General features: G+C 40.4%; 3 protein-coding genes across 4 annotated transcripts in view; 2 read left to right on the top strand and 1 right to left on the bottom strand.

Annotated features, from left to right (window-relative positions):
- gab1 (GRB2-associated binding protein 1) overlaps positions 1-9,871 on the top strand; it is a 316,599-nt gene extending 306,728 nt beyond the window's left edge. Inside the window, exons 14-16 of the mRNA XM_055637022.1 lie at positions 2,765-2,897; positions 7,563-7,691; positions 9,060-9,871. Coding sequence (XP_055492997.1) covers positions 2,765-2,897; positions 7,563-7,691; positions 9,060-9,215 — 418 coding nt within the window. The 3' untranslated portion in view covers positions 9,216-9,871. The remainder of the gene's footprint in view (positions 1-2,764; positions 2,898-7,562; positions 7,692-9,059) is intronic.
- Positions 9,872-15,478: 5,607 nt separating this feature from the next.
- ints10 (integrator complex subunit 10) lies at positions 15,479-55,001 on the bottom strand. 2 transcript variants are annotated; one of them, XM_055647703.1, is made up of 18 exons: positions 54,803-55,001; positions 49,354-49,421; positions 48,510-48,613; positions 46,617-46,756; positions 43,692-43,773; positions 40,985-41,125; positions 37,241-37,412; positions 36,308-36,477; positions 34,125-34,261; positions 32,433-32,586; positions 31,630-31,712; positions 30,268-30,414; positions 29,496-29,604; positions 25,840-25,919; positions 23,237-23,399; positions 21,405-21,498; positions 18,443-18,514; positions 15,479-17,908 (listed from the first exon to the last, which is right to left on the bottom strand). In XM_055647703.1, the coding sequence occupies exons 1-18, from the start codon at positions 54,929-54,931 to the stop codon at positions 17,752-17,754; spliced, it is 2,202 nt and encodes a 733-aa protein (XP_055503678.1). In that variant the 5' UTR covers positions 54,932-55,001; the 3' UTR covers positions 15,479-17,751. The 2 variants fall into 2 exon arrangements, with proteins under 2 accessions (XP_055503678.1, XP_055503687.1); XM_055647712.1 differs by lacking the exon at positions 18,443-18,514 and having other exon boundaries at positions 54,803-55,000.
- A 7,089-nt stretch (positions 55,002-62,090) lies between these two features.
- On the top strand, positions 62,091-62,572 carry LOC129698034 (protein LSM14 homolog A-A-like). The gene is given in 3 exon segments (XM_055636898.1): positions 62,091-62,275; positions 62,277-62,441; positions 62,443-62,572. Coding segments are annotated over 3 exon segments (336 nt in total). The 5' UTR covers positions 62,091-62,234.
- Positions 62,573-72,089: the final 9,517 nt, after the last annotated feature.

Genomic DNA, 72,089 nt, shown 5'->3' with positions numbered 1-72,089 from the left:
AGCTTTTTGTATGCTAGCCTTTATAAATCAGAGCATTGAGTATAGAAGCTGGGATGTAATGTTAAAATTGTACAAGGCATTGGTGAGACCAAATCTGGAGTACGGTGTACAATTTTGGTCGCCCAATTATAGGAAGGATGTCAACAAAATAGAGAGAGTACAGAGGAGATTTACTAGAATGTTGCCTGGGTTTCAGCAACTAAGTTACAGAGAAAGGTTGAACAAGTTAGGTCTTTATTCTCTGGAGCGCAGAAGGTTAAGGGGGGAATTGATAGAGGTCTTTAAAATGATGAGAGGGATAGACAGAGTTGACGTGGAAAAGCTTTTCCCATTGAGAGTAGGGAAGATTCAAACAAGGGGACATGACTTGAGAATTAAGGGACTGAAGTTTAGGGGTAACATGAGGGGGAACTTCTTTACTCAGAGAGTGGTGGCTGTGTGGAATGAGCTTCCAGTGGTGGAGGCAGGTTCGTTTTTATCATTTAAAAATAAATTGGATAGTTATATGGACGGGAAGGGAATGGAAGGTTATGGTCTGAGCGCAGGTGTATGGGACTAGGGGAGAATATGTGTTCGGCACGGACTAGAAGGGTCGAGATGGCCTGTTTCCATGCTGTAATTGTTATATGGTTATATGGTTTATAAAAGCAGTTTTTTTTGTTTGGTTGAATAGTATGAACAGTGATTTATAGCTCAACAAATTTCATCTAATAGTAATTGACAACGGAAATTGGGAAATTTCAGCACAATTTGTATTAAATTGAATTGCACCATTCATGATATTCCATGACAGTTCCCATGCAATGAAATTGTAATGACTTGATGCGTTATCCGCTGTTTTAACAACTAATTCAGCCAGATATCGTATACAGATATCGTAAACAGCAGTGAAAGATATAACCAAGTTGTGTATTTTTGTGATGTTGGTCGAGGGATACATTTGGGGCAGCACAAACTGAGAACTATCCTCTTCACAGGACACACATTATGTAGTGTACTCCCCCCAATCCTCCTAGCTGAAGTTGTGTTCAAGCCTTTGTACCAGATGTTAGAAACATAGAAAATAGGTGCAGGAGTAGGCCATTCGGCCCTTCGAGCCTGCACCGCCATTCGATATGATCATGGCTGATCATCCAACTCAGTATCCTGTACCTGCCTTCTCTCCATACCCCCTGATCCCTTTAGCTACAAGGGCCACATCTAACTCCCTCTTAAATATAGCCAATGAACTGTGACCTCAACTACCTTCTGTGGCAGAGAATTCCACAGATTCACCACTCTCTGTGTGAAAAATGTTTTTCTCATCTCGGTCCTAAAAGACTTCCCCCTTATCCTTAAACTGTGTGACCCCTTGTGCTGGACTTCCCCAACATCGGGAACAATCTTCCTGCATCTAGCCTGTCCAACCGCTTAAGAATTTTGTACGTTTCTATAAGATCCCCCCTGAATCTTCTAAATTCTAGTGATTACAAGCCGAGTCTATCCAGTCTTTCTTCATATGAAAGTCCTGCCATCCCAGGAATCAGTCTGGTGAACCTTCTCTGTACTCCCTCTATGGCAGGAATGTCTTTCCTCAGATTCTCCTTAATCCTCCTTAATTCACAATAGCACCAAGTTAATTTTTGGACTTACCTGAAAGGGCAGATCAGATTTCTGAAAGATGCCACCTTATACATTACACCTGTCCCTCCATACCGTCCTGACCTGGCAGCCTAGGGTTTGTTTTCCCCTCATACCCCAGAAGTAGAATTTGAAGCAACAAACTATTCCTTGATGGCACTGAGCTACAAGTGGCTCACACATATCATTTTGATTATAATATTAATTTTTGTTATAGGGAGAGCAAAACAGTTTAGTTCTTATTCTACAAATTGGACATTTTCACAGTTTTAATATAATAACCATATAACAATTACAGCACGGAAACAGGCCATCTCGGCCCAACAAGTCCGTGCCGAACAAATTTTTTTTTTCCCCTTAGTCCCACCTGCCTGCACTCATACCATAACGCTCCATTCCCTTCTCATCCATATGCCTATCCAATTTATTTTTAAATGATACCAACGAACCTGCCCCCACCACTTCCACTGAAAGCTCATTCCACACCGCTACCACTCTCTGAGTAAAGAAGTTCCCCCTCATATTACCCCTAAACTTCTGTCCCTTAATTCTGAAGTCATGTCCTCTTGTTTGAATCTTCCCTATTCTCAAAGGGAAAAGCTTGTCCACATCAACTCTGTCTATCCCTCTCATCATTTTAAAGACCTCTATCAAGTCCCCCCTTAACCTTCTGCGCTCCAGAGAATTAATGTAACCATTGCCTAGTGTTCATTAAATTAAACCAAATATTGAGAAGCAGATTTGTTTAAACTTTTAAAATAATATTGAGCATAGCTTCAACGTCAAGTTGTTGCCATGGTTCCTGATATTTTTGCTACTCTTCATCATTTTATCTGTCATCTTTTATCCTAATTGTCAAAGCTGTTTCACGTGAAAACGTAATTTGAAGTTCTATATAGCATGTCAATTCAATTAGACAAATTAACATTATTTTGCATAATTATTTTTATTCATTCACGTTTATATTGTCATGAATCGAACATAATTTCTGATTTATTGTCATCAGTTCATTCTCTACCTCACCAACTTAAAGAATGATGTGCAAATAGTGTTTCTATATAAATGGTGAGCTTCTACACGGGAGGAACATAAGGTGTAACGATTTGGACTGTTGCTTTTTTTCCCTCCTCCGATAATTCGTAAGAATCAGCCACTCCAGGTTTCCTGTCAATGCCCGACCAGCCTCCGTCCACAGCACTGCTTCCAGCACTGATTCACAGGAGGACAGTGAGGAGAACTACGTGGCCATGGAGTCTGCACCCTCCACAGATGATCCAGTATGTAACCTTCACATTCATCCATGTTATTGCAGTGATATCATGTTTCAGGTTCAGCAGAGAAGCTGGGAATACAGTGCCCTGGAGGGGCAGAGTATTAGTAGCATTCACAATTGGAATTTGCAAGAGCAACACACAATGTTTCTCAGACATGATTCTTCTCATTAGAAACCAGGTTATTAACAACAGGTGTATACTTTCACTGAATAACTTTAAGGTTGGTTGCCTGTGCGAATGCTGTATTTGTATCTAGAACAAGTGGTTCAAAAGCAATCTTTGCCTCAAAGATTGAATGTCATTATGTCCCAAAATGGCCAGTTTGGAATAATGAATTTAGAAAGACTCCTCGTTAATATGTGGGATTTCTCACGTTGGTTTTGTCCTTTTTAAGCCTTCTTTCTTTGATTCTTTAGGATTTCTTCTAGAAGCTTCTCACTTTAACTATTGCTTCTTTTAGGGCAACAAAGCTTCCTGCTACCTTTTCCAGAGTTGTTTTACCTTCACTCTCTTTCTCAGGATCTATGCTATTCTGCGTCATGGCTCTGCTTTGTGTGTTTGTGGTCCTTTCGAAGCTTTCTGCTTGCTCTGGTTTCACCTTTTTTTTACGTTTTACATTTCCTTTCTTCCTGTTTCTTCATTTTTAGTGAAGAATCCTTTTATGGCACTGTCCCTATCACACCCATTGAACGGGAAGTATCGGGAAGGGAATGGACAGAAGAGGTGAGGTGGTAGATATGGGGACAACAGCTTTTATATCTGTAAGCAGCTGCTTTTTATTAACCAATTTATTTTTCATGAAAAGATTTTGCATGTAGTATTCTTTCTGGTCAACTACACCTGAGCACTCCGTTAAGGTCACACAGAGGATAATGTTCAATAATCCTACGGTTATTATTCAGATGATTTATTAGTTATAATGCACCAACCACTCTTCCCAATTTGGTCATTTAAGCCTGAATTGTATACAATTGATTAAAGTATTATCAATGTAGATAATACTTTAATTTATCCATTTTAAAAGGGAATCATTCTCATGCAAACTCACGGGTTACATAGAAACATAGAAAATAGGTGCATTAGGAGGCCATTCGGCCCTTCGAGCCAGCACCGCCATTCATTGTGATCATGGCTGATCGTCATATTGAATGGCGGTGCAGGCTCGAAGGGCCGAATGGCCTACTCCTGCACCTATTTTCTATGTTTCTATCAATAACCCGTGCCTGCCTTCTCTCCATATCCCTTGACTCCACTATCCCCTAGAGCTCTATCTAACTCTCTCTTAAATCCATCCAGTGATTTGGACTCCACTGCCCTCTGTGGCAGGGAATTCCACAAATTCACAACTCTGGGTGAAATTTTTTTTTCTCACCTCACTCTTAAATGACCTCCCCTTTATTCTAAGACTGTGGCCCCTGGTTCTGGACTCGCCCAACATTGGGAACATGTTTCCTGCATCTAGCTTGTCCTGTCCTTTTATAATGTTATATATTTCTATAAGATCTCCCCTCATCCTTTTAAACTCCAGTGAATACAAGCCTAGTCTTTTTAATCTTTCCTCATATGACAGTCCCGCCATCCCAGGGATCAATCTCGTGAACCTACCCTGCACTGCCTCAATCACAAGGATGTCCTTCCTCAAATTGGGAGACCAAAACTGTACACAATACTCCCGATGTGGTCTCACCAGAGCCCTATACAACTGCAGAAGAACCTCTTTACCCCTATACTGAAATCCTCTTGTTATGAATAATGTTAGTACTGGGAGGTAGAAACAAGCATTCAGTAAAGATCTGGAGAGAATCAAAAGAGGTGGGGATGAGAATATAAAAATACATTTAGGTGATGGTTTATGGAGAGATGTACTCTGTGGTCACAAGGAACTGCAAATGTTGGTTTACAGAAAAAGACACATAGAGCTGGAGTAACTCAGCAGGTCAGGCAGCATCTCTGGAGCACATGGATAGGCGCGCTTTGGGTCAGGACCCTGGCACAATCAGATCCTGACCTGAAACGTCACCTATTTTGTCCATGACCCACTGAGTTCTCCAGCACTTTCTGTTCTGTAGTAATAAGGATATTTGGGTCCATCCTGATGCCTTCACTATCCTGTGCTGCCACCTTCAGGGATTTTAAGACTTCTACACCAAGGTCTCTGTTGATGCTCAGCTCTCCCAGGCGACCAACAATAATAGCATTACCATTATTTTTCCTGCATCTAGCTTGTCCAGTCCTTTTATAATTTTATATATTTCTATAAGATCCCCCCTCAGAAAAAATACATTCTCACACTAAACATAATTAAATTCCACCTGACCAATATCATTCTGGAGCCCAAGATTCTCCTCCTGATTATTAGCTGCAGTACCATTGTTTTTGTTTCACATGCATACATCCTACATTGACATCTAAGTCGTTGATGTATACAACAAATTGCAAGGGTCTCGTCACCAATCCCTGTGGTACACCTCTGATCACAGTCTTCCAATTACAAAAGCAATAGTACACCACCACCCTAATTCTTCAATTATCAGGCTGATTTAAGTGAGTTAGTTTATTGGCCAAGTATTCATATACAAGGAATTTGCCTTGGTGCTCCGCCCACAAGTAACAACATGACATACAGTGACAGTTACGAATGATTCAGAAAACACTAAACATTAATAATAATAAGACATTAATGATAAAACACACATTGATCACGCATGTGAACCAACAAAATATCAGATCAAAGGGAGGCCACAGATTTTTGGCTGTTGAGTAGAGCAACTACTCGTGGATAAAAACTGTTTTTACGTCTGGCTGTGGCAGCTTTGACAGTCCGGAGTCGCCTTCCAGAGGGAAGTGATTCAAAGAGTTTGTGGCCAGGGTGAGAGGGGTCAGAGATGATCTTGCCCACTCGCTTCCTGGGATCAAAATTGCCAACTTGCTGCCATCCCATGGGCTCTAACATTTTGGACCAGTCTTTCAAATGGGACCTTACTGAAGTCCATTAGACGGGATCTCCTACCGACAGGCTCGCCCCAATCAATTCTTGCTTTCCCAGGTGTAGATTAATCCTATCCCTCAGAATTGCTTCCAATTACTTACCTGCCAGTGATATTACATCACTGTTACCTCTAGCGCCTCACGTATTGCCCCACGTGTCCCTAATGGGCCCCACTCTTTCCCTGGTAAACTCCTCATTCTTAACACGCCTTGGGATTTTCCTTATTCTCATCTATCAGTGATATTTAATGCCTCTCTTTGCCCTTTTAGCGCCTCTCCACACACTCTGTACTCCTGAGAGGATTTTCGTCAGCGCTCTGTCCCTACCATATTGTTCTCTTCTCTTTGTTTACCAAGGTTCGGATATCCCTTGACAACCAGATTCCAAGACTTGCTATCCTGACCCTGACCCTTACAGTAATCTGTTGGTCATGAACACTCTCCATTTCATTTTTAATAGACAATTGAGCTAAACCATATTCATGGTGGATTTTTCCTAAAGGCGACTTTAACTTTAAAATAACTGCTTCCGAAGTAAACGTTATAACAGTAAATACTGTATGAACTTGTTCCATAATACAAGTAATCTCACACCTTTTTACCACTTTTCCACTTCAGTTTAGGCTTATATACCATTGAAGGCAAGATTGTCTAGTTGTAATTGCCTTCATTCATTGAGTGAGCTTTTCCTGTCTTTCACATGCCAGGGGAATAGATCCGCTTCTCTGGGCTACAGATTGCTTGACCAATCCTGGAGTTTAGAAGGATGAGAGGGCATCTCATTGAAACATATAAGATTGTTAAGGGCTTGGACACGTTATAAGCAAGAAACATGTTCCCGGTGTTGGGGGAGTCCAGAACCAGGGGCCACAGTTTAAGAATAGGGAGTAAGCCATTTTTCAAGGAGACGAGGAAACACTTTTTCCTCACAGAGAGTGGTGAGTCTATGGAATTCTCTGCCTCAGAGGGCGGTGGAGGCAGGTTCTCTGGATGCTTCCAAGAGAGAGCTAGATAGGGCTCTTAAAAATAGTGGAGTCAGGGGATATCGGGTACTGATTGGGGATGATCAGCCATGATCACATTGAATGGCGGTGCTGGCTCCAAGGGCCAAATGGCCTAGTCCTGCACCTATTGTCTATTGTCTAATGCTCTCTACAAGACACTTTCAAAGGGGCATGTTTGTCAGCAGCCACATCTTCCCTCTGACAAGATGATAAAATGACTTATAGTGTTTCTTAAATAAAGCAGCAAACAGAAGATCTGGAATATCATTCCAATGAAAGCAATTGTTTTTATAAACATAGATAGAAATTAATCTATAATAATATGGTGATTATATGGAATGAGATGACCGAGGAGGTAGTAGAGGCAGCGACAATAACTTGGACAGGTACATGAATAGTAATGGTTAGAGGATGTGGACCAAATGCGGGCAAATGGGACTTAGATGGGGCATCTTGGTTGGCATGGATGAGTTGGGCCAAAGGGCCTGTTTCCATGCTGTATCATCTGATAGTAGTCATGTTCGTCTAGATTTTCCAATCATTCTTATAATGTTATAAACAAGGTCACGTTAACCTTTTGGGAGGTTTTATAACATTTTGCTGGGGGTGGGGGGGAATGATGATGTGTTCTTGTTCCCATGGTAATGTTGGGTTTATTTCTGTCGGACTTTTGCAGAGCATAAAACAAGGAATACTACAATGTAGTGATGGCGGGAGCAGTTTAACGCGATCTAAAAATGACAAACAACAAGTCGAGTATTTAGACCTGGATCTAGATTCTGGAAAATCAACACCTCCACGAAAGGTACGAATGGTGAGAATTCATAACCTGATCTGTGTAGAGTGTGAAGTTATTTTTAGTTTAGTTTACTATTATCAAATATACCGAGGTACAGGGAAAAGCTTTTGTTTGCGTGCTATCCAGTCAAAGAATTTACTACAGCTGTGCGAGGTAGCCATTAAACATAATTGTAACACTCAACAAATTTCCAATAAAATATGTAGAATTGCCTGCGATTTAGGAACCAACTCTGAAGTTGTCCTATTATTTTAAACCCTCACTCCAGCTGGAGATGAAGCATTGAAGAGATAGATGCAAGTCTACAAATTTGGCTGCATCATTCTTCTTGCATTTAACAAACTTTCTAACGCTTTATAAAAAATGACATTTGTTAGTGCTGCTCCCAAATCATTGTAGCAGGCTCCCTTGCAAACACGTTTTTGATCAGTTTGATTTTTCTATCACACATGGAATGGCCTTTTGTCTGCAGTGCCAGATACATTTTTTTTAATAAAACCCAGATATTTATAGAGGGCACTGCTGCTCCTTGAGATACTTTTGTAGTGATTTCCATGATCTATATATCTATATTCTTAGAGTCTCCCATTCATTTCTGACCTGATGAATTGGGAACTCTTTATCTTTTTACAGGATTTTTTCTGGCCACTAAACTTTAAGGTGAATGTGTTGAAACCACTGTATTATTGGAATCCCAGTTTGAGTCAGACACCATAAGGTTTGTTTGCTAGATTTGTGCAGCAGCCTGTCTGTGTAACTACACTCCTTTAAATAGTTTTCCAGTTGAGTCTTCATCATTACATTTTTGTTCTCTGTGAGAAAACCAATTTAGGTTCAGCCCAATGCAATCTCACCAGAAACAAAGTTGGGGCATGACATTGTACTGGTGTTATTTGGGTGAGCTGAAGGCCAAAGCATCTTTAGAGTTCATACATTTTGGCACAGGAGCGTTTTTCTTTGGTAATGCACAGATACATTTCTTGGCTATTACACTGTAAGACCAGTCCTTATTTTTTTATTTGACTTTATTATACAAAATCTGCGACGTTATATCTACTCAGGTGTGGGTTCTGAGGTGCTGAAATTTGGGAAATGTGATAAAACTTTGTCACTGTTGGAATTTTTTTTTATTTATTTTTTTTAATTCAATTTCAATTTTATTTTTAATATGTTTTATTATTTATTTATTATTATTATTATTATTATTATTATTATTATTATTTTTATGATACTACCTGTAAGGGAAATTCATTTTGTTGTCTCAAGTTGAGACAATGACAATAAATTTGAATACAATACAAAATGCGATATACTCAGCCTCAATTTGGACTACGAACTGGATAACACTGTACCCTTTTGTTCTTTGATTTTCAGAAAAGCAATGGTACCGGTACAGTAGCGGCAGATGAAAAAGTAGATTATGTATTGGTGGACCAAGAGCGAACACTGGCACTAAAGAATACCAGGAAAGCATGGACAGATGAAAGACAATCTACTGAGTCAGAGACTCCAATTAAAAGTGCAAAGTGACTTGATGGTGCCATTAACCGAACATCACGACATGTTGAGATGCCTTTTTATTCCTGCCACTCACGGCATTCTAGCCAGCATGCTCTAACTTGAATGAGCCATCGATCAATTTATCAAGTGACTTGAGATTTTACATACAAGCAGCATACAACATCAAAAAGGGGAAAATGTTGGAGTCGTCAATAGCTGTAATTAAGTCCATGCTGTGAAGGCCATCTTTGACACCATGTCTGCTTCAAGCACTCTTAATAGGTTATTGTAGTTTTAAAATGCCAATGGTAGTTGTTACTTTGGTACATGAGAAGCTATTAGTTACTGGAGGAATCTGCGCTTGGAAGTTGATTCCTTATATAGAAAATAACTTCACTTTTAATTCTAGTCTGAATCATGGAAATATCCAATCTGTAAAGTATGTTTTAGCTGAACTAATTTTCTAATTTTTTTAATTAAAATTCCAGGTTATTTAAGCTAAGTTAGATGAGGCATTCTTTGACACTTTATAGACTTAACAATGGTAGTTACAATAGAACTAATAAAACATTGTTAAACATCTCTCTTGCAACATTGCTGGCAGTGGCCTTTAGATCACCACGATCAATAACTATATGCAAATAAAAAACAGAATCCCACATTCCTTGCCAGTATTGAACAATAAAGGCCAATGTTTTCTTATTCTACGGTAGACAAAAATGCTGGAGAAACTCAGCGGGTGAGGCAGCATCTATGGAGCGAAGGAAATAGGCAACGCTTCGGGCCGAAACCCTTCTTCAGATTCCGAAACCTTTATTCTACAATGTGTTAACCAAAATGACTACCACAGGGGAAGAGGTGTGCACTACATGTACTTAATATTTGTTGAGTTGGTAACTCTGGCAGGTTGAGACTTTAATTCTCTCTGTGGTTTACAGATATGATTTTAACATTGAACAGCGCAGAATGCAGATTTCTGCAGGGTAGAGTCTTGCATTCCTTGTCACTGATCCAGAGTGTAATTAAATTGGTGTTATGGTAGTGAGATGGCTCATAATTTTTTTACTGAAATGGTATTTCTCGCCATAATTCTAGCGTGCCTGTGTCTTAGAATCTTTTTGCAAAATATCTGTTCTATTTCAGAAATATTTGATTTATTTGCAAAATGTAAATTTTGCATTACTTTCAGAACCAAATTCTATTCGAAGCTGTGGATGGTTTCTTTTTTTTGCATTTTGTTGGCATTTTGGGAGAGTGCATACATTTTTTTTAAGTTCATCTGTTTATAATGGGAACTAAGTTATGTCAAATATCCATCTCTAAAAGCTACCTACATCATTTCAGTAACATAACCACAACCTTATCTCGGGAATGTGATTATATTGTATATAACTTGTTTCATCACTTATAAAGTGCTTACAAACTGTAAATGTACTAAAAATTACTAACATTTGTATTTACAAAAAAATGTCTATATGCATAAAAATGTTGGAGCCCATCAAAGATTTTATCATTAAACCTTGAATGAATTACTATATTATGTGTATGCTTATAGATTTCCAGCACACAGGCCTTGTACCTAAAATAAATACCTTGTCGGAAGCACCCTTTTCACATATTGTAAATCACACATAATGATTGTTAGTATGGAATAGCACAACCATTTGTATTTTAATGAGTTCATCAAAATGTCAGCCATAATGCAAAATTAAATCAGTTGCATTATTACATACATAGAAACATAGAAAATAGGTGCAGGAGTAGGCCATTCGGCCCTTAGAGCATGCACCGCCATTCGATATGATCATGGCTGATCATCCAACTCAGTATCCCATCCCTGCCTTCTCTCCATACTCCCTGATCCCTTTAGCCACAAGGGCCACATCTAACTCCCTCTTAAATATAGCCAACGAACTGGCCTCAACTACCTTCCATGGCAGAGAATTCCACAGATTCACTACTCTCTGTGTAAAAAATGATTTTCTCATTTTGGTCCTAAAAGACTTCCCTCTTATCCTTAAACTGTGACCCCTTGTTCTGTACTTCCCCAACATCGGGAATAATCTTCCAAACAAGATTTATGAGCCAATATCTTAAAGTAATCTGTGCCAATATCTGATTGAAATTTAACATTCAACTTGTAGTTCTTGTATGATCAACTTTATTGGGTTTTTTCCCCAAGAGATAACAGTACAGTATAAACAATGGTCATGTATAAAGATTCCATAGCTAAATAATGGTTGGATAATGGGGAGTTGGAGAGAAATAGGTTGGATTAGGCAGAAGTAGAGTGTGAGTAAAGAGAGTGGCTAGTAGTGTTCCATAAGGAGCAGTGCAGAGACTCTGGCTGTTCAGAAGTTACATTCCCAATTGAGATTGTTTACCATACATTTTCTACCCATTTGGTAGAAGGAATAGTGGGTTCATTATTACTTGAAATATTTGAATTTTGGATATTAAAGGTTCTCAGGGTAAAATGAAGTCACTGAAGACATGCTGAATTTCCTCAGCCTTCTAAGGAAGCAGAAGTGTTAGTGTGCTTTCTTGGCCATCGTCTCGATGTGGTTGGACAAGGACAACCAGTTGGTGATATGTGGCTTGAAGCACTTGGCCAGCTCAACTTCAGCACCATTAATATAAACTAGGTTGTGTGCACCAGCCTGCTTCAAGGCAACCTGAATTCATTGACAATTGCCTTCATTTCGCTGACAATGACAGGAAGGTTTGTTGTCTTTGCACTGTGCTATTGAGTTTTCTCTCTTTTTCCTGTACTTAGTCTCATCACTATTTGAGATCTGGCCTATTATGTGGCGTCATGTGCAATAGAGTCATAGACCTAATCAGCGCAGAAAGAGGCATTTTGGCCCACTTTGAACAAGTTGGCAAACTGGACTAGTCCCAATTGCCTGCATTTTGACCATATTCCTCTAAACCCTTCCTATCCATATCTGTCCAATTATATTTGAAAAGCCATAATTTTATTTGTTTCTAGGGCTTTGTTGGCAGTTCAGGTATGGACTGCCATCTGTGTGGAAAAAAAAGTTGCTACTGAGGTCCCTTTCACCTTATGCCAATACTCTTTAGTTTTAGAATCCTCTACCCTTAGAAAAAGACTGTGTGTTCCCTTTATCCATACCACTCATGATCTTATACACTTCAATAAGGTCACCTCCTACACTCCAACCAAATGTGTCTCAGCCAATCCAACTTCTCCTTCTCCCTATAACACAAGCCCAGGTAATGTCCTAGTGAATCTCTGTACACCCTTTCCAACATAATGACATCCTTTAGCTGTACGACGAGAACTGTGCCTAGTACTTAAAGTGTGGTCTCACCAAGTTAAATGGAGTTAGATCAGATTGGACTATACAGTCATGAGTATGGATAGGGACTGATAATGCAGCTTGGCAGGGCATTGGTGCTGAGAATTATTGTGGAGGATGTTTTGTTGCCTATCGTTATTGATTTGATCCATCCGGAAATCAAGAATCCAATTTAGGTTAGTTTAGAGATACAGTGTGAAAACAGTCCCTTCGACCCAGAGTCCACACCAACCAGTGGTCCCTGCACATTAACACTATCCTACACTACGGACAATTTACATTTATGCCAAGCCAAATAACCTACAAACCTGTACGTCTTTGGTGTGTGGGAGGAAACCGAAGATCTCAGAGAAAACCAATGTGGTCACATGGAGAATGTACAAATTCCATACAGACAGCACCTGTAATCGGTATCGAACCCAGGTCTCAGGCACCGCAAGCGCTGTAAGGCAGCAACTCTACCGCTGTGTCACCGAGTTGCCGCGAGGGGGGGGGGGGGAGGGGGGGGGGGGGGGGGGGGGGGTAACAGTTAACTGAATCGGGTTCAGGAGTTTGGTTAGAAGTATGATGTTGAAGGCACACTTGTAATCAATAAATAAGTCTGACGTGGATATCCATCTGTTTCAGGGCTGAGTGTAGAGGCTAGTCCTGTTGTGGTAGTAGGTGAATTGTTGATGTGCACTATGACTAACCTCTCAGAACACTTCATGGTGACAGATATCAGAGCAACTATACGGTAATCATTGGGACAAGCTATCTTCTTTGGCAAGGGGATAATCATGGTCTTGAAGCATGTGAGAACTTCAGACTGGAGTCGAGCGAGTTTGAAGATGTCTGCACATACTCCTGCTAGGTGGTCTGTGCAAGTTTTGATGACACCATCCAGGCGAGTCGTGTCTTGCTGGGTCATTCTCAGAAGGGCAATTTTACATCTGCAATTGTGACTACGAGTACAGATGCACCCCCCCCCCCAAAAGCTGTCAAGATGGGTTATCATCCATTGACCTTCTATTCAGAACAAGCATTTAAGTCATTGGGGAGGTTAGCATTGTGCCAGCAATTTCTGCCGGACTCCATTTTGTAGCTTGTTATAACATGCAAACCTTGTCACAATTGTCAGCAGTTTGTGTGTTTAGTCTGGGATTCCAGCTTATCTGGAATTGTCTTTTGGCACATTGTGTGTCACTTGTACCTTGACTTCCTGTAATGGCTTGGATCGCCTGCCCAACTTGAACATTTTAAACTTGGACTTCACAAGGTGATGGACCTCACTGTTAATTGGTGAACATTTGAACAAGTTATGTGATGGCTAAAATAAATCTTTAACATCGTGAAAGCTTTTGCTAGGTGTGGTTGCAAAACATTTCCACTTGTTGGGTGGATCATAACTAGAGGGCATCAAATATGAGCGCCAGTCTGAAATTAAATAAGGAATTAACGGGGGGAAAAAAAGCTTTACCCTATGATTGAGATATGGAATTTGCAAAGAGTAATTGAAGGCAATATAGCCGCTGCACTTGATAAAGATGTCAAGAGGAAAGGGAATTGAGATTGATGCTGCAAGATATATTGAATAGCAGGAATTGACTTGGTTGAAAAGTAAACATTGACATGGTTGAGCCAAATAGTTTCTATCCTACATCAACCTTGATCCAACTTTGATTGATCTTGCTTCACTGTCATCAGCAACAAGGAACATTCCAGTGTAGGTCCTCCTAGTTTAGTAAATCTGTAGTACAACAATCTTGTGCTATTAGTACACAACACTTTCCTTCTGCCTTCACAAAATGCTTATAAAGCCCTTGAGCAGGAGCGGCTAATGTTTTCTTGAAGTCCTGGAGTTATATGGCATAGAAAGGGGCCATTCATCGATGCTGACTATCATAACTATCTATACTAATCCCACTAGTGTGCATTCATTCCATCATCATTTGATGCCTGGCTTCTTCAAGTACATGTCTCTATCTCTTGAATGTTGTTACTGTTCCTGCCTCCACCTACATCTCTAGCAGCTCATTCCTGATACCACTATTCATTGCATTAAAGATTTACCCCTCAGATCCCCTTTCCATCTCCTCACTCTCATTTTAAACCCGTGCCCTCTTGGATAGCAACGGCTCATAATTTTATACACGCCAATTGCGGTTCCTTCATTCCCAGGCCTGGGAAAACAGATCCAATCTCTCCCTATATTTGAAGCCCTCCAGTCCAGTCACCATACGTGAATATTTCCTGCATCTTCACTAGTTTAATTACACCCCTTTTAGGAGATAACTTACCAATTTCCTTCAGCTGGTGCATAAAAGATTAAATGATTTCTTGAAAAATGTAATTCCATAATAAATGTTTAGACGAATGCCTGGCTCCCCAAATACAAAATGAACTTGATTGAGGATTCGAACCACAGAAGGCATCACATGACCAGACTAGCCCTTCAATCTGAATAAATAATCATATTTGATGGCCAGTACAGTAGGTGTAAACTGTAGCCTTAACATTCATAGCCAGTCACCTGCACTCTCCCCTGAACTGTTAATAAAGACTGATTGCCTCCGTTTCCCACTGGGTCATCATTGAGTGAATCTGGCTCCAACAGCCATAACCAGGCTAGAGGGTTCTACACTATAAATGGAATCTGTTTGCAGACTAGAACAATTTCTAACAGCTAGGTTTTGTATAGCCACATGTCACATATTATGAATGCCAGGCTTCAACTGTTTCCAAGTTTGTTCAGACTGATTCCCTGCCGCTCTACAATTTTATGCTCTTGCATCAGACTTCAGGAATACCGTGAACAACTAACTGACCATCAAGACTACCAAGAACTACAAAAAGCTGCTGTCAGTGAACACTGGAGAAATTATTGTTTTATATAATTTACTAAGTGCATTAAGCTTTGTTTATGGACGGGTTAAAAATGGTTATCAGTTTGCCAGATCACAGATTCAAGAAATATATTTAAACTTTAGATGTTATACATTTCATACCTTTAATTGTCATAGGAGAAAAAGACAGTTATGTCCCAATTTCAACAAATCAACAAAAGGCTTTTTTTTTTCAGAAAAAGCTTTCCATAAAAACTAACAAGTGTTCTATACATTTGTACAAGAATTCGACAAAAAATAGATATTTTCTGGTGATTAGGAGACCCACACTGCCTTCAAATGACAATACACACAAAACATAAATAGTTAATCGGTCTGTAAAATAATCTACCTTTTGCATCTTAAATTCACACTATCATGAGTCACTGTTCTACTAAAGCTCTGGGCATCAGCTTTGGCAGTTTAACCAATTAAACAGAATATCTCACACACAAATAAATTGAATAGATACAAATCTGAGAATAAAATGTAATGCTGGAGGCTTAAATCGTGTGAAGATTTTTAGTCCCTGTGCCTCATGCTGTGGGCCCACTATTCTGATACCCAAAGTCGAGTGTTCCCTTTCTCTCAAAATCATTTTCAGATAAGATCACCCTTCCTCTTTATAGCAAACAACCATTGCAAATGGTTTTTTTTAATGATTCTCTAAAATATAATTGCCTTGGAATGGTTATTAAAATTGATACCATTTTAATTTTGGAGATCTGCTGCAAGAGGTTATCGCAGGCACATACTCCAAATATTTTGATCAAACAAATACTTGTTCTACAACTCTGCAGTTCACTGAAGATCTGGACTTGGAATGTCTGAATGTTATCTCAATCAACTGTCATGATGTTACATACCTGGATAAATAACAAAAAAAGTTTTAACAAGTTCTACCAAGTTATGGTTGTGTAATTAATACTGATCATCAGATATAGCTGGTGTCCAATGCAAGAAAGACAATAACTGTATAAACATTTTTAACCTTTTTCATTACATCAGCCTTTAGTTGTAAACAAAATTGGAAAATTTAAAAAGTGATTAATTTAAACATTTAACTGATATTACTTTAAGGTCCGCATAAGTGGAAAAATGTTTACACTAGGATCACCAATCTTAGCTGTTAATTCCAAATTCACAACATTTCACAAGTGTAAATTTATAAAAATAAACTTAAAAAGTCTTTCACCTATAATCATTATCAAATGTACAACAGCATAGTTTGATGATTTTTCAAAACATCCTACATTTCCTTCAGAAATATTTATTTCAAGATCCCTGCCACAGTAAATAAGTTCTGCGATTCTATTTCTGATATTAAGAGGAATTATTATTTCTGTGTTTGTGGCTAGAAGAAAAACATTGGAAACAAAATGCACAATTTCTTTAGAAGCAAATAATTTTAGATACGAGTTTCAGCATTATACAACATGGACAAATGGGGGAAAAACAAACTTCAGAAAGAGGTATTCTGCCTGGACAATGTTGATTAATCTGTAGTAGTACTGGATAATGTGCAAGAAGGAACTGCAGATGCTGGTTTAAACAGAAGATAGACACAAAAAGCTGGAGTAGCTCAGCGGGTCAGACAGCATCTCTAAAGAACAGGAATAGGTGACGTTTCGGGTCGAGGCCCTGGACAGAATTGCACTACTTTTGGAATTGCAACTGATATGCTAATAAAATTTTCTCTTAATACAAGGCAGGCTGAATACTGGGATGAATGTTAATATATGATCTCTGATTTTCAGTTTTACCATTATATTATGGATCAGAAGTAAAGAATTACAGCACTCTCCCTTCATCTTAAGCTCGTGAGTGATAGAGAAATAGAAAATACTACTTCTGCTGGTATCTCCTAAGGAAAACCAACCAAAGGCTTTGGTGTGATGTTAAATGCACAATACTAATATGACAATAATTTTCCAAAGATCTGACAGTCAGTGATTTAGTAACCTGGTGCAATAAATACAGAAATGGACATTGGTGAGTTGAGTGTGTTCTTATGATGATGGGACTTGAGGCTAAAGCAAACTGCTGATCCATTGTGAAATTTCCTCCACACATAACTGTAGATCTGCCCAGAATGGTGCCATTCAATGGCAGAAAATGGAATGAAAAATACTCTAGTCTTTTAGCACAGCGACCTCGAGCTTTAATGAATGCACACGTTCTTCAAAAGTGGAGCACTTTTAAGAATTAGTATATTGGTAACATCAGTGGAGCTGGAAATAAAATGTACTTTCCTGTCTTTGCTTGAATTCTGCTTAGGTGAACATTAATGTTGAAAATTCAGTACATCTTTCATCCACAACAGCAAAAGACAGAATGACATAACCATCCATATATTCTAAAAGAGTTTAATAATATCCCTCACATCAAGGTCTGGAGTAATATGATCTTCTCAGCAATACAAAATCTATGTAACACAACCATTAGGTTTTCTGCGCAACGAGAAACCTGTCGCTCCATTGCTAACCGGAAGTCCTCCTTCACTCCCTTTGTGATACCCCGGGTTACGGTATGATGTCTGGAACAGAAATGAAATAGGCACATCATCTATCTGTTTACATTCCTGTCAGCTGTGCATAACTTAAATTCTAGCTTTTAAAAGTTAACAAATACAATTTGATAACATATACATACAATATAGAAAGGACATTTAGTATTTGAATATTTTACTGAATTTTTGTAAATAGTTGTCTGAAGAATATTTGCACTAACTGACATTAAGAAAATAATATTTAGAAAGCCTTTGCAAAAAAACGATTAAACATTCATTCTTTCTAACTAAAGCACAACATTTTGTTGTTACTTTGAAAACTGCTCCCTTCTTGCATCCATTTTACAAAACAAAACACAGTCAATAAGGGCGCTTTAAAAAAAACTACTGAAAAAGTCTCATGGCAATTGCATTTTGTGAAGCACTATATACTAAAATGATAATTGTATGTATGGTATGATGCTTAAATCATGGATAGTGTAAATAGAAAAAAAAATCTTTAAAAACCCATGGATTAACATGGTGACAAACACAGCACATGACGAACAGGTCGTATGGTACCTGTCAGCTGCCTGACTGCTGGGCTGCAGTTTGAACTCCTGTGGAAGTAACCCCAGTGGAGGGCTAGAATTCCTTGAAAACAGTAAACATCAACAGTACATTCAACACTCACACATTGTCACCTAATAGCACAAATCTCTCTACCTGTTACCAATATGAGAAAATAAATAACTGGAAGTGAACTGAGTGTGTTATAAAATTGAAATTCATAAGTTTCACCAATTACCTGGGGCATCAAAAAACACCAACATACTGATTAATACACATACAGTACACATTCCAGAAATATAAGCATCAATCATTTGAAGCAACATGCAAATTAATTAATTAATTACTTGTAACATTTGTAACAAAACACAGAACATTTATACACATTTTTAATGGCTGTATTAAAATTACTAGACGGATATTTCCACAAAAGGTGCATACAATTAATCATTACATCGATTTAAGAACTGGAGCAAAACCTTCTGCTTTCTTCCTGCAGATTCACTACCCTGCGTCTCTCCTCTGACAAATGCAACAAAGGATTGTTCTCAACGCTTTCGGCAATATTCCCTTCATGTGTCACTCTCTCCTGAATTTCCATTTACATCCAGTGCACCTGACTAAATGTTTGGTTCATTGCAGAAAGAAATATTGAGGAAATGTATACGTGGGTGCATTACCATATAACCATATAATAACCATATAACAATTACGGCACGGAAACAGGCCATCTCGACCCTTCTAGTCCGTGCCGAACACATATTCTCCCCTAGTCCCATATACCTGCGCTCAGACCATAACCCTCCATTCCTTTCCCGTCCATATAACTATCCAATTTATTTTTAAATTATAAAAACAAACCTGCCTCCACCACCTTCACTGGAAGCTCATTCCACACAGCCACCACTCTCTGAGTAAAGAAGTTCCCCCTCATGTTACCCCAAAACTTCAGTCCCTTAATTCTCAAGTCATGTCCCCTTGTTTGAATCTTCCCTACTCTCAGTGGGAAAAGCTTATCCACGTCAACTTTGTCTATCCCTCTCATCATTTTAAAGACCTCTATCAAGTCCCCCCCTTAACCATCTGCGCTCCAAAGAATAAAGCCCTATATTGTTCAACCTTTCTCTGTAACTTAGTTGCTGAAACCCAGGCAACATTCTAGTAAATCTACTCTGTACTCTCTCTATTTTGTTGACATCCTTCCTAAAATTAGGCGACCAAAATTGTACACCATATTCCAGAATTGGCCTCACCAATGCCCTGTACAATTTTAACATTACATCCCAACTTCTATACTCAACATCCCAACTTCTATACTCAACATCCCAACTTCTATACTCAACATCCCAACTTCTATACTCAGTATTCCATTACTTCTTAGCTCATGTTTTCCAACAGAATAACTGGATTTGAATAAACAAGGTAAAAGGACAACTAGACTTTATATGATATGGCCAACAGAAAACGACTACTTTGTCCATATCAGTGATTGTTTTCTCTGCTATCCATAAGATCTGTAATTAGTATAACATGGGTGGGAGGCAATGATACCAGGTGCTTGCTTCCACAATAGACAAAGTGACACGCACAGCAAATTCAAGTATACAGTACTATGAAGCCTGTATATCCTTGATACCCATGTGGCACCACCACACTAAGATCGTATCTTTGCTCCAATCTTCTGAATACTTTTATCCTATACTGGCTCCCTAAAAGGCATATTTCAGGAATCATCGTTATTGATTTCAGAATAGCTTTTAATATTTTTTTAAATTATTTAGAAAGATTGAAATTGTGATTTGTATATATGTCAATGTTCAAGATTTGTAACTGACTTTTCCATCCTTATTGTCAATACCACCCGTTTTAGATCTATCCACGGGGACACTTTTCACCGTTTCTTTGCCCATGTTTGGTCAATAGTTTAGAAAATATCGATGATTTCAGAGGGATTTGTAATATTAGGTTAAGGAGTAAGATTATGAGAACTGGATACAGATAGCTATGAACATACATGCCTGGTTCATTTAACAGTCCCAAATATCATCCTTACACTCTCAACTATCATATTTAAGTTTCAAAACTTTCTGTAAAGAGAGGAAAATATTTCAGCTATTTCCAAACACAACTCCCAAACTATTTTGCTAAAAGTAAATATACAACTGTTTTCCTTACATCAACACCACTTTCATTAAACGTGTAGATTAATTCCTACTTCTCAACACTAGTACTCTTCAGTCTATTCAGGTCAACCATATCAGCTGCCCAAATGTAAAAACAGGAACAGTGAGTTAAGAAACAGACTTCAACAAAGAAGTGATTTCAATAACGCATTAATCTCCCAAACAAGTGGAATTCCTCACGGTTTCTCAACTGGTTAGTTAATTATTGTTCAAATTCCCTGTACTCTTAAGCTCTCAAGAAATAATAATTTGCTAAACTGGAGAAAAACTAACCTTACCTGCAATTCCATTTAGTTGGATCAGAAATCCACTTTTGGATATATGCATCCGCATATACACATACACTCTCACACATGCACACACATTTCTTAACCAGTTTTACACGAGTACTTGGATCATCAAGGCATCAATGACATAGTGAAATATGTTTTTTAAAAACCCAGCTTTTCAGTATCTTCCCAAAGGAGTTTTATCCACAGATGAGCCATTAAACTGCCACAACTAAATCCTATACTGCAGTCCCTGGATAGGTTAATAAGTTACTTTGGGAAATAATTAGACTGCCACTAAAATGAGAGAAAAAGTCTGCTTACTACGTGATTTAACAAAATTAAAAAAAAAAAAAAATACAGTAAAAACTGAAAAAACTATCACTGATATTCCCAAATAGTTGTAAAAATCAGGCTTTGGGTTTGGGGTTTAACTCCCAGCACCGTTTCCCTTCAGACAGAAACTTCAACCTTTCAATCACAGTGCACACCAGAATCGCAGCCTTACAGCACATTACTCACTTTATGAGAATGCCTTGATTTGGCAACAGTTCAAGATGAATTTTACCACCTTCTGTAGTTCTAAGATAAGCAAATTCTTCCAACATATCAATGTCTGTGGGTGATGTTAAGGACAACTATCAATTCTATGTTGTACCTCGTTAATTCTACCACCCAATCTTATTTGTTCTTTGGGAGAATTTACACGTACAAAAATATCATGTTTATATAATGAGATCTAAACAGTTCAACAAATTACACAGATTATATACAATGCAGAAATAAGCCACTAGGCCAAACTGATCCATGCTGGTGTTTCACTCTATTCAATCTTCTCTCACTTTAACCACCAAATCTCTCATTTTCAGCACATCTTTCCACTACCAATTTATTCGTATCCAAATTCAGTTCCCTTTGGAATGCATTTAAACTATTTACCTTCATTATTTCCCATGGTAGGATGGTCCAATTTCAATACACCACCTGGTTAGCATGTCAGAGTTCCATGCACGGGAATAGTGTCAATTCTCTATATTCTACTGTTTAACCAATTTGCTATCCATTCAACTATCTATCCCGTCAACATGCTCCAATCCCTAAAATTGGGCCGTGAAACTAAAGAAACAAGTTAGCATTGAGCCACAAAGAACCAGAGGGCAGAAATAAGAATCAAAAAGATTGTGTTAAGAAAAGAAAATACACCTCCAAAAAGGCAAATAAATATTTGCAGAAGACACAAAACATCATTAAATATGATTGAGAACAGCTGAAAAAAGTCTCAAAAACAATAGTAAAGACTTAATTAGATAATAAAAGTAGCCCTAGAGTTAAGTGAAAACAAATGTGAATATAAAAAGAGTTCCCAATACAAGGACCACATACAACAGGTTTATTTGAGAAATTAAGTTAAAATCTACAAAGAGCTGAGAAAAACCACATTACCAATACAAAGCAGAAGATACAAAGCATAAGCTGCCTATACGTCCTAACATTGTCAAGAAAACCACTTATGGGCCTCTCCCACTTAGGCGAATTTTCAGCAGACTGCAGGCAACTGGACCAGCGACTGTCAGAGTGGAACACACACACACACACATCACTTTCTTCACCAGCCCGTTATGTAGGCGGGAGACAGGGCAGGCGGGGGGAGCGCTGTCTAAAAACGGTGCAAAGCCAAGGTGAAACAGACACACACTGCGATGAACAGGAAGGTTGGCGCTGTAAAAAGACGGCTAAAGCACAGTGTACGGTAAGTCCTTTAAAAGAGGGGGGAGACAGGGGAGAGTAGGGGAGGAGGAGTGGAGACGGAGACTAAGAAGTCAGAGATACACGGCTGTGAAGTTCGGCAGACATTTAACATTACCAGTCGGTTATCCTTGGTTCTGAAAACTACTGCTTACCTTTTTTTTTCCAATGAGCCAATGAAATTCACCGGTCACCACCGGCTACAACCTACGAGACCCTTCGACCTCCTGGCAACCCATTAGATCCTCCTGGTGACCCACCTACGGCTTGAGAATTCTCCATGGTGGCTTCATTCCAGTCGCTGCTAATTTTTCAACAAGTTGAAATGTTGAAACGTTGAAAAATTCACGGTGACCAGAATGAGGCCACTAGTTTCCAGAATGCAGGAACTCCTCACGACCATGAAGGCGACTCCCCGGCAACCACCTGCGAACATGTGGCGACTGCATAGTCTCCTGTAGTCGCCTAAATGGGATAGGCCCATTAGGAATGACATGCTTCCTAAGACATACAGACAGTCCCCAGGTTACGACAAGGCTCCATTCCTATTAAATATAATTAATAAACAGAATGGTACAACCAGACTTTATTGTATATACAAAGGATACTTGTGACATAATTGAAGAAATTTTCATACTGAAAAGACCCTTGTTGACAGATTTTATCAACAGCTTTGAGAAAAAGGTTCTCTCCTCGAGGCCAGTCCAATTGTAACAGTACAACCACATGACCCAACGCTAGATCATCTCGGATGTCTGTAAAGGCTCTCAGCTGCAAAACAAAAATTACTTGTCAAATCTTCCGGATGGCATTCAATGGGTTAACAGAAATAAAGAACAGTGAATAGCACACTGCTTCCTATGCTACTGCCAATATACATCATTGTCATCTTTACACATTTGGTATCAAACCGCTAAATGTAAATACCTATTCAACCTTGGTTTAAAAACTTGGCTGAGAATCGAGTGCCTCTTTCAGTCTGTGCTCATTAATTTACCTTCTATCGAAAATGTAGATGGAGGTTCTTTTGTAAAGATGATTTGAGCAGACGATGCACAGATTTTGTAATCACTACAAAGACTTGGCTGGGAATACAGTCCCCTTTTCAGTTTGTAGCAATCTATTTACCTTGCATTGTATATGTGACTGTAGGTTATTTTGCAAAGACAACAATGAAGGGGTGATAAAACATAATCATTTGAATATGCATGTGTGCATTGCCCTCGCAAACCTCAAAAAAAATTACAGCTAATTATTTATTGATATGCATTCATCGCTGTATAGGCAAAAACAGCAAACAACTCCTACACGGAAAGTTCCACAAATTAGGTCAATGAACCATGGTTTTTTGGGGGCAAGTGAAGCATTTGCCAGGGTACTATTAAAGGGGTTTTAGAATCTTTTTAATGTACATGAACGAACTAAAGGGATTTTTGACATCTGCAGATCTTCCCCAGGTTATAAACACCCGACTTATGTACAGCTCATTCATACAAATGAGATTTTGGGTGAGTGACAGGGTGAATTTGCCAGCTGCTGCTGGGCTGCAGACATCTGACATTGGGGATCGACAAAAGTGCTGGAGAAACTCAGCGGGTGCTCGATTTGCAGTGAACGGTTGAGTAAACGCACTGGCTTAACTAAACGCTGCCCGTGGTTGGCCTAAATGTTTATTTTAGTATGTTGCCAGGTGGCCACATTTCCAACGTGAATTCTCAGGAACTGAATCGGTCATATCCCGAGTAAACCTGGATTTTAAAATACTGAGGTTAATTTATTTAATGTGGTACCCACACTATATTGGTAAAAACAGCAAAAAATTCCTATACAACGTTCCACAAATTAGGTTAATGATCATTTGTTTTTTTAGGGGCATCTAACCTATCACAAAGCAAACGTGAAACTGATGGAACATACTACGCCTGGAGATTGCAAAAGGTATTCCTAGCAGGTCTTTCAGGTATGTAAATCCTGGTAAAACCCCAACAGGTGTACAGCAACAGCAGCAACATGTGTCGGCAGCTACTGACCTGAAGTCCCCTGAATAAATATCCAGTTTCCACTGTGTTATCTGACATCAGCATGAGGATTAAATACAGTACTAATGCTTTGGGCTAGGGTGGGGAAATATGAGCTAGCATTTCAAATTCCTGGCACTGTTCAATAGCTCTGCTGGGAAGTGCAGGTTATGAGCCAGACACAGTTTCTATTGCCACTGCATTTGCAGAGTAAATGTACAGGTTGTGGTTCCGACAACAACAACAAAAAACTGCCCTGGATAGTTTATTTGGCAAAAACACTGCATTGTGATGGTCTACCAAACGTTTCTATTTCATCAGACTTGGCTCTTGAGTCTGACTTGGCCATTGAGTATGAGGAAGGGTCCAGACCTGAAACATCACCTATCCATGTTCTCCAGAGATGTTGCCTGACTGCTGAATTACTGTAGTGTCTTTTTTTGTAAACCATCCTTGCATCTACTTCTATTCTTATTTCCGTGCCTCGTACGTACGTTCTTCCTAAATAAGCAACAAAATGGATACTAGTTTGGCTTCAGCAACCAGGAGATGAGGGAGTAAGAGAGGTCCGCGATGGAATTGGGAGAAATTATGTTTTTGATTATGATTATACTGTGATCTTTGATAGAAAAACATCACGCATCAACAGCTACATGCAAGAACGAGGTCAGAATAAACAACACATAGCAAGCGTTTGAATAAGCACTTGAAACACCTCATTCATTCACTTTCCCTTTCTGACCTTGCTCCTCCCCGCCCTCTAATCCCACTTAGCTCTAAAACCTAAAAAAAATCTTTATTTAAGCATTTCAAAATTTGATGACTCCATTATCAGTTTTTGTACATCAGCTGCTAAAGGCCTAAATTCTGGATTTCACTCCATAATCTTTCTGCTTCTTTCCCTTTACTAAGCTTCTCAAAATATTTTTCCTTAACCAAGTGCCTTTAATTTGATGTGAAATTCTCTCGGAAGTTCAGTGAATCTTCTAAGCTGCTTCAACTACACACAAAGTCAGCATTACTCCAGTATTTTGTGTTTTGCTCAAGATTCCAGCACCTGCAGTTCCTTGTGTCTCCACCCTAACTACCTGATGTTTTTTTATAAACGCCTTTCAAATCCTTAATTATGATTAAGAGTAAATTCTATGGACTATTGTTACACTGAAGCATGAGCTCATGTTTAATCATCTTACCTTAAAGCAAGCCAGTATCAGCTGAAGGCAATATGGCATCATAGTTTTGCTAGTACATGGCAAGAGCTTAAGATCTGAACCTAAAAAGCAAATGGGTTAAAAAAGAAAATTGTCAACATCAGTAGGCTGTAGACTGTAGACACATACATAATCTGCAGAATATATGTCCCTCCACAGTTAAAAAATATTAAAAACAAAGGAAATTGTCTATTGAAATGGAGAGGCAATTCAACCATTTATTCATAAGCTCAATCATTCATAATAAAATGTCCGACCTTATATTTCCTTGTCATTTTCCTGCATTAACCCCAAGTCCCTTGATTATCTTAATATCTTAAAACCTATTTATCTTTGTCTTAAATGTGGCATCTCCAAGGTTGTAGGTAACACAAAGCTGGGCGGCAGTGTGTGCTGCGAGGAGGGTGCTGTGAGGCTGCAGGGTGACTTGGATAGGTTGGGTGAGTGGGCAGATGTTTGGCAGATACAGTATAATGTGGATAAATATGAGGTTGTCCACTTTGGTGGCAAGAACAGGAAGGCAGATTATTATCTGAATGGTGTCAGATTAAGAAAAGGGGAGGTGCAACGAGACCTGGGTGTGCTTGTACATCAGTCACTTAAAGTAAGCATGCAGGTACAGCAGGCAGTGAAGAAAGCTAACGGCATGTTGGCCTTCATGGCGAGAGGATTTGAGTTTGTGAGCAAGGAGGTCCTTCTGCAGTTGTAAGGGCCCTGGTGAGACTGCACCATGAGTATTATGTGCAATTTTGGTCTGTAAATTTGAGAAAGGATATTCTTGCTATTGAGGGAGTAGAGCGTAGATTCACCAGGTTAATGCACGGGATGGTGCGACTGACATATGATCGGCTGGGCTTATATTCACTGGAATTTAGGATGAGAGGTTATCTTATAGAAACAAATACAATTCTTAAGGGATTGGACAGACTAGCTGTTCCCGATGTTGGGAGAGTCCCAAGGGTCACAATTTAAGAGGAAAAACAATTTCACCCAGAAAGTTGTGAATCTGTGGATTTCTCTGCCACAGAAGGCAGTGGAGGCCAATTCATTGGATGTTTTCAAAAGAGAGTTAGATATAGCTCTTAGGGCTAATGGAATCAAAGGATATGGAGTAAAAGCAGGAATAGGGTACTAATTGATCATATTGAATGGCAGTGCTGGCTCGAAGGGCCGAATGGCCTATTCCTGCACCTACTTTCTCGGGCGTCAGAAGGCAGAAGAGGTGCAAAATTGTAAATTGTAAATTGTAAATTGTATTGTAAATCTTTATTGTCATTTCCTGAGTATTCGCATACTCAGAGGAAACAAAAAAACGTTTCTCAACCAGTGTCCGTTCAGTTTTCGTTACAAAATAAATAGCAATTAAAATTAAAATACAGTCATGAACAATTTAACCCTCTAATCACATTCAATAACATTCAACAGCCGTTCCGACCGGCAGCGGCACAACAGTGGCTCTGCTGCAGTGTGGGGGGTTTGTGCGCGATACTTGGCAGGGGGGAAAGTTCATTTAACAGTCTTATAGCCTGTGGGAAGAAGCTGAGGAGCATCCTGCTGGTTTTGCAGCTGATGCTCCTGTACCTCTTCCCAGATGGGAGGATGGTGAAAAAGTCATGTGATGGGTGGTAAGGGTCTTTGATGATGGAGATGGCTCTGTTGATGCATCTCTTCTTGTATATGTCCAGCAGGAAGGGTAGTGGAGCACCAATAATCCTGCTTGCGGTCCTCACTATCCTGTCCAGTTGGTGCCGTTCGTACGCCTTGCAGCTCCCGAACCAGGAAGTGATGCCGTATGTCAGTGTGCTCTCGACAGTCCCCCTGTAAAAAGTCCGTAGATGTGTGGTGGGGAGGCCTGCTTTCCGTAGTCTTCGGAGGGGGTGAAGTCGCTGCTGGGCTCTCTTGACCAGAGCTGTGGTGTTGGCCGTGGACGTCAGGTCATCAGACAGGTGTAGTCCCAAGAACTTCATGCTGCTGACCCTTTCCACATCAGCTCCGTCGATGTGCAGAGATGCATGGTGATGTTTCCCCGCCCTCCTGAAGTCAACCACCATCTCCTTAGTTTTTCCCACGTTAAGAATGAGGTTGTGGGATTTGCACCAACCTGTGAGCAGCTCCACCTCCATCCTGTACGCCGATTCATCGTTGTCACTGATGAGACCCACTACTGTTGTGTCATCAGCGAACTTGCTGATGAAGTTGTTATTGAGTCTGGCAGTACAGTCGTGTGTCAGCAGACTAAACAGAAGGGGGCTTAGGACACAGCCTTGGGGTGAGCCAGTGCTCACGGCTATGGTTTTTGATGTCCTACTGCCCACCCTGACTGTCTGCTGCCGCTGCGACAGGAAGTTCAGGACCCAGCTACATGTGCCAGCATCAATCCCCAACAGCTCCAACTTCTCCACCAGCTGCTGCGGGATGATTGTGTTGAAAGCGGAGCTGAAGTCTATGAAGAGGATCCTGGCATCGGTGTTTTTCCGATCGAGATGTGACAACACGAGGTTCAGTGTTGTTGAGACTGCGTCCTCTGTGGATCGGTTGGCTCTGTAGGCGAACTGCAGTGGGTCTAGGTCGGCAGGTAGACTGTTTTTGATGTGCTGCATAACTAGTCGCTCAAAGCACTTCATTACAATGGGTGTAAGGGCCACTGGTCGAAAGTCGTTATGGCAGGCTGGGTTTGGTTTCTTCGGTACAGGGACGATGATGGCACTCTTAAGACAATTCGGCACTACTGCCTGGCTGAGTGAGATGTTAAAAATGTCTGTGAAGACATCCTTCAGTTGCTCGGCACAGTCTCTTAGAACGCATCCAGGAATGTTGTCCGGCCCTGCAGCTTTGCGTGGATTGACGCTGGCGAAGGCCTTTTTAACTCTGGCTGCGGACAGCCTGAGCGACTGGTCACTGGGAGATGGCAGTGGTGCACGTGTCTGGGTGCTGTTTTTAACCTCAAACCGTGCGTAGAACTCGTTCAGTTCATCTGGTAGGGAGGGGTTGCTTTGGCATATCCGCATCGGGGGGGGCTTGTAGTCAGTGATGGTCTGAAATCCCTGCCACAAGCGGCGTGTGTCTTTGTCATTTGCGAAGTGGCTATTCAGTTTTTGTCCGTACAGCCTCTTCGCTTCCCTGATCCCCCGGGATAGGTTGCCCCTTGCCAGTTTGTATGCTTCGTTGTCCCCAGATTTGAATCCTCGAATACAAGAGGAAGAGCAAAATGATCAAAGGACATTGAACATGGCATCTTTACACAATCAGGGCCACTGGGATGAGCCAAATAATTAAAGGTCTATCATTTTAACATTAGTTGTATGAAAATTATGGGGGGAAATTCAAACCTGCATTTGAAGAAGCAATGATTGATCAGACACGACAGGTTGGCTTTGTTATTAGGTCCTGTTTGACGGAATTTGACGGAATTTTTCGAAGAGGTGATGAACTGTGGCAACCAGGCTTATACAGATGTTTTAGAATGGACTTGTGTTGTGGATAGTGGCATAGCTAGTCTTCAACTACAGAACCAGATTGATCAGTTGGTTATTTTGGCGGTGAAAAAAATGTCATCCCAAAAAATGTGAGATGGTGCATTTGATGGGATAAAGGGTTTGTCCCTGTGTTGTACTACTCTAGATAGCTGTGCTCCTTACCTTTTCTGAATCTAGGTTTCACTTTTGGAATTTCCTCCTGTACCTTCACCACATCCTGTGTACATGGAATGATGCTACACATAACATCCAACACCTTATCACATGTCATCTGTAGAAAGGAACAAAATTCAGATTCAAGGATAACCTTTACCACATTTTCAATTGATTTGCAGACTTTTCAAATAGTGAGAAAAATATGTTTTAAATCCATTAAATCAATTTGGCAGTTTAAGTAAGAACATGATTTTTTTTCCGAAACTGTTCAAATCTTCCTACCAACTCTTTTCAATCATATATAATTTTGGGATGTATCTAATTATTTTTTTAATCAATTTAAATTGTGTGTTTTATTAATGTTACTAATCATTGAACACAATTAAATCTTTGAACACAAACCAGAAAATGTAGTCTCTTCCCCAAGCGGGTAAAACAGTAAATTCTTCATTCGAATATAAACTTTATGTATTATGTCCTGGATTTCATTTTTACATCTGCCTACAACCCCTCATCAAGTAGCCAATCTAGTTTCATACAAGAGGAAGAGCAACAATAATGTATTTCTTCATTTACAGTATTAATATCAAATATTCATATAAAATGAATTACAGAACAATCTCAGCTTTCATGGTCAGACTTGATAAGATATAACATTTTGTTATATTTTCCATTTAGCTGTGATTTGAAATATAACGTTGTATGAAATCTGAATTGTGTTAAGTAGGTAGGCAAACTCTGTCCTCGAAGTTTTTAAAAAACACCATTGTGAACTTACTCTGTATTCTCCCAATGCAAAATGACAGGCAGCCATTTGGATTAATGCCCTCTGCTGTTCGAGTGTGCCCCGGTTTATGACATGCTGCTGGGTTCCCTGAAGAGCACCCAACTGGTGAAGACTGTTTATCGCTTTTCTATATTGACCCTTCAAACAAAAGTTTCAATATTTACACAAATATATAACCAAGTAAAGAACATCAGGTAAATAATACAATATGTACACATTAAAATGTAGAAATCAGAAATATTTATAATGAGCAGAGAAAACTGAGCTGTTTTCCTATAAAGTACTGTGCATTTATATAAAAAAACACCTATTTTTTTAAAATCTATTGCCATTCCTTCTTGTCCTCAAGAGCACATGTCCTCAAGAGCAAGAGCACAGGGTTCTATGGCTAGCTGCACCAACAGATGGTGTGCTAGTGTCAATATGGCAAACCTCTGAAATGCAGAAGTTTATTACTTAAATAAGGGTAGTTAAATGTTAATTTAAAAACTATTTGAAAACCAATTTATTCTCACATTTATATCTGTTCAAATATGTCTGGAAACTTTCTCAATACATCTTAAAGAATTAGTTCAAACCTACAATTAAGAAATTGTGTCTGATTGAACATAATTCCCTATGAATCTTTTGACTGAGTTAAAGTATTGGACATTAAAGAAAATATCACTCCATTTTAAGTTAGAGTGCTACACATTCCAGACAATGACTGCAGGAGTGACTGAGAGTTCCTGTACTAGACCAACAACTAGAGGATAAATACACTGGAAAATTCAATTGCATGAAAACCTCCAGGAACTTGTTATTTTTACCACAGTCTGGCCTGCAAGTGACAAAATTCACCTTTCGCATTATTTATATCATCCTCAGGGCAGCAAAAGCAGTTTTGTTACAAAAACATTTTTGAGGATGGGTGATGCTTATGGAGAAGAGATTACAGAGAGAGAAAAAAAAACATTGGCAATTATTTTGAGTTTCTGCAAGGTCATGAATTTGGATTCTAAAGAGCAGTAATGTAGGAAAATACGGAACATTCATGAAGATGTACATTGGACTATTTAAATTTGAAGGAGCATATGTAATTTATTGATGGAATGTAAATGGCAAGAAGTGAACAAGACAAATTAACCAAATGGAAAATAGAAATTATGCAGATCACATTGCAGTTAAAAATCAAGAAAGAAAATACAAAGAATGTCAACATTCACAAGTAATAATGTTTAAAACAAAATATTTATTAAGGAGATAACAAACTTCCGTTAATAAATTTGGAATGTTAATTGCCAATGGGGTTCATTGCCTCTGAAAAAATGTTGATGTATAATCTCACACACAGTAAGATGACAAATAATATACCTGATATATTATCATGTCAGTTATAAATATTCTCAGCCATAGCCAGGTTTCAGTCTTCCACGATATACATGTCCGTGTGAATTCTAGTGGGAAGAAAATTCAGATTAAATTATAGAATATAAAAGAATGACAAAATGACAAATGCAATTAATGTGAAATAATCAACAATTCTAGGTCAATTAATCCCTAGCCCTTATGTTATTATTGGCAACAAATATGGGCATTATGGCAAATTGATGCATTCTCTCTATATTGCATAGTTTAGCTTAACTTTAACTTAGCAAACTGGTTATTGTTTAAATCCAACTTTATTAGGGGAGCCACCTAAATGATTGAAAAAAACTCTGGTTTATTCCAAAGCTCAAAATATTTATTTGCAAACACTTTACCATTAAAAAATACATTACCAGTTCCTCAAAAATAAGAGTTCAAACCTCAAAGGATAAAATAAAATATCAACAATTAAACATGACAGTGAGATCCTAAAAAATGCTTAATTTAGCCTTTCAGTGTACTCCCCAAGTAAAACATAGAAAAACCTGAGGACCTGAAACCCTGAATATGGCAACACAAGTAGATAGAGTGGTAAAGAATGTATATGGAATGCCTGCCTTCATCGGTCAGGGCACTAGATATAAGACCAGAAAGTCATGTTGCGGCTTTATAGCACTTTGGTTAGGCCGCATTTGGATTAATGTGCACAATTTCTCATCTTGACAGATTTACAAAACAATCCCTTTCTCTTCAGGTATTTAACCTCCCGAGAGAGGTTATTTTCTTTAACAGAATGGAAGCGGTCCTACCTTTTTCTAAAGCCTCTTGGGAATGCAGCAACTCCCAACTTTCTCTTGCAACTTTAAAGCTCTCAAGCACATCTACTGAATTTGGCAGCTCAATCTTATTGACAACAATGTGGCGGCTACGCAATTTGCCGGAACATTCTTCATCATCTGAACTCTGAAATAAAAACAAATTGATTTCTTCAGAATTTAAAAGTCAAATAAATCATTTAACATATGACACAGAATGCTGGAGTAACTCAGCGGGTCAGGCAACATCTCCAGAAAAGATGGATAGGTGATATTTAGAGAGGAGGTTGTGAAATTTCGGGTCCAGCACTTTCTCTCTTTGTTCCAGCACGTGCAGTAATGAATATTACTTATGACACTAACTGCAGGTGTTTCTAGCAATTTTCTCTCTGGTTTATCATCTACTGAAGAGGTTAACACCTTCTACCCAGTTACTGGTCCTTTTCCATGCTCATCAATGAACAGTTCCAGGTCATTCAACGTCAACTGACCCTAACCTTATTCTTGTCTATAACCCTTACCCCAAATCTATGCCCTTTCGTTTATCTTGAATATCGTTGTAATGCTAAACTGATTTATATTATTTTTGAATGTCATTGTCACAGGAGGCACAGAACGATTTTGGAATTTGGAATAGTGATCGATCCAAAATGGGCCGTGACCTGATGACTTCAAGTTATGTCCCAGTATTTTAAATCTATCAAGCACTATCCAGTAATATGGTTAATTGAATGGTGTGTGAAAGCAGAAAAGGTTACCAACAAAACAGTATACTACATTAGGCCTGTGCAACTTTGTATTCTGCACTATGCAGAGGAAGTCTGCTGAAAAATAGGGTACACGGGATAATTTATTTCTCCTCTGAAACATATTTTTATGTTTTACCAAATGGAAAAGTCAACCAGTAAAAAAATTAAAATATGTTGACATCAATGTTTGAGGAATGTGATGACACTTCAATCTACCATTCTTGATATATCAAATAAGAGAAGCAAAATTGGCTCAACTTGTTGCAAATTCTCCTAATATAAAATACACCAGGTGTCATTATAGCAATGCATTCAATCACTGCCAATGGAAAGTTTTATCTGCTCCCACTAAAAACACATACTGTTTTTTTGAGGAAAATTTGACAGGGAAAATGAAATTGAAAATATATTAATAGGTGACTGTCAAAATATTCACAAAGAATATGACAATTTGCAATTACATGTTAGTTTTAATTGACTAAAAACAACACAATGCAGTTTGTGGATGCATATGAAAAATGAAAATGGTAGTAGAAAGGTTCATTTAAGGTTTGATCAGAAATTGATTTTAATGAAGATCTTTCAATGCAACAATCAAGCCAGACTTAATTGATAAAATTATTAGGGTGGAATTGGAATTATTTACAAGACGCAGTCTGCGACAGATGCTAATAATATTAACTAATAGTCTTCCTTTTTTTAATTGAAATCGCAGTTTAATCTGACTGATATCAGATGGATAGTCTGATCACCTACAGACAGCTACAAGATCCAGAAAAGTGATAGAGGAATCGCAGGGTGCCATTTGTATACTGATGGAAGCTGACCAATTTCTGCAGATAACATCACAACACTGCAAAACATCTGATACCAGGCCATTAAAGACAGAGAAAAATACCCGAAATAATGAAATATTCAGTAATGCAAGATTACTCACCAATGTTTTTTCTCTCCCATCTCCAAGTTTTCGTCTTTTATGAATATGTTTACTGCGATCAATATCCACATCACCATAGATATTTGACAAATCATCCAATAAAATAAGAGGAACCTGGTTGCTGGAAGGGCTTGGCACTGGTAAGAAAGTTGATTTAAATGTTAAACCAATGTGCATCAACCAAAATGACTTAACAAGATCATTCTGGAGAAACTCTGCGGGTGAGGCAGTATCTATGAAGCAAAGGAAATAGGCAACGTTTCGGGTCAAGACCCTTCTTCACAGTCTGTGACAGATGCTAATATTATTAACATCTATTAACAAGAAAAGTCTCGACCCGAAACAATGCCTATTTCCTTCAGTCTGAAAAAGGGTCTCAATCCGAAACTTTGTCTATTTCCTTCGCTCCATAAATGCTGCCTCACCCGCTGAGTTTGTCCAGCATTTTTGTCTATTTTCTATTGTCGATTTTCCAGCATCTGCAGTTCCTTCTTAAACAATAACAAGATCATTCTGGTATTTTTGTTAAAATTTGTTTGATTCACAGTGCATTATATACAACTTAAAATATAATATTAAAATCCATGTTACCTTTAATAATGGCACATAAAACATTTTATGATAGACACCATTCAAATCAACAAACACACCTGGCCGTTCCTCCTAATTGTTTTTGATGTTGATTCTTGCTAACTTTCTTGTTCATTGATAAAATACATTCACTTACATTACTTTATATATTTATCTATACATTTTTTTTTAAATCACAAACATCTGCAGATTGGAACCAGAAAGAAAGGTTTTGTGAACTTGGAAATTAAAGATAATTTCAACAGCTATTCACTAACAGGACATTTTCTGGGATTGAATTAAATTTTCTTTCAAGAATTCAGTTTAGAGTAACCTCATTATAACAGACCATTGAGGGGAGGAATGGTGTCAGTTTATTGTATAGTAGTAGTAGATAAAAACATCTGCAGTTGCTGGTTAATACTCAAAAGGACACCATGTGCAGGAGCATCTCAGCAGGTCTCTGTAGAACACGGATAGGTGGTGTTTTGGATCAAGACCTTTCTTCAGATTTCAGTCAGGAACTAGGCCTGGAATCCAGGCGAGTTAACGGCCATGGCCTGCTGGCGGCGGGGGGGGGGGGGGGGGGGGGGGGGAGAGTCGAGGATCGGCAGAGTTCAATGGTTGCAGCCCACAGGCTGCCAGGGTGCAGATACGGGCCTGGAAGCGGCCGCTGTGTGGGCCAACGTTAGGGGCAGGAGATCCAACCAGGAAGCAGCGCAAGCCCAGAGATGGCATGGGTCGCCTCCATGGGGGTGATGCAGCGCAAGCCGGAAGCAGCGTGGGGGTATACAAGATGTCTAGGTAATCTTATTCCAGTAATCGTGATATAAAAACAATAATTCACAGGCTTAAAACAAGACATACTTGAAAAATATCTACCTTCCATCCCTCCCTCGCAAGACCATTAGGAATAGCCGACAGAAATAAAGCTTGGATTCTAGCTTGGTTAAGCAAATATCATTAAATTGGAGAGGAGGAAGAAAGTGGTTTTAGCAAACACTTTTATCTCTTCAAAAATATCTCGTGTGAGAAAGGATTCTGATCCCATCCAAATTGTAACACTCATCCATCCTCCTGCCATGCATGTAGAACACAAGACCAGGCATTAGAGCTCAACATTTTGTTTTCTTAAAACCATGCAAACCATACTTCTAAGCTTATTTGCAATCTGTTGAGGTTCAGAACTCGCAAATTATAGAAGTGGTCCTGCAGGCCACATTTTCCGCATAATGTTTTCTCCTTCCCATTTTTCTATAGATTTATATATATATATTTATGATTGACACAAGAAACCTTTTACAATTACATTTTATATATTTGTATCCAAATGATTTTGTGTCAACATTGGTTCAAGTTCAGCAACACCTAAGAGGCACTTCTGCAATAAGTAATGTAGTGATGTCTTATTAAATCTCATGAAGAATGTATCTTCTCTGTTTCGGTTCATTAAATTAAAAAATCATAGTACCGGTACACATCTTTTCTCGTCCCATTCCATACTTTTCTTCCAACATCAACATACAAATAAAATTGATAAGGGAATTCCTGTAAATAAAAGCACACTAATTTTGATCTGTCTGCTACAATGTTATTTCCTTTGCAATTCCTACCTTGAAATAGAGATGGCTGGATACTACCAACATATTGGAATGCATTCTTGAAAAATACCAACAGGGTGGAATAAACAACTTGATGCTTATATTTCCTGTGGCCTTCATCATCAAAGTTGTTTATATATCTGCATAAATCTTTCATTCTGTGCAGAATTTCACCACAACTCCTGAAATAATAACGAGAGAATCCAAAACTTAAATGATTGCAATAATTAAAAAAGTACAAAAAAATGTAACCACACTATACCAGAATCGTCTGTTTTTGCACATTCATAGTCAGTTTAAAAATAATTGAATTAAGAATCAATCATTCCTCAAGTTCATTTATAATCTTTATGTTTATACAAAGCTGCTTGAAGATACATTTGAAGATACAGTTCACTAAAATTAAATTGATATAGAATGATTACAACATTGGAGGCAGTCATTCACTCAATGAAACTTATGTCACTTCCTGTCAGTTCCAATACCCAGATCCAAAGATCCTATAGCTATAGGATCTTTGCCCAGATTTTTCCTTTGGGCCCTCGTCCCTAACTAAAACCCTTTGAAAATATGCTGAATCATGCAATTTCAACCATTTTTACAATATATTCTAGATCCCAAGTAATTTTTTTTTTCTGTACACCTCCTTTGTATTTTCCTAACAGAATTTTAAATGTCCCCTCGTCCACGAACCATTTTCTAGTAAGAACTGTTTCCCTCTATTCCTATCCAAACCAATCAGAATTAAAATTGCAAAGGTTAAAAGTTGGGAGATCACACAGTGACAAATGTTTAGAAGATTGCTTTAGTAGACAACTGATTATCACAAACTTTTTCCTCTTGGAATAAAAGGCAATCTGACTTGCATTCAGCAGTGAGATCTAGAGAATTTTGCTGTAACTCTTATTCAAGAAAATGGATGATAAAAATGCTCACAATTCTTACCTGTTTGCTTTGTCCATCTGCCACTCACACCTCATTGCCACGATAGATAGGATTTCAAACAATCTATCCCAGGGTTCTATTATCACGGATAACTTTTCAGTCAAGCCTTCTATAATATATTTCTGGGTGCTCCGCTTGGTAGGTGACTTTAAATCAGCTGAGTCTTGGGAACCTGGCAGAGGATGGCAATGGGTTATTTTGTTGATTGGATGTATTTGCTGCCAGAATACAAAGGCTACAAATACATATTCATCATTCATTTTCCACTGCCTAACTCTGAAAAATTCAGAATTCATAAGGAGGCATTATTCAAGAATGAAATTCTTCTGCACCAAAATATTTCTGCCATCAATTTACGTCAAAATAATGCAACTGATTGACATTTTGAATTCCTCATTATGAACTGTTGCAAGATTCTGCGATTCATATTAAAGCTTTTGTCCTTTACAATAGGTTATCGGTGCCAATTTGTATCACTGAACTATGATTTCCCCTCAGTTTTCATCATGAAAATCAAGAGCTTTCCCAAAATAATAGCAAGAAATAACAGTGCTACCAACATTTTCTGACAAATTGTGCCTGTTTTCTCAAATGAAGAGGCTGGAAACTGGACAGGGGTAAGCTGCTGGTTTTGTCCCATTCTCAACAACAATCTCTGACATTCACTTAAATTGGGGCAGGAATGGGACTCAGAAACAGGCCCTTTATCCATAACATCTATGCTAACCACAATGCCAATTTAAGCTGCACATCTGCCTGCATGTGGTCTATATGTCCATGCTTAGTTAGTTTGTGTGTCTGACTAAATGCCTCTTAAAATGTGCTATCATGTCAGCTTCCATCAATTCCTCAGGCAGCAAATTTGAGGCAAAATCTGTCCCGTAATTCTCCTTTAAACTTTTCCTCTCTCACCTTAAAGATATGTCCTCTAGTATTTGGCATTAACACCCTAGGAAAAAGACCTATCTATACCGCTCATAATTTTATATACTTCCATCCATTTGCTTATCAGCGTCCAACACTCCAGAGAAAACAATCCATGTTTAACCAACCTCTCTAATAGCTAATACTCTCTATTTCAGGCAATATCCTGGTAAAATCCTTCTGCACCTTCTCTGATGCCTGCATATCCCTCCTTTAATGTGGCCACCAGAACTGCACACAATATTCCAAATGTGGCCAAACCAAAGGTTTATGCAGCTGCAACAAGACTTTCTGACTTTTACATTCAACACCCCAGTTGGTGAAGGCAAGTCTGCCGAATGCCATCTACACCACCCAAACAACCTATATTGGCACTTTCAGGGAGTTAGATAGCTGCACCCCAATCCCTCTGCGCCACAATGATTCCAAGGTTTCTGCCATTTATTATATCATATTTATAGAAGGAGATAATGACAACAGCCGTACATTACACAATCATTATTAAAAGCTCCAAAGTAGGGAACAAAGAATGACTCGAGATACCAGGGTCAGTAACATACATCTCTAATGGGCATGTCCCACTTACGTGACTTTTTAGGCGACTACAGAAGACTATGAGGTTGCCACAAGGTCGGGGCCACATGTTCGCCGAAGGTGCCGGGGTGTCCCCCCCTCCTCCCGCCTGCACCCCCACCCCCCCGCATTCTCACCCCTAGTCTTGGCTGCATTCTAGTCACTACTAATTTTTAAACGTTGTAAAAAATTAGCGGGCGACCAGAATTTTGATGGCGTGGAGAGGTAAACGAGAATTCTCGTGATGTAGGTGCAGTGGTAGTGGGTCGCCAGGACGTGGTAGGTTGCCATAGGTTGCCGCCGGTGCTGACCGGTGAATTTCATTGGCTTATCATTGGGAATAAAAAATGTAAACAGTAGTTTTCAGAACCAAGGATAACCGACCAGTAATGTTAATGTCCGCCGAGCTTCACAGCCGTGTATCTCTTGCTTCTTAAAAGTTGTGTCCACTCCTTCTCCCCTCTCTCCCCCCCTCTTTTAAAGGACTTGCGTGACCCTTCCCATACACTGTGCTTTCACCGTCTTAATGCAGGCTGTTCATCGCGGTGTGTGTTTGTATCACATTGGCTTTGTACTGTGTGAATTTCACTCAGACAGTGCTCCCCCCCGCTTGCCCTGTCCCCCGATTCCACGGTTTCTGCCATTTATTATATCATAGGAAGCGATGTGTGTTTGTGTGTGGACAACAGCCGTACATTACACAATCATTATTAAAAGCTCCAAAGTAGGGAACAAAGAATGACTCGAGATACCAGGATCAGTATCCTTCTTCAGACTGATGTGGGGGTTGGTGGGGGGCGGGAAGAAGAAAGGAAGAGGCGGGGACAGTAGGTTGTGGGAGAGCTGGGAAGGGGAGGGGAAGGAGGAAGAAAGCAAGGACTACCTGAAATTGGAGAAGTTAATGTTCATACCGCTGGGGTGTAAACTACCCAAGCAAAATATGAGGTGCTGCTCCTCCAATTTGCAATGGGACTCACTCTGACCATGGAGGAGGCCCAGGACAGAAAAGTCGGATTCGGAATGGGAGGGGGAGTTGAAATGCTGAGCCACTGGGAGATCAGGTTAGTGCAAACTGAGTGGAGGTGTTGGGCGAAGCAATCGCCAAGCCTGTGCTTAGTCTCACCGATGTAGAGCAGTTGGCACCTAGAACAGCGGATGCAAAATCGATGAGGTTGGAAGAGGTGCAGGTGAACCTCTGCCTCACCTGGAAAGACTGCTTGTGGTGGGATCACGTTGGAGGTGGCAAAAATGTTGGCGGATTATCTGTTGTATGTGACGGCTGGTAGGGTGGAAGGTGAGGACAAGGGGGACTCTGTCCTGGTTATGAGTGGGGGGATGGGGAGTGAGAGCGGAGCTACGGGATATAGAGGAGACCCTTGTGAGAGCCTCATCTATAGTCGAAGAGGGGAAGCCCTGTTCCCTAAAGAATAAGGACATCTCCGATGACCTGGTGTGGAACACCTCATCCTGGGTGCAGATGCGGCGTAGACGGAGGACTTGGGACTAGGGGATGGAGTCCTTACAGGAAACAGGGTGGGAAGAAGTGTAGTCCAGATAGCCATGGTAGTCAGTGGGTTTGTAGTAGTTTGTATGTGTGTGTCTGTGTTCCACTCTGGCTGTTGCCGTTCCAGTCACCTTTCCAGTCTCATGTTTTTCAGCAACCTGCTACGATTTGAGAGTCGCCGGCAGTCGCCTGAAAGATCGCCTTAGTAGGACAGGCCCAGAACTCCATAAAGGCACGATCAATAGCTTAGTAAATAACTGAAGACAATTGATGAATACATTGGATTTAGATAAATAATCTCTGAACTCCTAAAACTGATGGAGATCTCCCTCGGATCCCACCAAAAACATCATAAGGCTGAGCATGGAATTATCAACGGGACCACTGATGGGTCAGTGAAACTTTTCCAATCTTCCAGGAATTTTGTGGCTGTTGGTTACTAAGCCTCACCAGTGGTTACTCCACAGTGGTTATATTGCCAAGCAATCATATACAGTATATTTAGATTACTATTTGGGAAAATGCTGCAGACTTCCTTTTAAATGGAGAATTGTTAGATCAATGAGACTGAGAAGAAGAGAAGCAAAATAAACAACTAAAAGTAAAACTGAGAGAATGCTAGAAAATTTTATTTTAACAGGTTTACACAGGTGATTAATGAAATATAATTCAGGAAAAAAAGATTTTCATGCTAGCATGCACAATATGTGCAGTAGTCATCTCTCAGATGTGCATTATCTTACCTTGGTGCTGACTTTCCAATGAAGGTGATCGAGTCAAGTAACCAATATAAAACTCAGCTGCCTTGTGAAGATACTGATACAGCAGGTTAGCAGGTAATCTCACTTCAGGGTTATTAATAATTAGAGGTAAGACATCACATACTGTAGGCAAAAAAGTACAATGGGTTGCAGATACATATCCAATGCAAAATATAAAGCTTTCATAGATATAGAACTCTAGTTGCATATACAAAGCTAATTGTTTATAATTTTGTCTCGCCTTCAAACAAAACTGTTTTAGAAGGAGAATATTTCCCATGCCTTTTCACAAAAATTGGATAATGGGAATGATTTTGCCTACTTTCCCAGTTAATCTAAATCCTGTTGTAACCATAGGCAACCTTCTTCACTTGCCATGCAACACCAATGTTGGTGTCATCTGCACATTTACTAACCATGCCGGCTACATTCCTATCCAAATCGTTAATCTACATGAAAAACAGCAAGGGAGTCGGCACCAATCACTGCAGCATATCACTGGTCACAGACCTAAAATTTGAAAAGCAACCCTCCACTATAGCGCCTGTCCCACGTGGGTGACATTTGGGCATCTGCGGAGCGTCAGTGACTGACGGCTGTAAAAACGTCAAGTTGCACGACATACACGCTGACGTATGTTGTCATGTGGATGACACCCAGTTAGGGTTAAGGCTGTAAAATATTCTTCCTTCAATGCATGGATTTAAACATTAATATATTAAATTTAATACAATAAAATCAATTGTGCAAATGAAAAGATGCTGTCGTTCTGTTTTATTTATAGATGTATTGGGCTGCTTCCAGATCCGATCACCAGGGATGGATTCAGTGAGTGTAGACTGAACTCCCCTCTCCCCTCTTTCCTCCTCCCGCCCGCCCGCATCCCTCCTTCTCCACTACCCCCACCCCTTCTCCCCTCCCCTCTCCCCTTCCCCCCCTCTTCCCCCCTTATCCACTACCCCCCTCCCCTCACATCCCCTTCTCCCCCTCTCCCTCCCTTCTCCCATTCTCCATCCTCCCACCCCCACTTTCCCCGACACCCCCCCCCCCCCCATTTGTGGACCCAGCCTGCGACCACCAATCCCGCGCACACTATCCCACACCCGCTAGGGACAATTTATACAAACCTATGCACCGGAGTGCGGGAGGAAACCCAAACCCTAACCCCAGCCCTGGCCCTAATCCTAGCCCTAATGTTTAAAACCCATGAATTGAAGGAAGAATATTTTACATCCCATCTGTGGTCCCTAACCCTAAATGGGCGTCACCCACAGGACAGCATACGTCAGCGTGTGACAGGGCGCACGACATGATGAGACATTCCACATTCCATTTGAACATTCCAAAATCCAGTGGCAACTCCAACAAGCCAATTTTCTATCCAGTTCGCTAACACCCTGGGTCCCATGCAATCTCACCTTCCAAACAGTCTACGATGCATAAGAAAGAGAGGAAATAAATAGCTTTAGATGCCAAGAATTGTATTAGATCCGTTGACAGCACCGAATAATTCTGCATGGAAACGGACCCTTCGGCCCAACTTGTCCATGCCGTTCAAAATGCCCATCTGTGCAAGTCCCACCTGCCTGCGTCTGGTCCATATTTATCAAACCTTTCCTTTCCATATACCTGTCCAAATGTCTTTTAAATGTTGTTACATTAACTGCCTCAATCAGTTCCTTGTGCAGCTCACTCAATACACCTACCATTCTGCGTGTGAAAAAGATGCCCCTCAAATTTCTATGAATCTTTCTCCTCTCACTTTGAACCATGGTTCTTGATTCTTCTACTCTGGATAAGACACTGTGCATTCACCTTGTCTAGTCCCATCATGATCATATCCACCTTGATTAGAGCACCACTCAGCCTCCTGCACTCTGAATAAAGTCATAGCCTGCCCATACTCTGTCTATAGTTCAGGCTCTTGAGTCCTGGCAACTTTCTTGTAAATGCCATTCTATTTTTTCTACTTTGATCTCTTGAAGCCAGCAACTGCTGTTTAAGTTTCATTAACACGAACAAGCTGGCAATAAAGTGAAATGAATACACAAGGAAACTGCAGTTGCTGGAATGAGGAAACTACACAATGCTAGAGTTACAGGTAATTATTCATCTCACACCCAATCTAGATGGACAGATCTTACTTCACTACATGACAGGACCATCCCATTCTTTGGAAAGTGAACCAAAACGCCACACACGTGACCAGATATCATCACTAAGTGATACATTAAAAAAATTAAATGTGCTGATTAATCTTATTCATTGCTATGTTCCTACCTACAGAACTATAACGCATGTCTGCTAAAGATATGAACACTCTAGCTTTTTAAAAATTCACATAGTTTGTAAAATGCTTCCGTGTTGTGTCACACACGTGACCCGCCCTATTTGACCTCTGATCCTAAAATTTCACTTGATAAACTGAAATAAAATATGAATCATATATACAGCACAAAACAATGTACCGGTAATGCTTTCAGAATTAGATGTATTCCACAATTTTTCCTCTGTTTGGTCACACACGTGACTAAAATGGGTCATAATGAATGGCTGGGAGGTTCCAAATCAGGTAAAGTAAACTGCATTGTTATTGTAATTTTTTCAGATTGTGGTATGAATGATTCTTACCAAATAACTTTCTAAAACAGTTGTAATTTTTTCAGATTGTGGTATGAATGATTCTTACCAAATAACTTTCTAAAACAGTTGACAGGTGAATCTTGATCATCCATGTTTTCAGCTTCCAAGAAAGTTTCACCAAGGCTGACCTAATTCATGAAAAAGCAGCAGACTTTATCCTTCCATTAATGTTTTATCATGATTCCCATCATTCTCTAGTCTAATAGATAATAATTTGTCAATCCTAAAAATCCATCCTATGAGATTATTCCACCAAATAATCATTGTGTGGTTAGTAGTTTCTGACATCAATCCTGAAATAAAATGTAAAACATTGTTTGTGTTGCAATGGAGGCTCAATTTTAAAACATTGTTTGAAAAGTATATTAGTTCAACCTTTCAATCTGACATGTCCAAAAACTTGTCCTACACAAATGCCTTTCATCACCTCATTACTTATATTTTAATTGATTTCCAAGCACCTTTTATCACGCTAAAGATAGCCTGCTCCCCCTCCCCTCCTTAATATCCAGTTCAATCTTACGTTCAACCTCCTTTACCAACTCAATACTTTCCAGTCCCACAACCTGACCCAAGCTATCATTCATTTTGTGTTGATCGGCTTGCAGCATCAGCATCCTTAACTAATTTCCTACCACTATGCTTATCTCCTTATCTATCCCACACAAAGCTTCCTTTTATTCTCTAATAAGATCAGCGGTTCAATCATAGAGCACTTATGCAACATTGATTTGTCAGTATATTTTTTCATTGAATCCACTATACTAAAAAAAACATTAAATTTTGCAATATCCCAATGCTGAAGCAGCAAGGGAATAGCCAATACTGGATCCTGGTGAGGGTTGATGAAAGGAATGCAAATAACATTAATACAATTATTATAATGTGGACAGGGAAGGTATAATATCCGTGGGGGCACATATTTTTGTTATTTAGGATTGGTAGGACAGTATTGAGGACCTTAAAGTTATACTACAAAATAAGTTATTCATTCATTTGAAAGAACAACTGAAAGCTACAAGATAAATATATGTGTCAAAAATGTTACAAAAAGTTACCAAGGCCAATTAAAACAGACTTGAATAACAAAAACTGAAAATGGAACTACCAATGTGGAGTCATAGAATTCTAAATAATGTATGATCAAAATGAAAAGTCAACACCTTAAAACTAAACTAAACTAATGAATTGTATTGGAGCCAGGAGTCATCAATTTCAATGGCTTCTGAGTGCTTAAACCGATGTTAGTAAATATCAATTTTGTCTTCTTCATCTCTGCACAAACCATAAAATCCTCTCCTTAATCACAAAATGAGATGATTCTCCTTTTGGCATAAAATGTATTTTCTACCCCTTTTATATCTAACAAAGTTCTAGCCCAGGGGTGGTTACCTAAATGTATGTTCTTCCTCACCAAACTAATTTCACCTCCAAAGCCAGTCACCCACGTTAAGGAGCAAGTTTTAGAATAATAGAATAGTAATTCAGTTCAAGTAAAGACATAAAGTACTGGAGTAACTCAGCGGGTCAGGCAACGTCTCTGGAGGTAGGTAACATTTTGGGTCAGGACCCTTTTTCAGACATCAGTAGAAGGATCCCAACCCGAAATATCGCCCATCCATGCTCTCCAATGCCTGACCCACTGAGTTAGTCCAGCACGTTATGTCTTTTATTGTAAACCAGCATCAGTAGTTCCTTGTTACTAATTCAGTTCAAGTGTCCTACTAACGATAATATGTTTCACAAAATAAATTCATGCAAGAGCAAGAGAAAAGACAATGTACATTTTAAAATTACACATCATAAGTAACCCAATAGCAATTGCTGAAACATAATATAGGCACTCCCTGACTTACAAAATGGTTACATTCCATTAACTATTACACGTCAAAATCACCTTAAAACTGCATTGAAAGAAAGTAATGCAGATCTTGGTTAATGCAAAAATACGACACAAAGTCCTGGCGTAACTCAACAGGTCAGGCAGCATCTCTGGAGATCATGGATAGATTACGTTTCGTGGGGGCGGGGGACGGACCCTCCTTCAGACTGATTCTGTCTGCTGAGTTGCTTCATTATGTTGTTTCGCCTTAAAAAATTGACGTCAATGTCGCTGGTCTGTAACAGCGAGCCCTTCTACTCCAGCTGCCGCACCATCCGGTTGATGCAGACGTTGTTGTGGGTCATGTGGTAACCCCTGGCCAACAGCGCTTTCTTCAGACCACCGTCACCAACAGGACGCACTCGACCACTGTGGGGCTCCCTTCGCTCTCACCAGCTGCCACTTCATCCTGTCGGCCATCACTTTATCCACTCCACCGCTCCCCCCTCGTGTTGCCCCCTCTTCCTTCTCCCCAAAGACGCCTCCCACCTTGATGTCAGCGACTCCAGGGGAGAAGGGAGAGGAGAAGGCAGCAGAGTAGACAAAGTGACGGGATTTGGAGGAGATGGCGTTGGAGGGGGAAGCAACAAAGCGGACAAAGTGACAGCCGACATGATGAACCGGCAGCTGGTGAGAGGGGAGGGAGTCTCACAGTGACCCTGCTCATCCTGCAGGTGGTGGCGGCCTGAAGGAAACTGTTGATCAGGGGCTACAACGTGAGCCACATTGACAGCTGCATCAACCAAAATATGTGGCAGCTGGTGAAGAAGCGCTCTTTGTGGAAAATGTCTGCAAGTCAGCCAGGAGCTGGTCTCCACCACCTCACTCGTTCACCTTCCCAGCATTGTTGGAAGAGCAGTAAGCCCGGGTGACCATTTTATATCTATGAGCGGGACGGGAAACCCTCACCATCCTCCTGTTGCAATAACACAGGTCATTCAAGAAACGGGACCACCTATTTTTAATTATTTATGCAAGTGCTAGTTTACGTAACTCGCCTGTTACGCAAGTCAGGGAGTGCCTGTACATCATATCAGCCATGGTTACAATAGTATAATAACTAAATCAATATTGTATGAATACACATACTCCATGCTGTACCACAGACTCTGGGAAGCGTCTCAAAAGAAGCAGCAACATCTCTGCCCTTTCCAATGTGTTGAAGCATTGCTCTGTGGCTTTGAGGAGCATTTCACATTGTATTCGACCTGGAAGAGTCTCAAACAGACCTGAAACATAATGTAATATAGACTCTAAATTTGCAATTTACATAAAGTTATTCTAAAAAGTTCAGTATATTATTTTTACTTCCATATCTTATGAAATATTCACATTTAGGTGAAACTGCTATTTCAGATAATGTATATGTCATTTCTATACTTAATTTGTACATAAAGTCAAAAAACTGCACAGCCTGGAAATCAAAAACAAAAATTGAAAATGTTGGAAAAGCACATTAGGCCCCACACCATCAGTATGGAAAAAATACTGTTAACGTTTTGGTTCAATGATCCTCCTGCAAAACCAGGGTCACCAGCGTTTGCTGCATGTTTTATCTGTGCATCATTGGTAATTCACGTCAATATATTATCATCCAGCATCTGGGCCATTCTGATGCCAAGCTAAGGCATGGGAATGCTTGCTGAATTTCTCTGCACCACATTAAACATGGCACAGGAATTTATTCCGTGCCCATCAATTCGAATTGGGCTCTGCTTGGTCTAAGAAAACCTTTTCATGACCCTTGTCGAAGGGAATGTGAATACTAAAAAGTATTTTTGCTCCCTTTTCTGGGAAAACGAATTCAAAGATCGCACAAAAGATTATAAAAAACTAAACTCTTGTTAGTAAGACAATTCTAACCTGCAGACAGATATGTAATGGCAAGGAACAAAGGACATAAACCAAAGATGGGTGAATAGAGTTAGGTACAGGGCAGCCATGTTGTAAATTAATCTAAATGAGTGGGTTTCAGCGATTAGATGGTCTAATCATGTTTCCGATGATTCTATTGTTTCACATATGCAATGACACCATGCAACATTTAAATGTCACCAATAGAAAATTAATCACAAATAAATTTTCAGATAATGTTAGGCATTTTTGAAATCAGAGTCAGCTGAATTAGAGATCATAAGATCCTTTCAATAAGTTGGCTTTTCAAAGGCAACTTTACAAAAGCAGTGACACTTTAGCAGTAGAGAAGATATTGGCATAACAACAGCCGGCTCAGCCGCAGCCCCAGCCAGTGCAGCTGCGCAAGAAGGAGCCAGTCGGCCCACCGTCACCGAGCGCGTCTTGTTGTTGGCGGCATCCAGCAAGCAGGCAGAGACGCGGCATCTTGCTGGCTGTGCTATCGGTTGTTTACACTAGTGATCGCGTGGTTGACTGGGAGCTGCGGCTCGTTGCCGTTGACCAGCATCACGACAGAGTATCGTACTGCATATTGTTAGCCCGGGAAAAGATCAAAATTCAAAATTCCAAGTGCAGTTTCTACTGAATGTGTATCGCTTTTGCACCATTGTAAAATTGAAATATCGTATGTCGCCGCATCGTAAGTCGAGGAGCATCTGTATTCACTAATTTACTATTCAGAAATATAACAATGTACATTATGTTGTAATGAGATGAATAATGAGATATTTGAACTATTCAAAAATTGTAAAGACAAATTCTTATCCTTTATTTTGTAAATTTAAATCAATTTGAATTTTGAAATTTAAAAAATAGGGTGCCAAATGTACAGCCAAGCTTCCTTCATTTGCAAAACAAAATGTTAGCAATCAACAAGAATAGCCTTCCATCTTCCAATTTCTCCTCCCCTCATACATGGTTGCTAGGTACTCTCCTATCCTTTCTCCCATCTCCAGAATATTGTTTTAAATAACTGTTGACAAATTTTATCTTAAATTATCTCAGATAGTTAGTTGGTTTAAATCCATTTGATGAACATGATACATTGACATAAAAGTATATTTTTACCTCGTAAAAACTGTGTCTGCTTGTCCTGAGCATCATTACGCAGTGCTGCTGTAATAACACTTATTTCTCTCCAAACCATTGGTTGATCAGGAAAATTTACAAACCTGTAACAAGAATAATGCATTTATTTATTTACAAACATTCACCCACCTCTTTCCTGCATTGCCTGCCTATTCGCAAAATCCCTGGTCTCCAAGCTCCCTGACTACTCAGCAGGTCTCTTCCACTCATACAGCTTCCCCCATTTCTTTTAATTTGCTGGCCACCTTTTAAACTCACCTGGTTCTGATGGACCTGCTCTTTTGAAACTTGAGACACAAGAGACTACAGGTGCTAGGGTCTTGAACAAAAAACAAAGCATCTGCAGAGGAAAATGGACCAGTCTGAAGAAGGGTCCCAACCCAAAATGCCATCTGTCCATTTCCCCCCACACCTGACCCAGTGACTTCCTCCAGCAATTTGTTTCTTTCCTTTGAAATTTACCAGGTTCGCTGAACTGTCATTGTGTAACATCGTTTTAAAAAGTTAATTAAAGTGTATTGGAGTATTAACAAAATAACAATTGGTAGTCTGAAAAATCTTCTAATGAGGTTTCAAACGCGCTGGATTCCTGATGTATAACGTGTTATATTCAAATCCTAAACAATCTTGCAACTCAACACCTTAGCTGAAATTTTCATCTATTCAAAAGCTTGCAGGAATTTTACATAATCCCAGAATTCTGTTAATAATTTCCATTTCTGTCACTTGTAAGGTAATTTTATCATCTTTCAAAATACTGTCCAATTCTATTACAAAAAACTTTATGAGATCCAAATATGGAATGTGGCTACATATTACGTACATGTCATAAAGGATTCTTCCAGCTGAAGCCGTTCTCTCAGCATTCCGTTCAATCATATACATTTCGTACTAAAATCAAAAATTATTAAAAAATTGAAAATTACATCAATAAACTATTCCAAGCCCTGCAGGCACAAACTTATCAATTCAGTTTTATTCATCTTTAACCACACAGTTTTTGTGATAAATAAGTAACATTTTATAATCAGCAACAATTAGTTTATATGGCACTATTAATGTATTAAAGATATCTCAAGCTGGTTCTAGGACCACTATCAACAAAAGCCAACTGAGTACAATGTTGGGCTGTTATGCTGCTGCAAGTAAGAATTTTATTGTTCCATCTCAGGCCAATTGAGAATAAAACACTCTTGACTTTTGAGCGTATGACACAATAACTAATATCTCAACAGAATATACTCTCGAGTTAAAATATTGGTCAACTTTCATGTTTAGACTGGGAACCACAAAGGCATAGGGCCGTGTGGAGCCTGCACTTTCCCCCCATGACTGAATGAGATTTCTCCTGCATCCCAAAGATGAGTTGGTAGGTTAATTGGCCAAATGTGTGGGTGAGTGAAAGTAACTGGTCATAGCTGATAGTAATGTGGAGAAAATAAAATGGGATTTGTGTAAGATTACTGTGAATGAGTGCTTGATAATTGGTACAGACTTGATGGGTCAAATGTTGCAAATAAATCAACTATTATAATTATCTAGTCAAGCCAATTGCAGAATAAAAATGTCTTTGTGGCCTTAATTTTGGCTATTAATCTCACAAATTAACTAAGGTAGACAAAAATGCTGGAGAAACTCAGCGGGTTCAGCAGCAGCTATGGAACGAAGGAAATAGGCAACGTTTCAGCCCGAAACATTGGCTATTTCCTTCGCTCCTTAGATGCTGCTGCTGCACCCGCTGAGCCATTTTCCAGCATCTGCAGTTCCTTCTTAATCACAAATTAACTAATCAGAACACCATGAAATTTATATTTTCTATGCAAAATATTAGGACTAAGATTTCAAATTTAGTTTTAAAAATTAACATTTTGGTTTGAGAATTCACAAATTTCAGACGCCCAAGGAATAAGCAAGGAAACTTTATTTCGATGATTTAATCAGAATCAGAATAACATTTTATTGGCCATGTATGTAAACATACAAGGAATTTGACAGTGCTTTGCTCGCAAACATAGACTGGATTTATATCAATTCAGATGGGTGAAATATTCTATAAAACAAAAATACAAATACAGCATACAATATTCCACAAAACAAAATAGAGAAGTTGTATGGCTGGATTTGGAAACTAAAGATCTATTTATCAAAATCCAGTGAAGCTTAAAATCTTTAGCTCTCATGCTTTATTACTTTTATATAACTTTTAAACATATAAACTCATTAGCTGATTTGTAGTTTGAATAAAATGTGAAGGGTGTACATTTGGGAACAGCTCCATTCAAGACCGCAAGAAATATGGTTCGGGAACACCTCCATCCAAGATAACAAGAAATTGCAGCGAGTTTGGACGTAGCCCAGACCATCACACAACCAACCTCCCTTCCATTGACTCCATCTACATTTCATGTTGCCTTGGCAAGGCCACCAGCATAATCAAGGACCAGTCTCAGCACAGTCACTCCCTCTTCTCCCCCTCCCTTCACGTAAGATGAATAGGTTTGAAAATGCATACTTCCAGATTCAGGGACAATTTCTTCCCAGCTGTAATAAGGCAACTGCACAATCCTGTCATCAGCTAGAGTGCAGTCCTGACCTCCCATCTATTACACTGGAGACCTTTGAACTATCTTCCATTGGACTTTATCTTGCACTAAATGTTGTACCCTTTATCCATGCACTGTTGGCATCTTAATTGTAATCATGGGGTGGGACAACCTTCACATGGTCCGCCCAGTTTCAGCGAATGCAATCAACTTGGCGTGCACAATCAAAAAAGATCAAATAGAACAAGTTGTCCTACAACTTTAGGCTGTGCACACCATATGCAAGAAGAAGAATTGTAATCATATACAGTCTTTCCATTGACTCACTGAACCTCAGTGCACGTGACAATAACTAAACGTAAAGATTTACGAAGGGGAAATCATGCTTGGCCAATCTTCTGGAATTTTTTGAAGATGTAACTAGGAAAATGGACAGCCAGTGGATGTAGTGTACCTGGACTTTCAGAAAGCATTTGATATGGTCCCACAGAGGAGATTAGTGGGCAAAATTAGGGCACATGGTATTGGGGGTAGAGTGCTGACATGGATAGAGAAGTGGTTGGCAGACAGGAAACAAAGAGTAGAGATTAACGGGTCCCTTTCAGAATGGAAGGCAGTGACTAGTGGGGTACCACAAGGCTCGGTGCTGGGACCACAGCGATTTACAATATACATCAATGATTTGGATGAAGGGATTCAAAGTAACATTAGCAAATTTGCAGGTGACACAAAGCTGGGTGGCAGTGTGAACTGTGAGGAGGATGCTATGAGAATGCAAGGTGACTTGGACAGGTTGGGGGAGTGGGCAGATACATGGCAGATGAAGTTTAATGCGGATATATGTGGTTATCCACTTTGGTAGCAAAAACAGGAAGGCAGATTACTATCTAAATGGCGTCAAGTTGGGAAAAGGGGAAGTACAACGGGATCTGGGGGGTCCTTGTACATTAGTCTATGAAAGTAAGCATGCAGGTACAGCAGGCAGTGAAGAAAGCGAATGGCATGTTGGCCTTTATAACCAGAGGAATCGAATATAGGAGCAAAGAGGTCCTTCTGCAGTTGTACAGAGCCCTAGTGAGACCACACCTGGAGTATTGTGTGCAGTTTTGGTCCCCTAATTTGAGGAAGGACATTCTTGCTATTGAGGGCAGCGTAGGTTTACAAGGTTAATTCCCGGGATGGCGGGACTGTCATATGCTGAGAGAATGGAGCAGCTGGGCTTGTACACTCTGGAGTTTAGAAGGATGAGAGGGTATCTCATTGAAACATATAAGACTGTTAAGGGTTTGGACACGCTAGAGGCAGGAAACATGTTTCCGATGTTGGGGGAGTCCAAAACCAGGGGCCACAGTTTAAGAATAAGGAGTAAACCATTTAGAACGGAGAGGAGGAAACACTTTTTCTCACAGAGAGTGGTGAGTCTGTGGAATTCTCTGCCTCAGAGGGCGGTGGAGGCGGGTTCTCTAGATGCTTTCAAGAGAGAACTAGATAGGGCTGTTAAAAATAGCAGAGTCAGGGGCTATGGGGAGAAGGCAGGAACTGATTGGGGATAATCACCCATGATCACATTGAATGGCGGTGCTGGCTCGAAGTGCCGATTGCCCTACTCCTGCACCTATTGTCTATTCTGATAAAGAGGCCCTGAACTGAAACATTAACTGTCTCTCTTTCCACAGATGCTGCCTCGCTTGCTGGTATTTTCAGCATTTTTTGGTTTTGTTTCATTGCTGTTGGAAGTTATGAATAATGAGTTATTTCACTCACAATGTTAGCAATACTTGCTGTACCGTTCCTACACAAATTATACACAAAATGCCAGATTAGCTCAGGCAGCATCTCTGGAGAGAAGGAATGGGTGACATTTTGGGTCAAAACCCTTCTTCAGACAACCAGCGCCTGTCCCGCTGAGTTACTCCAGCATTTTGTGTCTATCTTCGATTTAAACCAGCATCTGCAGTTCCTTCTTACACTAATGTCTGGTTGACATATGTGATGCAAACTGCTGCATACATTTGCAGAGCTGCCATTTTACAGGGTTGCTGACTATTTAGCATCTCTCCAGTAACTCTTACAAACTTCTACAGATGCACCATATATGGAATACTATCAGGTTGCATCACAGCTTGGTTTGAGAATGGCTCTGCCCAAGACCATAAGAAATTGCAGAGTTGTAGCCCAGTCCATCACGCAGACCTGACTTTCCATCACTTCCTCCATCTACACTTCATGTTGCTTCAGAAAAGCAGCCAACATAATCAGACTCCTGTCATTCCTTTCTCCCTGTTCCTGTCCAGCAGAAAGTACAGAAACTTGAAAGCGCGTACAGCCAGACTCAGGAACAACTGCTTCCCCACTGTTATCAAGCTTCTGAACGGTTTCTCCATAAGCTGTGTGTCTGTTCAATTCACTTTTACTCCAAGGAGGACATTGGACTTTGTCTTAAGAACTAATGCGCTCAAATGCACTATAATGCTGAGAACTATATTCTACGCTCTTCCCCTTTGCTCTAATGAACTTGAGTTTGAACCGTTTACTTCTATGCATGGTATGTCTGATTTATTTGTGTATAGCATGAAAACAAGGCTTTTTACTGTACCTCAATACATGTGACAATAAATTAAACATGTATCCCTACCACAGTTGCCCAAACAGATGCAACTAAATTTAAGGTAGCTCTTTCTTCCCAAAAATCCTTTCTTGGTCCTCCCTCCACCACCTCCAGTTTAAATTCAATTTGGAATATTTTGGAGGACCAAGAAATGAAGAACCATGTAAATCACAGGAAGAGAGATGTGCATTAGAGAGCCATATGGACTTCTCAGAAAATGCTCGGCAAATTATTAAATAAGGCGTAGCTAGCTCATCTTGTGTAAAAATAGCAGACAGCCTGGGGGGCAGTAAAGGGTGTGAATGGTGACAATGAATGTTCCCCATGATTAGAAGATTGAGGGGGGATTTATAGAAACTCACAAAATTCTTAAGGGGTTGGACAGGCTAGATGCAGGAAGATTGTTACCGATGTTGGGGAAGTCCAGAACAAGGGGTCACAGTTCAAGTGAGTTTATTGTCATGTGTCCCTGTATAGGACTATGAAATTCTTGCTTTGCTCAAGCACACAGAAAAATAGTAGGCATTTACTACAAAACAGATAAAGTTTACAGTTTAAGGATAAGGGGGAAGTATTTTAGGACCGCGATGAGGAAAACATTTTTCACATAGAGAGTGGTGAATCTGTGGAATTCTCTGCCATAGAAGGTAGTTGAGGCCACACAGTTCATTGGCTATATTTAAGAGGGAGTTAAGAGAGAGTCAAGAGTCAATTTAATTGTCATTTGGACCCCTGGAGGTCCAAACGAAATGCCGTTTCTGCAGCCATACATTACACACAAATAGACCCCAGACACAACATAATTACATTTTACATAAACATCCATCACATAGCTGTGATGGAAGGCCAAAAAAAAACTTATCTCTCCAGTTAGATGTGGCCCTTGTGGCGAAAGGGATCAGGGGGTATGGAGAGAAGGCAGGTATGGGATACTGAGTTGGATGATCAGCCATGATCATATTGAATGGCGAATGGTGCAGGCTCGAAGGGCGGATGGCCTCTACTCCTGCACCTATTGTCTATGTTCCTAAGAGATGTCCCATCCCCATCCCCCCCCCCAGTGCCTTTACACCTGGGCTCACACAAGAGGCCACGCCGCCTCTCGCCTCACTCACACCGACCTGAATCCCGAAGTCAGTAGGGTACAGGGTTCTGGCGGTAATTAGCCAGGCTTTGGCGGCCCAAGGATCGTCCGTGACTAAATCCCGAGCTTTCTTCACTAGAAATTCACAGTCTATCTGCGCCGCCATCGCAGGAAGCCGGTGTGGCCGCGGCTGGCTGGCCCAGTGCGCACGCGCACACACCCGCTCCGCTCCACTGGGCCTGCGCACTCACAGTCAAACTGTGCAGGGAAGGAACTGCAGATGCAGATGCAGGCGAAAAACGCAAAGTGCTGGAGTAACTTCGGGGTCGAGACCAAGGATCCTTCAATTGCCCCGCCCACAAAACGTCACCCGTTCCCTGCTCCTCCCCCACACAGACGCCGCGTGACTCCAGACCACTCATTCAAACGGCTCGCGCCTGGTGGCGGTGGCGGCGCGCGACCAACGGACGCCTGGCATCGACCCGGCATCGACCCGCCCCCGCCGCTGGGGGTCGCTGTGTCGCGGCGGCTGGAACACACACACACACACACACACACACACATGAACCATCAAGGGATGGAGGCTCTTGAGTTTCACCAGGGACCTCTCCCTTGCTCCAGACATCATCCTCATCATCCGCAACTTTAATCCTCGCATGGATCAAACACTTACATTTCACAGGTACAGTGAGATTGACAGTTTTTCGTTTATTGTCACCGAGGCTTTTTGTTGCGAGCTCTCACCAGAAGATCTGCATCAATTTTCAAGAAAGAAGTGGTCACCACATCTTGGTCAACAACAGCACATGACATAGAAACATAACATAGAAACATAGAAATTAGGTGCAGGAGTAGGCCATTCGGCCCTTCGAGCCTGCACCGCCATTCAATATGATCATGGCTGATCATCCAACTCAGTATCCTGTACCTGCCTTCTCTCCATACCCCCTGATCCCCTTAGCCACAAGGGCCACATCTAACTCCCTCTTAGAACATAGAATAGCAATGTTACAACATTTTGAGATTTAAAAAAATCAAGTCTGCAATTTATCCCATCAGATAAAGCACAAAAATAGGTTAAATTTGACTCCTAATTCACTTCATATCGTATTGTATTGTATTCAAATTTATTGTCATTGTCTCAATTTGAGACAACGAAATGAATTTCCCTTACAGGCAGTATCATAAAAAAAAAAAATAAAAAAAAATAAAAAAAAAATAAATAATAAAACATATTAAAAATAAAATTGAAATTGAATTTAAAAAAAAGCACAAACACAGAAAGTCCACGACACAACATAACATAAATGGCACCAAGGTGAGGATGGCACCATAGTCCAGCCAGCCTCCCCTCCGTGTTCATCCGTGGTCGGGGCCTTCCGAGCACCCGCAGTCGCCGCCCCGGGTGGCCCAAATATCTTCAGTATTAAAAAAGTTATGCAGGTACACAAAAATGTTGGAGAAACTCAGCGGGTGCAGCAGCATCTATGGAGCGAAGGTTATGGTTAAAAAGGTTATGGCCATTTTCTAGCAATGTACAACATTTTGAGATTTTAAAAATCATGTCTGCGATTTTCCAGAGAAGCTACCTTTTCGGCTGTTTTACTCAACATTCCACATCTGCAGTTTCTCATGTCTCAAATTATTTCCTTGTTTTTGGTTGAGAGTTTGGATGTTATCTCAATTCAATAATTTATCCAAAATTGACTTTTTTTTGCCACAACTGACCTTTGAAATATTGACATCATGCACCTGCCCTCTTATGATGACGTGGACTGGATTTTCTGTTAATGTTTCTACCAGCATGGAGAGTAGAAAGATAATGACATTGCACAATAACTTGGCACTATTGCTAGAATGACAAGCGTCAAAACATTGTACAGCCATGGAAACACATCCATAACTACCGTGATGTCTGTCTGCGCTCCACCCATTCCTGCATTAAGCCTATATCCCTCTTCTCTTTACCTATTAAATTACCAATTCAAATGCTTTAAGCATTGTAATTGTATCTGCTTCTTTCTTCATTATCACGGTGGCACAGCGGTAGAGTTGCAGCCTTAGAGTGAATGCAGCGCCAGAGACCAGGATTCAATCCTGACTATGGGTGTTGTCTGTACGGAGTTTGTACGTTCTCCCCGTGATCTGCGTGAGTTTTCTCCGAGATCTTCGGTTTCCTCCCACACTCCAAAGACGTACTCCAAAGGTTAATTGGCTTGGTAAATGTAAAAAATTTCTCTAGTGGGTGTAGGATAGTGTTAATGTGCGGGGATCGCTGTTCGACGCAGACCCGGTGGGCCAAAAGGTCTGTTTCCGCACTGAATCTCTATTTTAAACTAAACCAGCACCCTGTATGTAAAACGTGCCCCTCAGCTCTTCTTTAAACATTTCTTGTCTTGCCTTAAATGGATGCGCTCTAAGCTTAGATTCCCCCACCTTAGGAAAAAGACTCTACACCCATCAACCTCTAAAAAGTCACTCTGCAGCCTCTTACATTCTAATGAAAATAAATCTAACCTAAACAATCTCTCCTTATAAATAAAGCTCTCCTACCCAGGCAATATCCTGGTGAATTTATTCTGTACGTTTTCTCATGTTATCACATCCCACCTGCAGTGTGGTGATCAGAACTGTGCATAAGCCTTTTGCCTTTGCGCTTTCATCATTTTTACGCAGGAATAGGATGTTAAACATGGAGAAAGGTCCTGTTTGTTTTCCTGTTGCTCAATACACTGTAGCTGTAGGGGGCGCTGCTCTGGCAGCAGCCATGTCAGCAGCGCGTCAGTTTTTTCAACTTTTTTTATTTTTTAGTATGTTTTAAAATATGTATTTAATGTTCCTTTGTGTGTTTGTGTGGGGGGTGGTGTGGGGGGGTAAGGGGGAAACCGCTTTGGTCGCCTCCTCCATGGAGAGGCGAGTTTTTTCAGGTTGCCTCCCCCGTGGCCTAACATCAAGGATCGGCGCGGCCTTTCCCGGAGACACGCCCGGGGCTTCAGCGGCAGGTGCAGCGTGGACTCTCGTTGTGGAGCGGGTGAGCCCTCGCTGGAGGGGAGCACTCCGTTTCGCTGGCCCGGGGCTGCCGGTTCCAGCTGGCGCGGCGTCTACAGCCCGGGATCCCTCGTGGGGGACCCGGGGGAAGAAGAAGCCATCACTGCCGGCCCGCGGCCAACTTCTACTGCGGGTCCGGCGTGGACTTACCATCACCCCTGGAGGGGAGCTTCGGCCCTGCGGTCTGCGGTGCTTCTGGCTGCGGCGGAGTCTTTAAATCTCGACCGATCGGCCTACACCATCTTAAAGCCGTGGTCTCCGGTGAGGAAGAGCCGATCCTGGACTGACTCTGGACTCTGGTCCTGTCCACGGGGGGGGAAATGGAGGAGGGCTGGCCAAATTTGTGTGCCTTCCACCACAGTGATGAATGCTGTGGTGGATGTTTGTTTTACAGTTTTATTGTGGTTATGTGTTCTTTATTATTATACTGCTGCTGACAACCCAAATTTCCACCGACCCTGGTTGTGTGGCAATAAATTATATCTATCTATCTACACCAAATTTAAGGTGCTTTTTGCAGCTGGGTTAAAGTGTAGATATAGTTAAGTCCTACTGCTCTAGTTGAGCACCAACTTCTGCAAGAGACAAGGGGTATTGTGCAATCTTCATAGTTGATTTATTTATTTTCATAGACCTATACAGCATGAAAACAATCCCTTTAGTCCAACTGTTTAAGAAGGAACTGCAGATGCTGGTAGATAACTGCAGATGCTGGAACTGCAAATCGAAGGTAGACAAAAGTGCTGGAGAAACTCAGCGGGTGCAGCAGCATCTATGGAGGGAAGGAAATAAGCAACGTTTCGGGCTGAAACGTTGCCTATTTCCTTTGCTCCATAGATGCTGCTGCACCCGCTGAGTTTCTCCAGCACTTTTGTCTACCCTTTAGTTCAACTCATCGATTGAGGCACTTACCTGAGCTAGTGACATTTGCCTGATTTTGGCCCATGCACCTGCAATCCTTTGCCATCCATGTACCTGTCCAAATTCTTTTTAAACAATGATATTGTACCCACCTCCAACACTTCCTCTGGATGTACATTCCATTAACCCAATAACCTCTGTGGAAAAACTTGTCCCTGACATCTTTCCCTTCTCACCTTAAAACTGTGACCTCTAGTTTGTTGTCGTGGTTAAATGTGCACAAGCTGTAAAATGTAGGATCAACATGTGCCATAATAGAAAATATGTGCTGGAGGAGGCCATTTGGCCCTTCGAGTCTGCACTGACGTTTATTTTGATCCTGGCTGATCATCCACAATCAGTAACCCGTGCCTGCCTTCTCCCCATATTCCATGATTCCGCTAACCCCTAGAGCTACTGTTTGGGCCTAACAAAGGTTCTGAAACAGTAGTTTCTGGCCAAGACTTTGCCAGTGTCAAATAAACATTGACTGTAGACAAAAATGCTGGAGAAACTCAGCGGGTGCAGCAGCATCTATGGAGCTAAGGAAATAGGCAGCTTTTCAGGCCGAAACCCTTCTTCATTGGCGAAACCTTAAACATTGGCGTTGTGTAGCAGTGTAGATATTTTTGCTCTAACTATTTGCATTTGAAAACCTACTTAGTTGTTAATTTATCTGCATTGGCTTAATTGGGGGAACGAGCATAATTATATAACTGTCCCTTAGGTTGCAAAGACTTTAGATACTGAATAGAAAGGATGTGAGCTGCTGAGGAAAAAAGTTACAATTACTTAAAATTGTCTTGACAAATATGGGGACAAATCTATAAAATGTTTTGGCAGATCTAAATTTAAAGCAACAGTTAAGTAACAGATCTGAATTTAAAGCCAGGAGTTCTGGATTGTTTTAAGTTTTGTAGGCCTAACATTTTATTAGAATCTTCCCGTTATGTCTTTAATAGTGTAAAGGACTAAGCCTGGTGATCAAATTATATTCAGTTTACTTACCTAGCCACTGTAACAGTTTGCAAGAATTGTTGTACACATTGGTCTTCATATAATTTGACCGAAGATACCAGTGGATGGATGGTGTTACTCATCACTTGCTCTGATAAGCACATAGTGTAAATTCACTTTAGCATTGTGTGATAACACCAATGTTCCTCTTTTGTACTCTGAGCTTTCCTTGTTTCCATGGTGGTGACTCCTTCATGGTAATGCTGAATTCGTAGATCATGTTCTTGAGTTGTGGAATGAAACTCCCAAGAGTTCAAGTACAGTTTCAAGAAACATTAACAAATATATGCTCTTAATTTCTGAACATACAATATTGAGAGTTCTGTTAACCACTTCCCCATTATTTATCAATGCATCAAATAGCAGTTTAAGATAATTTAGGTGTTGACAAATAGTTTGTGCTTTAACCACCCCTCCTCCCACATGGCTCTATTTATGCATTGGCAGCCTATGATGAATGACAATGCATTCTGTTTTGATGAAACTTGTTTCTTAGTCCTAGTCCACAAGTTTGTATCAAAAATCCTATAGGATCTTTGGTTTGTATAGTTCAGGTTTCAAACATAATCATCATAAAGCACTTTTTCTTCCATAAGTCTTGATACTATGATATGGAGGTGGGAGAGGCAATGAACAATATACTTGGCTCTTGTTAGTTGAGTATAGGATGTTTAGCCCCTTCAATCCATTCCACCTTTCAGTAAAATCATGGCTGATCTGTGACGTAACTCGATATACCAGTCTTTTTCCAATTGGCTTGATATTGGAAACATGGAAATAGAAGCCGGAGGAGGCCATTTGGCCCTTCGAGCCAGCACCGCCATTCATTGTGATCATAGCTGATCATCTATAATCAGTAACCTGTGCCTGCCTTCTCCCCATATCCATTGTTTCCGCTAGCCCCTAGAGCTCTATTCAACTCTTTTAAATTCATCTAGTGCCTCTACTTCCTTCTGTGGCAGAGAATTCCACATATTCACAACTCTCACAGTGACTTAAAGGCTTGCATCCTGTGAAGAGGAACAGGCTGAGAGGCAACCAAGCCTCTGGCAATTGCATCCTTCAGCACTTCCCCAATATTGCACTGGCGACATTTGCTAATAGCAGACAATTGACATTTATATATATAATTGAAAAAGTGTTAACACTGAAAGTCAAATTTATTTAACACTTGTAAACGACTTAACAAACACAGGTGTGGAGTTTAAATCATCTTTAATCATAAGGTATAATAGAGAGGCACAGTAGGTTGCTAGTTCATTGCTAGTGTAGCATAACCTCGCAATGTAGGAAATGGGTGTTAATATAAAGTGTACGGTAAGGTGGAGTTAATGATGCTACACTACTCTGATTGGTTCACATGCAAAATAGAGAGAGTACAGAGGAGATTTACTAGAATGTTGCCTGGGTTTCAGCAACTAAGTTACAGAGAAAGGTTGAACAAGTTAGGGCTTTATTCTTTGGAGCGCAGAAGGTTAAGGGGGGACCTGATAGAGGTCTTTAAAATGATGAGAGGGATAGACAGAGTTGATGTGGACAAGCTTTTCCCTTTGAGAATAGGGAAGATTCAAACAAGAGGACATGACTTCAGAATTAAGGGACAGAAGTTTAGGGGTAATATGAGGGGGAACTTCTTTACGCAGAGAGTGGTGGCGGTGTGGAATGAGCTCCCAGTGGCAGTGGTGGAGGCAGGTTCATTGGTATCATTTAAAAATAAATTGGATGGGCATATGGGCCAGTAGGAGCTGATGGAGGGCTATGGTACAGTGCAGGCAGATGGAACTAAGGCTGAAAAAAATTTGTACAGAACTTGTAGGGCCAAGATGGCCTTTTCCGTGCTGTAGGAATGGTTATATGGTTTCCAATCTACATCCTTCCCCGTAGAGAGAAAAGTTGTTAGACAAATGTTAAACACATGCGGTTAAACATATTTGCCGTACCTGTGGTGGTCTACTAACCCGACCCGAACGTGTACGGACAAACCCCTCTCCCTCCGAACCAGAAAAGTCAGTGGGGCTGGGAGGCGGGGAACCTGAAAAGGAGAGTGCGGACGGGGTCACTCGAGGAGACCGGCGGGGTGAGCATGCGGGAATGTTAACGTGGGTGGATGGGGTAACCGACCGAGGCGGAGAATGCAAGCTGGGACTAGGGAGAACAGGGGCAGCAGAGGGCTTTAACGGCAAAGGTGGTGCATATGGGCCAGTAGGAGCTGATCGCGGCTCGCTCACAAGCAGGAGATGTTGACGGCTGTGCCAGTACAGAACACCATCGGCATTGACAAGGTAGGAACGGGGTTCCATGGATGGGTCTATAACAAAACCCAGATAGGTATGTCCCGCAGCAGTCTGCAAACGGATCACTTGACCCTGTATTAACGGTTCTGACCGCTTGTGCGTCCGTCGAGGGGGCTTTTCGTGACTGTCTCGCCACAGGAAAAGAAAGAGAGAGAAATATATAAAGATAAAATAATATCTCGGCAGCCCGCGTCCCTCAGGCCCGTCAACATGAGCGGCGGCATGCCGTACATCGGCAGCAAGATCAGCCTGGAAGGCTCAGATCTGCTACGAAGGCATCTTGTACACAATCGACACGGACAACTCGACCGTGGCCCTGGCCAAGGTGCGATCATTTGGTACAGAAGATCGGCCCACTGACAGACCAATTGCCCCACGAGATGAAATCTATGAATACATCATCTTTCGTGGTAGTGATCAAAGCTTTTACTGTGTGTGACCCTCCAAAACCTCAACCTCAGGATCCTGCCATTGTACATTCTTCCCTGAGCACTTCGACAAATGCTTCATTTCAACCCCCTGCATCATACAGTTCTATGTTTCTATGACTCCCTACAGCCAGTTTGCTGGAGGATCCTTGGTTGGACAACAATATGGTGCTTCTGTGGGTTTAGCAGCTATTGGTTTTCCAATTTTGCCACCAAGACAAAGTCCTATGGTGGAACAAGGTGTGCAGACAAGTCCCACAGAGGGCCTTAATCAGAAGAACCTTCAACAAGATAAAATCCCACTTCTGACACCATGTAAACGACTTAACAAACACAGGTGTGGAGTTTAAATCATCTTTAATCATAAGGTATAATAGAGAGGCACAGTAGGTTGTTAGTTCATTGCTACCGCTAGTATAACCACGCAATGTAGGAAATGGGTGTTAATATAAAGTGTACAAAGTGTACAGTTAATGATGCTACACTACTCTGATTGGTTCACATGCAATAACCAATCTACAACACGCTTCTTTTATTTCTATTATATATTCATGTACTTCCCAAAGAAAAATATGGAACAGTTAAACTTACTATAAAGCAGAGGGGCCAGTGTATGCCGCTCAGTTCAGGATACCGCTGGATTCAATGTACACCATACTGGTGAAGAATTCTGGAATGCACTGAACTACAGTTCATGCTAGCAGTTCTCTCAAAAACTGCACAAAGGACAAAGGACATTTATTGTCACACGCAGTGAAATCTGAGTTACCATGCAGCCCACAAATAAGATAAACACAACACTATAGAATTCAACATAAAACATCCCCTAAAGTGGAATCAACGTTTCCCCACTGTGAGGGAAGGCAATAACGGTTCAGTCCTCTCCCTCCAGACCATTCCAGGCTTAGTTTATAATTATTTAAAAGATCAGTTGCGCATAGACGCAAATCTCTATTTTATGTCTGTAACATCGTAGTACGTTTCATACCCTGGATATGTATCCAAGTCTCTCTATAATTATTTATGAGATACTTCCACCACCATCTCAGATATATTTCCTGATTTTTCAGAACTCCAAATGAAATAATGTCTCAACATTTCTCTTCTAGGTCTTACATAGTTTAAATTAAATGTATAAATATTATTGATCCGATCCCAGCGGGACTAGTTGTACCGGTGGGCCAAAACAACTGTTTCCGCTAAACTCTATAATGGAAGAGGGGAACCCCCCGTTCCCTAAAGAATGAGGATATCTCCGATGACCTGGTATGGAAAACCTCATCCTGGGCGCAGATGCGGCATAGACGGAGGAATTGGGAGTAGGGAATAGAATCTTTACAGAAAGCAGTGTGGAAACAAGTATAGTCTAGATAGCAATGGGAGTCAGTGGGTTTGTCAGTCAATAGTCTGTCTCCTGTGAGGGAGATGGTGAGATCTAGAAACATTAGGGAGATGTTGGAGATGATCCAAGTGAATTTGAGTGCAGGATGGAAATTAGTCATGAAGTTGATGAAGTCAGTGAGTTTTACATGGGTGCAGGTAGCACCGATGCAGTCATCAATATAGTTTGGGGATAGGACTCTACACCTCCATTCCCCCCCCCCCCCACCCCTTAGGGTCTTAAAGCCCTCCGTTTCTTCCTCAACCGCAGAACCAGCCAATTTCCATGTACTAATACTCTCCTCCGCCTAGCAGAGCTGGACCTTATCCTTAATAACTTCTCCTTCGTTTCCTCCCACTTCCTCCAAATCCAAGGTGTAGCTATGGGCACTCGCACGGGCTCCAGCTATGCCTGCCTCTTTGTAGGGTACGTCAAACAATCACTGTTCCAGGCGTACACTGGCTCTATCCCATCTCCCCTCTCATTTCTGATGCATGGTCTCACCCCAAAAACATCGACCGATCATCTGCATGCACAGATGCTATCTGACCCGGAATTTGTTTGTTTTTGCACTACAAGGTAGCATCAACATTCCTTCTCTGAAATTCATTCCATTAACCAAAAGGGAGTAGTTCGTTCACAGAGAAAGGGAAAAGACATAAGATATAAAGGAAGTTAAAAGGTCAGATGAGTTGAATCTAAATTTAAACCATCAGTTTTGCAGGGATATCAATTGCACTGGCAATTGATTTCTTGCACGAGGGAGTCTACGGATAGACCTGAATGAGGCATAATTGGATCACGACCCAGAAACTTTTTTGTGCTCCAAGTAATCACAATCTGAGTTGGTGTATTTGAAGGATGGAGCAGAATATATAATTAAACATAAAATCTTTGCAGGATTTTATAGTAACAGAAACAGTTGAAAAGCTGTTTCAAGAGCAACATACAGTCCAAATTAACCTCCCCTCTGCATTCTAATCTTCCACTGTTACCCTTCTTCATTTATGAAGAACATATCTACCTCTGCCTTAAACAGATTCAAAGACTATTTCCACCACTGTTTAAGAAATTCCAAATATTCGTTACCTTCAGAGAGAAAAAAAACCTTACTGCGGACTCTTTATTTTCAAACAGCATGCTGCTAATTTTAGATTTGTCCACAAGATGAAAACTCTTTTTTGCATTCACCTATAAAAAACCCTCACAATCTTAAATGTTTCTTTCAGGTCTGTTATCGGGCCTCTAAACACCAATGAGTACAAGAAACAAAAATATCAAGAGTTTTTAAATAAAATACGCAAAGGACCAGAACAATTAAATCCTTACTTGCTACTGCTTTACAGCCACATTAAACACAACACAAATGATCACTTCTACTAGGTAAAGCAGACCATAATAATGCAAGCCAAAGTATGTTGGGTAACCTCAGTAGTACAAAGTCCATAGTAGGTAAGGTTGTGGTTAGGGCTATGCAAGGTTAGTTCAAGATGGTTGATGGGAAGAAGCTGTTCAGTAACCTGTACGGAACAAACCTAGCCTGCCCAACCTTTCCTTATAAGATAACCTGCAATTTCACATATTTGTCCGATAAACCCTCTCCAAACTGCTTCTAATACATTAATATCATTCTTGAATTATGGAAGCAATACTATACACAATACTCCAGACGCGGTTTCACCAATGGCCTATAAAGTTGAAGCATAACCTCTCTTCACTTGCAGTCAAACAATGATCAGAACCAAGCTGACAAAAATCTTGTCACTTATAATCAAAACCATAATTTTATAAAGCTGTGAATATGAGGCAATTTATAGAATAGACTTTTCAGTTGCAACCACTGAAAGAATCACAAACTCTCTCCTTCACTTGGAACAAAAAGAACGATTTACTTGTATTAAAGTTGCTATTCTATTATTGCTGCTTCAGCTGATCATATTTTTCAGTCAATCATGTCATTTCTATTGGCTGCTTATAGGACTAGTTGCCAGTTGCTAATCAGCTACCTGACATTGTCAGAAGATAGAAGTAGAACTGAAAACATGACAGTTCAAAGTCCTGACAGGCATGTTAAGATTCTGAATTAAAAATTAACTTTGGTGCTTTCAACTTTTTTTACAATAAACATTTTATCTTATCAGCTTTTTTTCAACACCACAGCACTGCAGTCACACCACATGTAACTCACTCAACCAGTAAGAATGGAATTACAGTGGGGCATAAAACCGGGCTCCTAATTACATCACAATAAAACTGCATCATTCAATGTCATCTGGAAGTGATATTTTAAGATTTTTTTCTCCATTATTTTATTTACATTTCTTTCGCTTTCATTTTAATTATCTTTGCCTTTGACCTATTGGTTTTTCCCCCACAACTTATTAGCTGTAAATTTTACGATTGTTAACTAACAAAAAATTGGAACACAATTAAGGAAAAATTGTAAAAGGAGAGGAACTGGAAAACATACCTGTTTTTAAATGTGCGTTTGTTGATTCTACCCAATGCATTTAGTCTCTTAAAACAGATGATCAAATATAGCTAACCTCCATGATGAAGCTTTGTGAAATTTCCCATTGAACAAACATGTTACACTTTACTCCATCTCAGATTCAGTCAAGTTATTTTGTATGTGCTTTGCATCATCTCAAAAAAACTTGATGGTTAACTATTTGCTTTTTTGTTACGAACAAAATGTAAATTTATGCACAAAATGCAGGATAGATCCAAATTCATTTCTACCACCCCACGGTCAGGCACAAACCAATTGATGTAGTCTGTGTATTTGCATTTTTCTAAACCACTTGCACAGTACTCACTGCGGCCTTGATCCAATCATGAACATTAGGCTTGCATTTTAGAGGGGCTGATGTTCCTTTCCTCTCAATCAACCCGAGCGAGGCTTTCTCTCATACCTTTAAAGTTGGCCTGACCCCAATTTAACACGTGACCCCTCTCTGTCCTCTGTCCCTATCCATAACTATCTTAAACCTAATCGAACAGTGGTCACTGGTCCATAAAGGCTCCTCCACTAACACTTCATTCACTTGCCCTTCCCTATTTCTCAAGACGAGATCAAGCGTTGCCCTCTCACGTGAAGGGCCCTCTACATGTTGCTGGAGAAAACTCTCCCGAACACTTTTGAGAAATTGCACCCAGTCTAAATCTTCCACACTATGATTTTTCCAGTCAATATTAGGAAAGTTAAAATCCCCCACTACAACAATCTGATTTGACCTGCAGCCGCCTGCAATCTCCTAGCATATTTGTTCTTCTAATTCCCATTGACTATTTGTTGGTTATATACACTGCGAGTCGAAGAGGGTCTGTAGTACACACCCTACAAGGTGATCATCCCTTTCTTGTTCCTCAGCTCCACTCATATAGCCAAGATTCAATTTAATTGTTATTTGGACCCCTTGAGGTCCAAACGAAATGCCGTTTCTGCAGCCATACATTACAAACAAATAGACCCAAGACACAACATAATTTACATAAACATCCATCACATCACTGTGGAAGGCCAAAAAAACTTATCTCTCCCCTGCCTCCCCCCCCCCCCCCCCCCCCCCATGTCAGAGTCAAAGTCAAAGCCCCCGACTGGGGATGGCGATTAACCCGCGGCCATTAAAGCCACGCCGGGTGGTGCGAGGTCGCACACCGGGTCTTGGTGTTAGAGCCCCCGGCGTGCGCTCGCAGAGTCCCGCGGCCATTCCAAGCCGCGCGGGGCGGTGATGTAAGACCCCGCTCCAGGAGCTCTTCGACCCCGCAACTCGGGCGGGAGAAGTCGCCGTTGCGAGAGCCCTGAAAAGTGGTCTCCCTCCAGGGACCCGCGGGCTCCCGGTGCCGCCTTCCGCCAGACCCGCAGTTGCAGCCTCCGAATCTCCGGAGGTCGGGCAGCAGCAGCAGCGCTCACTAGACGAACCGTCCGTAATGTCACCTTTGAACATTGCCGTGACATCCACTTTCCCCTGCCTATTCTGTCCTCTAATGTTTTTCTCACCTCCCTGCATACCAGCTTCTAACGTCTCACCTGCCTCTGTCCGGTTGAGATAAAACTATTGTTTAAATGTGTTGAGAATATCTGCCTCCACCACCCCTTAAGATAGCTAGTACCAAGCTCCAACCACCCTCTGGATGGAAAATAGAAATTCCCTCTAATCTTTCTACTGATTACTTTAATTCATTACCACCTGATATTAGACCCTCTGTCACGAGAAATAGTCGAGAAGTACTCAGTCGAGGTTCCACATTTTTCTATATCTTAATGAAACCCCTTCACAGCCTGCCGTGTTCTAATCCCAGGCTCAACGACATATCAAAATCAGCATCATTTTTAGTTGGGGACCTTAACATAACCAGAACAATTCAGAAAACCTGAACACCGTCACTAATCTGATAAAATGTAGTCATATATTTTGTATTTATGGCAATGTATCTCACAAAGAATCCTGCAGGATTGTACAGTGCATTCTTGTGGGATACACTATTTAGGAACCAGCCAAATGAAAAGGAGAGCAGCGCAAAGCTACTCGTATCATACTATGGCCAATGTTCATTAATTTTAGGATGATGCCACAGTTGAAGTGCACTATGAAATGCACTAACGATGCACTACCTGGCTCACTGCTGCAAATCATTATCTACAATTGAAAATAAATAATTGCATGGCAAAGCCGAGGGAGAAGACAAGGCAGTGGAGTAATAATTAATACAAAGATTATCAGTGCTGTCATTTTTATGCTTCTGCTAGGTTAAGAGTTGTCAGAGAAAGGTGAGGTAATTATTTACTAACTGGTTGGTGGAAACACTTCGAGAATTTAAAGAATGCAGTTGTTGTTTGAATCGTAAATTTTAACATTAGAGTGACCTCCCTCAATGGAATTATTCCTTATGCTTCAAGCTGAATAGACTCAAGTGTTAACATGACAAGTCTTGACATTAAGTGTCCTAAAATTAGTCTGCATTCACTGTGTGAAATGGTATTCTCCTTGCAATGCAGTGCGGCTCGCACTCAAAAGGTGAATCCACAAGAATATTGGATTTTACTTCGGAGTCATGTTAGTGACTACGTGAAGAAGGCCGTCCAGGCACACGCGCGTCATCCCGTCAGACGCATTGCGCTGCGACCGCTGTAGGAGGACGGACCTCCAAGCGGTGAGTGAAAAAAAACCTGAACGCAAGTATTTTCTACTTTTACTTTCAGGCTGCTTTTCTTCGGAGACTGCGTGCAGAGACACAAGCAAGAAATGTATGAAAGACAATACAGGCGTTGGTCTACATGAGACCCAGAATATGGAGCAGCACCCAAAAGTGGGCTGCCAATATACAGCTCAATGGAAGAGCTTGATGTACCCCAAAGAGCGACAAAAAAGCGTAGGCCTATCATAGAGCCATCGCATGTAATACCTGATATGAAAATCCAGGTGAAACCCATTATGAGGAGAAATATCCAGAATACTCTGACAATGAATCAGTTGAGGACCAGAGCCAATGCAAAAAAGAAAATTGCCAGGGCTGGCCCAAACGTTCTCTAGTCCCAGAAACAAGGGACAACCCCTATCAGAGGAGATAGCAGAGAGTATAAATGACCTGCTTTCCCATCAGTTGGAAGACCAACGATGGATGAAATTGTGAACAAATATAAAATCCCGCAGAACTGTGCTCGGTTAGGAGTTCCAGCTGTTAACAAAGAAGTGTGGAATGATATGGGCACTGCAGTAAGAGCTCAAGAAATGAGATTACAGCGGGTATTAAAATTAATGGGGTCAAGCATTACGGCATTTGCCAGAGATCTGGAAGAAGGAAATGTGACAATGTCACAACAGGATGTGATGGGAATGATGTGTAATGCACATTTTGGAGTAAGTCTGTGATAAGACCTAACATACATCCTAAGTTTGCAGGGCTTTGTAAACCATCTAATATATAATTGCCACACTTACTCTTTGGAGTGGTGCTTGCCAAAAAACTGAAGGTTCTCAACGAAGAATCAATAACCATCGGGATGATGAAGCCACCGATGTTTGGCAGCACAGCTAGAAAGCAAAATCCATACCGAAGGGGAACTGAATAAAACCCCAGGACGTGGAGGACATGGTATTCCCACAAGGGGCAAGGTACAAAAAGTGATACCGGTAAACCCTGAGGTAGGTGGTTCTGGTTCTGAAAGAATATCAGATGTGTCCTACTTACAAATGGGGGTAGGTTACAATTCTTTTTAAAAGAATGGAAACTAATAACATCTGATGCATATATACTGTGCAGTATAATGAGGTTTAGAATTGAATTTTAACAGATTGAAATTCCCCTACTCAACATATTCCAAAAAGTATTCAATTTTCTCTAAAGAGATTAGAAAATTCAAATAGAAATTGATATTTTGAGTAAAAAAGGGGTAATAGAGAAAACATAAAAAACCTCACAAATCTCAAACCTTTTTGTACAGTATAAACATTTCAAAATGGAGATTTTACTAATGCTTTGCAATTCATTTCAACAGAATGCTATATGGTAAGCATACATCTCCAAGATAAAGATCGTAGAGATTTCAAATTTGTCTGGAGGACTCAATTGTGGGAATTCAAAGCATTGCCTAATGTGTTAACTTCAGCTCCTAGATTGTTTACAGAACTGCTGAAACCAATCTTAGCATTGTTAAGAGCTCAAGGCCATTTGATAATGGCTTATTTGGATGACATGTTATTGTGGGAGACACTGAAGACACGGCAACAAGCCTCAGTTTTAAAAGTTAACTTACATTTCAATAACTGGGCTTTGTGATTCACCGAGAAAAATCCAGACTGACACATAACAAAATAATTGATTACTTGGGGTTCACTATTAATTCAGAACACAAGACAGTGAGCTTACCCAAGGACAACAAGTTGCAAGTGATTAAGGGTTGTAAGGAGCTAATTGCAGCAAACAACCATTAATCAGGCAAGTAGCAAGTCTAATTGGCAAGTTAATTGCTTAATTTCCAGCTGTTCAGTTTGGACCACTGCATTATCAGCAGCTGCAGTGAGCAAAGATATCAGTATTGGGAAGACATACTGGACATTTCGATAGGCCTATGCAACTAACACAGCAATTGAGGATATAAAATGGTGGATTACTCATACAGGAAAATTCTGATTGAATCACCAGCTACCATTTTACAAACAGATGCATGTGCACTGGGATGGGGAGCTGCGGATGCCATCTCAAGCTGTGGAGATACATGGAATGCAGAGGAAGAACCTTTGCTCGAGACACATGGCATAAATTATCTTGAATTACTAAGTGTATTGCATGGGTTGAAAGCCCTTTGCCGAAAGGTACAACATTTGCACGTACAGGTTCAGATTGACAACACTACGGCAGTGGCACATGTCAATCACATGGGTGGAATCAAGTCAGAAGCATGTGACAGATTGGCAAACATGATTTTGCACTGGTGCATTGAGAAAGATATTTGGCTTTCTGCAATTTACCTACCAGGTAAATTCAACATAATTGCAGATACTAGGTCAAGAAATTTCAGTGACAACACAGAATGGATGTTAAATCGTGACATTTTCCACAAAATTATGATGAGTTTACGTTAAATTGGGGTGGAATGTTTTGTATTCATTTCCTCCCCTTTGTCTCATCAATAGGTGTCTACAGAAGATCAAACAAGATTATGCTTCAGGATTGTTGGTGGTTCCAGATTGGACCACACAAACATGGTATCCATTAGGGTTAAAAATGGTGACTGAACCCATTATGGATGTCTTTAGACAAGAAACCCTACTTGTGCACCCTGTAACTGGTGAATTTCATCCTTTACATGATCGTATTGATTTATTGATTTGCAGATTCTAAAAAGTACCTAGAAGCAGTACATTTCTTACATTAAGAAATGGGAACAGTTTCTTCAACACAAAATATTTCTTACCACACTGCAGACGCTTCAGATGTTGTAGAAATTTGTCAAAATTACATTTTGATGATAATTTAAGCTATAGTGTGATCAACACAGCAAGGAATGCTTTGTCGGCATACTTATCGAGACCATCGGAACATCAAGTTCTAGGATCACACCCTTTGACTTGTAGATACATGAAGGGCATATTTAATGCTACTTAGGGATTGGGATCCCATCTCAAATTTGTCGTTAGACAAAATTACGATAAAAGTAGTCATGTTAATGGCTTTAGTATCAGATCAGAGAGTACAAACATTACACAAGTTAAGGATAGACAGAATGGGAATGAAAACAGAGGAAATTAC

This window comes from Leucoraja erinacea, chromosome 1, assembly GCF_028641065.1.
Source record: "Leucoraja erinacea ecotype New England chromosome 1, Leri_hhj_1, whole genome shotgun sequence".
Taxonomy (NCBI): Eukaryota; Metazoa; Chordata; class Chondrichthyes; order Rajiformes; family Rajidae; genus Leucoraja; species Leucoraja erinaceus.
The sequence above is the reverse complement of the archived record's forward strand: the minus strand, read 5'-3'. Positions and strand labels throughout refer to the sequence as shown.

Excerpts from the sequence above, each read along its gene's own strand:
- ints10 (XM_055647703.1), bottom strand. The coding sequence starts at position 54,931 with ATGGCGGCGCAGATAGACTGTGAATTTCTAGTGAAGAAAGCTCGGGAT. Across the intron at positions 30,415-31,629 it reads CTGACATGATAATATATCAG|GGTCAATATAGAAAAGCGAT; the intron begins GTATATTATTTG and ends TTTTGTTTGAAG. Across the intron at positions 21,499-23,236 it reads TTTCTTCAATTATGTCACAA|ACATTGATATGTTGGAAGAA; the intron begins GTATCCTTTGTA and ends CATCACCCACAG.